The sequence below is a fragment of the Hydra vulgaris genome, chromosome 05, assembly GCF_038396675.1.
Source record: "Hydra vulgaris chromosome 05, alternate assembly HydraT2T_AEP".
Classification (NCBI taxonomy): domain Eukaryota; kingdom Metazoa; phylum Cnidaria; class Hydrozoa; order Anthoathecata; family Hydridae; genus Hydra; species Hydra vulgaris.
In genome coordinates, this window is record NC_088924.1 from 1,651,018 (window position 1) to 1,717,500 (window position 66,483).

Genomic DNA, 66,483 nt, shown 5'->3' on the forward strand with positions numbered 1-66,483 from the left:
GTTTATTCATATTTAACCATTCAGTTAGTTTTAGATGTTCCATGTTGACCGTTTTAAATAATGTTGTTATTACTATGAGAATAAAATAAATTTGTGTCATCAGCAACTAAGATAGAAACTAGAATTTTAGATGCTTTGCTTAAATCATTAATATAGATTAAAAATAAAAGTGGTCCTAATATTGATACTGGAGGAACGCTGCAAGTAATTATCATATTGCTAGTTTTTTCATTGCCGAATAAAATATATTTTTTTATTACATGAAGAATTACATGATCAGTAGAGTGCCATGTTTTGAAGCCAAATTGTTTGTCATAAAGAATATTATTTTTTTCTAAAAATGAGTATAATTTGGTATACATAATGCGTTCTAGTATTTTCGAGAAGGAAGGAAGAATGAAGATAGGTCTATAGTTAGAAATATTAGTATCATCTCCAGATTTAAAAACTGGTATTACCTTTGCAATTTGAAGTTTTTTTGGAAAGATTACTTGTTTAAACGAAATAATGCAAAAGAACTTTTTTAATATAGAAAATACATTTAATTACAGCATTACTACTAACATTATTGAATCCTTGTGCTTTGTTTAATTTTAATGAATGCACAGCATCAAATAACTATTTTTCCGTTAAAGCATTTTCCATTATTGATTTGCTAGGAGTCAAATATTTCTCATTACTTAACTCACTGTGTTTTAACTTTGATGCTAAATTTAAAACTGCATTGACAAACACCTCATTAAAAGTTTTAGCAGTTATAGATTCTTTTGTAATATCTTGACAATGATAATTTAGTTTTTTTGGAAGACCATTTGCCTTAAGTTAGTCGTAATAGTGATCAAACGGATTAGATTATCTGATTACATAAAACGAGGTCTCTCAGAGAGTGGGGGAGGGTTTGACAGGTGGAGAAATTTAGTGGCTTTAATTTCCCTTAATTTAGGGGTTCCATTTAATTTAGGTAGTTTCAATGTATTATACTGATTGGTTGTTTATGTATTATATTATATTAAAATAATACAAAATTCTCGAACGTAAAATTGTGCTCAATATTACTATATTTGAGCAATAAATATTTAAATTTTGTTTAAATGATAAACAACATCAGTCATAGCACTTAAAGTAGGCTTACCATACGTCCCGTTTTGGCCGGGATTGTCCTGGTTTTATGCCATTTGTCCCAGCGTCGCAACGGTTTTTGTTTTGTACCGTTTTCAGAAAAAATGAATTTTTTGTTTCATTTTGTCCCAAATAAAATTCATGATTTTGAATTTTGAAAAAAAAAGCAGGCAGCGAAAATCATATTACGTAGATACTAATACAAATACTAACAATTACTTTATTTTTCTGCGTTTTATCAGGAATTCAAAGTCTTATTTTGGAATCATCTTGAGTAACCGTTAACTTTATTAGTGTATATGTAGCTGGAGTTGTGGCTGCCGCGTGTTCTTCATCTATTAAAGGATCTTTCAAAAATGATAGACACAATAAAGGTGATTTAGTTATTGCAGCCAAGGAGGCTAAATTTGCCATTGACACAGCAATGTATGATTCGAGCTTCAAAACATCTGACTGTAGTTTAAAACCGATCTCAAAGTTTTTTTAACCGAAATTTGGTGCTGCAAAAACCAAATGTCACGCAATAGTTTTAAATATTCTGGCACCTTGATCTGTAAGAGAGTTACATGATGACTCACGGAAGACACATTTTGTAAGTGTTTCTAATGACACATCAAATAGAAGAGAAGTAAAACTATCACGAGTTGTTGTTGTTAGGTCCTTTTTACCACTGGAAGGTATCAAAGTAAAACTTCTGAATTTTCATACTGCTGATGGTGAAACATCTGATAAGTTAATTTCAACGTTGCAGCGTCATGAAGTTAATAAAAAATTAGCTGCTTTTGTTCTGACAATTGCAACACACATTTTGGTGGAGTACAAAGGAAAGGTAAGAATAATGTTTACGACAGGTTTAAACAAGAACTTGGTGTTAATATTGTTGGCATTGGTTATAGTGCATATATTGTGCACAATACACTTCAATCTGCTGTGGATGGTCTTCCAATTGAACTTGAAGCTCTTGTTATGAAATTATATAAGCATTTTCATGTCTACACAGTTCGAGTAACTGAGTTAAAGGAATTTTGTGATTTTGTTGATGTGGAATATAGAAAATTAATCTAGCATGGAAGTACTTGGTTTCTTTCTCTGTTAACCGCAGTTGAAAGAATTTTGTATATGTTTGAGGCCCTGAAGTCATACTTTGTTTTTAAAAAAAATTGTCTACGTGCTTTGCGAGCATATTTTGAAAGTGAAACAAGCAAGTTATATTTCTGGTTTGTGCATGGTCAGCTAAATAATTTTAACAAAACTGTATTAGTTATGAAAATAAGTCAATAAAATGCAACTGATCTTATTTCAGAACTAAAAAAATTGAAATCTAGCCTTGAGGAAAAATTAAAAAGTAATTTTGTGAGAAAAACAATTGCTTATAAAATTTTGTGCCCAAGCTGTTGATACATTTGTAACAGATGTAAATTTCTTTTATAAACAATGTATCTCTTATATTGAACTGTAGGAAAATAGTTTTGGTGGGGCTGAGATATTTGCATGGATTGGACTTGATCACATACTAAAGTAGGAGGATATTGAACAATATGCTGAAACTATAAACAATATTCATGCTTCAGATGATCAAAAAAAAATTAATATTAGCAGTCTTTTTGATGAGAAGTCAAGAGTAAAAACATTTTTTGCATCATTAGGAAAAAAATGGAGTTCATTAAAAATCCAATTCGCATATGTTGACAAATGCATTCAATATTCAAGCATTTTCAATAAAAAGACATTGGTGTATCTAATCTAGTAAAGGTTATTGAATACCTTTAGTATATGCCAGGAACATCTGCATCTGTAGAGCGTATTTTTTTAATCATCAAAAGCATTTACTCAGATGACCGAGGTCTTTTGAAGGAGTTCATGGTACGTGCATTGCTGTACTGCAAGTTGAGCTTTAGCGTTACATGCTCACTTATTTATAAAATTTAAAATAATTATAACTTGCTAGAAAAAGTACGATCTACTGAATAGTATAACTCGTATAAAAACAGTGAATAGTTTTTTTCTCATATTTCTTTTGTTAGATTCAACAAATAATACAAAAATATTTTGGATTTATTTCTTTGCTTTAGATCCCTTCAGTACGTAAGCAATGGAGCTCTTCCTTTTATATATAAAGACTTTCATGAAACCTAATTACAGGGTGTCATGTTTTTAGAAGCACAAAAGAAAAAGCACTATTTTTTTCCCCTTCCTATTTCTCTGGTCATTTCTAAACAACCCCCTCCCCTTACGCTGCCGCAACCCCTGCGTGTCCCGGTTTACAACTTTAAAATTATGGTAAGCCTAACTTAAAGTTTCGTGCCATACACGGCAATCATCAGCTATTAAATACATAAAAAACCGTTAGAAAAAACCGTTTAAAAACAAACTCTTTTACAAATGAATTACTACGGTAAAACGTCTTCTGACGCAATAAAAGATGTAACCATTAAGTCTCCGGTATCAAAAGAGGACAGTAGAAATTTGTTAGAATGTCGTCACCTAGATAATATTTCGTCTTTTTTATTAAGCAGGTTGTCTTCTTTGTGATATACAATTATAAATTTCTCATCTATGCAGAGGTTAAAAATTTTGGATGCTGTTTTAATAGGATTACAGCGTTTTATAATTTTCCACTTTATTGTGTGCTTTATGTTTTTATCTTTTAAACTCCAAATCTCCTTAGAAAGCTCAATACCATTTCTGTATTTCACAGCATTAAAATATTTTAAATGATTTGCGTATCTAAGTTAGAATGGTGTCTCACTGATACCAAAATGTATTTTTTCTTTTTTTTTAGAATTAGTGTTTTCATCAATCACAGTATACTGAAAAAAAAAAAACCCTAATCCTGAAGATATCAATGTTTATTATTTAGTGTTTAATAATCAGTGTTTATTAAGTAATATTGCTTATCAGGCTACTACAGTGGTCTGATAAACAATTTTCCCTAATAAACACTGATTGTTTAATTGGTAAGCAGTCTTTGTAATACAGTTGCAAGTTCTTGCATTCAAATTTGCATCACTGTGTAAAATCTTGTGGTTATCTGAACTAGTTATAGACTCAACGTTTTGCATACAGCTATAACTAAGTTTGATTGAATTTCTGTTAAATATTTTGTGAAATTTATGGTTTACCGGAAAGTGCAGGTCAATTAATGCAAGTAAAGGACTGCCTATTTTTGTTTCCACATTCTGACTAAACGAAGGGTTGTACCATATGACCATATATACGGAAACTAAATAGTTACATCTTTTATTACGTCAGAAGACGCTCTACCGTAGTTTTAAATAGCTATTTTATTTAATAGCTGACGATTGACGTGTATGGAACAAAAGTTTAAGTACTATTAATAATGCCGTTTTTCATTTAAACAAAGTTTATATATATATATATATATATATATATATATATATATATATATACATATATATATATATATATATATATATATATATATATATATATATATATATATATATATATATATATATATATATATATACATATATACATATTATATACAACGAAAAGTATTACAATATTCTAAAATTAGTAATATTTTTTTAAATTAAATTATCTTTAAATAAGAATCAAGTTTTTAAAATAAGAGCAAAAACTCTTAACCTAGAATCTTGGATTTTGCTGTGCAGTTAAAGCTGCTGTTTCCAACATTGTAAATCTTTTATATAAACCTTTTGCATCTAATTTACATTCTGCTCTTTAAGAACTTTCATCAAATTTATATTTAAGGGTATCGAGTATTTTTTTGATAGCTACCTTTAACAGCATGGGTTGGCTCATAATAAGATTACTAACTAGTGTTAATTGCCAGCTGATCTGTATGAGCTGTCTGGCGTAGAACCTACATAAGGTATTATATTTTGTATCGATATTGTTTATCTGCTCAATAATTCGTTTAAAATAGTTTTCCCATGAGCCGCACTATCTTTTTATATACAGTTTTGGATAAGTAAGCAGTAGATTTTATCGCCCCAGTTTGACACTTTGTTAGATGTTCTTCTAAGAAAGAATCAAGTTCTAAAATCAGTTCCATGAGGTTTATAAAATTTCCATTGTGTGGAGAACCCCACTTTTTTTTTTAGATACCTATTACAGAAAAAAGTTTATTTTGCTGCTACATCCAGTTCTAAAATATTTTATTTAGCAGTTTTAGTAACCTGATTTCTTAAACCTATATTTATTGTGCTCTTATTCGATTTTTGTGTGAGGTAGATCATCATGGCTTTCTTATGATAATTAGATTCTTCATAGATGCAAGAATTTTTCTTATGTTTTTCCATTTTTTACAACCGTCAGGTGCTAAAGCGGTAATGTTTCTTGAATGGGGAAATAATTTGCATGGTAAACAAAATGCTGCTACTTGCATAAAGAATAACAAAGCTAGGATATTACAACTATGTGACATTTTTCATGAATTTACTAAAAAAAAACTGTTACAAAAAAATTGGTTTTGATCTTCATAATTTTGCTTAGATTCTGGATCAGTTTTCTTTCTGGATCTGATCAGTTTCCTTTTTATTTCGGAAAAACAAAGATGGGCGGTTTAGGCAAAAATTCAGAACTAATTAACTTTGTTCAATATCCTATATCGCTATTGTTTACTCTTTCTTTAATAATATCAGTGATTTGAGACAATATTTTTATCTTTTATGAAGCCTTTGCCTCTGCCATGAATTAGATATTCGGCTCGGTTTTCGGCTCTACGTTGCTTTCAGCAGTATGCTCTTTAATTAGTTATACATCTTCAGTTACATTTACCTCTTCCAAACAATTCATTTATTAAATAATTCTCCTACTTTTACAGTGTTGGATTGGAAAAAGTTAATTTTGAAAATGTTGATAATGTGTAAACCTTTCGTAATGTTCTTTTTTTTTATTGATTGCTACTTAAATATTTCCTAGCTGACATTTTTGATTATATTTATAAACCCTTAAACTTCAAAATAAATTTCAAAGAAATACAAGAAAAAATTTTTTACTAAAAAATATGGATGTGCTCAGATTATTTAAAAGTGAATTTTAGCGTTAAAAAGTACTTTGCATTTATATAATATATCCGAATAATACAAAATCAAATAAACTCTTAAATTCTTATTAATATTTCTTCCTTTTGTTTTCTTGCTTCACTGTACTGAGATTGCACTGCCGAATTGAACTGCTTGCAGCTTTTTATAAAGTACTTTTTGTTATAAAACAGTTTCAGCTGCGACTAATTTGGATTACATTTTATTATCTTTTTCCTTAGCGCAGCGCAGGCGGACAATAGTTTGGTGATGAGATTCTTTCTCATTAGGGGCTCTTTTTATCTTGGGGGCTCTAGGCTTCAGCCTACTCAGCCTAATGGGAGATCTGCTACTGTATAATATATAATATAAATAATAACAAATATAAAAATTATATAAAACAATACTATGTATTATCTTCAAGTCCAAAAAAATTTTCAAATAACGACTTTGTTGTCCCAAAATATAATTCAAAACTAACTTCATATTCAGTTCTCTATTGTGGACCTTACTTGTGGAAAATGTTTCCCAAAATTGTAAATACACATAAAATTAGTATAAAGCAGTTTATAAATGAATCAAAGCAGGCATTTTTATATATGGATTTTAATATATCCGATTTTAAATGTTTTTTTTAATTAAAACTCAAATACAAAAAAATAATAAATAAAAAAATTATGTCACTGAGTGCATCAACATTTTTTTTTCATTACCTTATTATGGTATTACCTTTATGGCGTTTGCTAATTTATTTACGTTATTTTTATGAAGTATACTAATTTATTTATGTTATTTCTATGGTGTATATTAATTTATTTACTTTTTATTTTTAAATCTTAGTTTAAATTTTTAAGTTTTAAGCAAATGATAATATCTTAATTTATTTTTTCTTATTCACTTAATCTTACTCTTTCCTTAAATTTTGATTCTTTAAATTTTTCTTTAAATGATAACGAATTGTTATCTATTTTACTTTAATTTTTTTTTTAATAAATAGTTTGTTAACTATAGATATTTAAATATTATGGTTTTTGTAAATACGTGAGAATGGGGCTCGGTGATAAGGCTAAACAAGTCTTCTTCTTGCCCCGCCAATATTTATTTTTATGCTTATGCTTCGAAACTTTATATATTATTAAAAACTTGACTTTTCATGAATTTTAAAAAATTTGACTAAGAGTCAAATATTGAAAAATTTAATTTAGTTATTAAGCTTACGTTTATGTTAATTCCACCGCTGAACGTTTATGTAGTTCCACCGCTGTACGTCTATGTTCATTGCACCGATGATATATCACACACAGATCAACTTTCTTTAGTTCTAAGATATATTGATACAATGATGCCTGGAAAGTTTTTATATTTTTTCAATATTTAGGATTGCACAATATTCAATTTTTAAAAAAAACCGAATTAATTTTTTTTAACTGCAATCTCAATCATACGATACCCAGTAAACGTTTGAACAGGTGGTAAATAGTTGGCCCGATCCTAATAACCAACTATTAGCTACAGTTGGGCCAACAGTTGGCTATTTAGTTGGTGCCGTGAAAAAAACGTAATGCTTTTACCAAAACTTAGCCAACTGTTTTACAAACTGTTGGTACCATTAACGGCCCAACAGTAATAAAACAGTTGGCTAACAGTTGGTACCATTACTAGCCCAACTATATGATTTTTTTTGCGATTTTTTTAAATTTGCTTTTGCACTTTAATTGAAAGTGCAAATGTTATAAATGTTTACAACTATTTAACAACTTGACTACACGTGATGGTGAAAAATGAGTTGCATATTTGAAATCAAAATGAGAAATGCTATACAAAAAACATATTGTTTTCTCGGCACCAGGAAAAATTTTTTTTGTGTTGACCTGTGTAATAATACAGTAATAATCATTGTAATAATAACAGTAGTAATAACAACAACAACGACAACTATAATAATAACAGCAGAAATTTACAACAGTAGCAATAATAAAAAAAACTAGCAGTAAGCAACCCTTAATAGGGGTTATGAGTAATTAAATCATTAATAACAAAAACACATTAATAACTTAATGTATTATTTAAAAAATTAAATAAAAATTTATCTGTAAATAATATTTTAACTTTGACTCCCTATTAGCAATATCATTGCTTATAGTTAACGACATGAAGACCGCATTAACATCAGTTAAGTTCTTTTTAAAATCTGTCAAAACACAGGTACCAGAAAATGGAAGTCAAGTAAAGCCTGCAAAAACCTAAAAAAAGAAATAAAAAAAAGTTACAATTTTTAATTAAAAAAGTATTATTTGCATTTTATTGTTCGTAGAATTAGGATAATAATATAACAGAAAATATAAAGAATAAAAAATAGCTATAACAGCCAAGGTCAATCAACACAAAACACAGCAATAATAGCGCATAGAATAAAATATTTGTAAGCACACAATACTGTCTCTTGAGTAATTAAAAAAGTTTTATTAATTCTCCCTCTCATCTAAGAGAGAGAGAGGGGGAGAGAAAGAAAGTGTTTCAAAAGCAGCATGTTAAAAAAAGTAAAAAAACACGCAATTAATAGTAGTAACTGGTTTTATTATGTTACCAGTTAACAAAATTATTTTTTACCTTTGTTTTAATTTCCAGCATTCCTTAATTAAGCTTCAGCTTCTCTCTAACTGTTGACTAATGATTAATAGAGTAAATTTCACATCATATTAAATTTACAAAATTAAAACCATGTTTCAACAGTAAGCAAACTAACCAAGTGATGACAAAGACAACTAAATAAAAAAGAACATAATTATGTTTGAAATTGTAAAAAAATTTAAAATCATTTAAATTCAAAACTGTTATTAATTGTTACTATAAATAGTAAAATTCATACTTTGCTTTGTTCTAAATTTTCTAAAGTAAAATCAAATTAACAAATATTTATACTGCTTGACACTTAATTCTGTTAAGTAAGTTTTCTGCTTGTCGAGTAGAAAACTTACTTGCCAGAATTTTTATTTCTTATATTTCCACAATGATTAATTTCATCTTGCCTAGACCAATCTCTTTTACTTAAATACAACTATTTTCAAGTTGCCTATTAATATTTACATTAATAACTTCTTTGAGCCTAATATTATCCACTTCAATTTTACTATTATCTTTAAACATAATGCCAGTAACCAAATACGCAATGGCCTAGGGGCCCTGCAAAAAAAGGGGCCCCAAAATCGAAATGCAACAAAATTAAATTTTAATTTTTGGAAAGTGCATACATTTTCATTAGAAAGCAATTGTGTAAAAAAATTTTACTTATTTATTTTTCTAAATATTTTCGTGATTAAAAAAAAATTAAATATTTAAATAGACGAAAATTAAACAAAAAGCATTTTGCAACATTTTGTTCATTAGTATAAATAATAACTTTAACGAACAATCAATTCAACAATTTTATTTAACATTTGACATTTTTTTTAAAACATAACCTTTTTTTATTAAAAGTTCAACAAAGAACCTTATAAAATATTATTTTCTAGAATTACTTGGTTCAACTTATCAAACCAAGAAAACAACTATAATTAGGGCTGTTTTTCTAATTAATTAAGGTTTACAATAGTAGTAAACATTTATTTGCAAAACAGCCGGATTAATTTTCCAGATTGATATTAAAAACGGTAGTTAATAAATTTGTTTTTTTATTATTTGTGCATAATGTTTTATAATAATTAATTTAAAATAAAAGGAATGCGTTTATTTTAAGAAAAATTTTGCACGCTTTTAAGTAAAATATCTTAGTAACTGAAGAAAGTAATTGTTTTAATTTTTAAATTGCATTAAACTTAAGCGATATTTTGGACGCTTTTAAGTAAAGTAAATAAGCACACTGGGAAAATAGTAATCTTAAATTTTTAACGTTTGTTTTCCTGTTTATTTTTAACAAACTTTCGCTTATTTATGTAGGCTATTTTACTTAATTTTAATAATAAAAAAGAGTGGAGTGTTATCTATTAGTAAAATCAGTGCTCGTAAACAATAGCAATTAAATTAATTAAATGTGTTCATTTTCAGAACCTTTTAACAGATATGGGAAGAAGCAATGAAAGTGGAGCTGCAAAAAAAAAAAAAAAAAAAATCAAATAAAATTAAGAAACATTGAAAACTTGATAGTTTTTTATTAAAAGTAGAATGTCATGGTAATTTACTAACTTCAGCTAATCTTGCAAACTGTGGCATAAGTAAAGAGGCAAAAATATTGGATTTTGTAGAGGACTCAATTAATGAAACTCAAAATTTATACGAGCAATCGGAATTCAATAAGGAGAGAGTATGTTTCCCTATCGATTTGCAATTGAATACGAAAAGTGATCCAGGGCTTTAGGAAATTCTTCCAGCTGAGGATATACAATTTTGGATAGAGAACGGTCTGTTAAAATGTTAAAATGCAGATTATGACTTTAAATCCTCTAAAATGATGTATCAAGATCGCGATCGATATAGCTCAAAAAGCTTGTTAACGGGGAAAAAAGTAAATGGTGAAACGTTTAATAGAGAATGGCTCATATATTCCCCAGCATTAGGTTGTGTATTCTGTTTTTTCTGCAAGCTTTTTGAACCCTCAAAATGTGCTTTAGCTTCAACGGGATATAAAGATTGGAAAAATTCAGGGGCATCAATTCAGGGGCATGAACACTCATCAGACCACAGAAAAGCTTCAATAGCATACTTTCACAGAAAAAATAACAAGGTTTTTTTAAATGAACTCTTAAGTTTTTTTAAATGAACTCTTTAAATCAACTTCTTAACGAAATTCGCAAAGGAAAAAAACTACTGGAGAGAGGTTGTAAGAAGAGTTATAGTTGTAATTTGCACACTGATCGAAAGAAACTTAGCTTTTGGAGGTTCAAATGAAAAATTTGGGTCTGAGAGCAACGGGAATTTTATTGGTCTGCTTGAGTTGATTGCTCAGTTTGATCCTTTATTGGCCAAACACATAAAAAATTATGGTGACAGTGGTTCTGAAAAAACAAACTACCTCTCAAAGAATACATGTTATGAATTAAGCGTATTGATGGCAAGAAGAGTGTTTTGGAACAGTTTGCAAGTAGTTCATTGAAATCACTATCAAATACTCGGTGGAGCGCTCATGCTGACTCGGTCAAAACCATTCACCAGAGCTACAATAAATTAAAGTTTTGAAACATAAAACAAGAGCTGCGGCTGGAAATTTACTATCGAAAATGAAAACTTTTGAATTTGCTTTACAAACAATAATATGGGATCAAATTTTGCAACAAATGAATCCTGTTTCCAAATCATTGCAAAGTGCAACCATTACTCTAGATAAATGAGCTGAACTTTATTCATCTCTTAGAGATTATCTTCTTGGATTAACTAACACATTCGATTTAATAGAACAAGATGCAAAATTACTGTTACCAGACAGATTATTTACAAAAGAGACACCGTAATAAGAAAGTGCTACTAGGTGAAAACCGATCAGAAAAACCTTAAGTCCACGTGAAGAGTTTAAGACAAACGTTTTTTTAAAAACTATCAATAATCTTACTACAAATTTTAAAGAAAGAGCTCAATGCTATCAGGAACTGAATGACAAATTTGTATTTTTAATAGACACGAGATTCAACAAAGATAAGCTGAAGACATGCGTTAATCGTCTGGTGGAAGACTACACGGAAGATATTGATGATAATTTATATGCAGAAATTGAACATCTACATCTGTATTTGATAGAATATTTTAATACTCAAGTTCCTGAATTGTCCCATTTGCTTTTGTACAAATTTATAAAGGAAAAACAAATGGAGGCTAAATTTCTAAATACTAAAATCATTCTTAGGATTTTCAAATGTTTCATGATATCCAACTGCTCTGGAGAAAAGGTCATTTTCAAAATTAAAATTAACAAAAAATGGTTTGCGATCAACTATGTCACAAAAAACGTTAAATAATTTTGCATTAATATCAAGCAACGCAGACAAAATGAAGTCAATTATCATAGATTCATTGATTAAAGATTTCGTTAATGAAAAATACAGAAAAAAGATTATGTAGATTTAAAAAATATTTAAAAAAAAGTTGAAATAAAACTTTTAATTACGCTAAACTAAGATTATATTTTTTTAAACTAACATATTACTTTTAAATATGGGGCCACAGGTTTTTTTTGGTCTAGGGCCCCTAAAACTGTAAATCTGGCTCTGCCAGTAACATTACTATTGTTGAAGCTGAATGATAAAAATCTGAAAGCTGAATATAAAAGAACCTTACAAATTGTGATCTTTTCTAATCTAAACTACATTTAAACTTAAGATTTATTGAAATCCATATCTTTTTATGTTTATATATATAAGTCGTTTATTAAAGATATTAAACAATATTTATTTACATCAATTATTTTTAATTTATCAAAGAATCTAGACTACAACGCACAAAATTAATTAAATAAGTGATCAACAAATTACTGACTGTAATTTGTTGATCACTTTTGTGTCAACAAATTACAGTCAGTTTTCCATGTTAAATACATGAAATATATTATAATATAAAATAAATCCAATATAAAATAAATATCTAATATAAAATAAATCCAATATAAAATAAATAAAAAAATAGTAAACTTACTCAAATCAGTACCAGTTATACTGTGTGAAGTAGGTACGTAGCATGAAAATTTTAAAACAATCCTATACTAAAATGTTATATATCATTAGAAAGCCCTTTAATACAGTATTTTAAAGGTGAAAAAATTATAAAAAACAAACAATTAGACAAAAAGTTATGTCGTTTTTAGTATCAAAAATGTTGATATGTATCAAAAATTTTTTGAAGAAATTGTGGTCAAAATTTAGTTTTTCTTTACCTAAATTGTTATAACTCTGCTAATAATGCCTATAACTTGGTATGCAAAATGCCTATAACTTGGTATCAAAAGATAGGTGTAACAGTGAGCTACAAAATTAAAATGACCTCTGCTCACTAGGCCTATCCAGGGGGCTAGAGGGGGTGCCGAACCACCACCTAAACCACCCAAAAAAACATTTTTCTTCCATAATAGAGCGTCTTTTTATGAAATTAGTCATTTCTATATAACTTTCATTATAATTTGATCCTACACCACCACCATATATAAAAGGTGTATCTTTGTGTTTGGGTGGATATGAAGGAGATAGTTAACACCCTATTATCAAAAACAATTCATTCTTATAAATATTTTTATCGTTATAATAAAAAGGAAATCTATTAATATAAATAAAAATCATATTTTACTGCTTTACAATATATACTAGTGATGAATACATTGATTTAGGAAAAAGGTATGTGCCATCCCCCTCCAACCTAAATAAAATAAAATAAAAAGGCATAAAATGTGATTATGTACAGAATTTTATATAAAAAATAAATAAAATTAATTTAAGAAATTAACATAAAAAAAGTATCTTTCCACATTACAAGACTCTAGATATAAGCTAAACATATTTTACCACATTAAAAGACTCTAACTGCACGTAGTATCCAGGGGGCTAGAGGAGGTACCGAACTTCCATACTCGCTGCCAAAAATGGTTTGTCCATTGTAGAGCATCTTTTTTGTGAAATTAGTCATTTCTATATACAAAATGATATTCTAATTTTGATACAATTAATATATAATATAGATTTCTATTGACCTCTAACCACTTGATATATTAAGGGGGCTAAATGGGGCCAAAAAGAGCGCAAAAAAAGATTAAAAAAATTGAAATTGATATCTTGATGATAAGACTTAATGGTCTTCTGCAAGTTTCCCGCGTTTTTATATATTTTTGTATAACTATCTCTTATTATTTTGTCTTTGATTTTTTTTTTTATATTTATAACTGGATTATTTTTAAAAGAATAAGAGTATCTTGTATTATATTACGGAATTTAATTGTAACAAAAACGGAAAATTTAATAAATAAAAATAAAAATAATAGAAAAAGCTATTATTTAAAATGGTAAGAAGTAATGTAAAAACATATGTACCACATATCTAGACATATGCACCACATATCTAGACATATGCACCACATATCTAGAAGTAAGTGTATCCTTTCTTTCATAATATTATTAGTAATTGTGTCTCAGCTTTTAGTGAATGATTGCAAATTTAAATTCCAATAATGAAACTTAATAACAATCATTTTTAACGATAGACCCAACGAGAACGTAAGCCAGAGCCATGTAAAAAAAGTACCACAAGTCACACCACTTGCGATACTTTTTTTACAAGTCACACCAATTGCAGTACTTTTTTTTGCGAGTCACCACTTGCTGTACCTTTTTTGCAAGTCACATTACTTGCAGTACTTTTTTTGCAAGTCACACCACTTGCAGTACATTTTTTGCAAGTCACACCACTTGCGGTAGTTTTTTTGCAAGTCACACCACTTGCTGTACTTTTCTTGCAAGTCACACTTTTTTTATACCATAATTGTCAAATTATGAAAAAATCAACTCTCCTGCTATGACATCAGCAGCATAGTCAACTGCTTCTGAATCATTTTCATCTTTTTTCCAGTAAGAAATAGCATAAATTCTGTCTTCTTTTCTTTTATTTACTTTTTCTACTTGTCCATCATAAATGACAGGCTTATCAGTTACAAACCATTCATGGCAGAGTTATCTGCCAACAATTCTTTCTGACATTATGTCATCTAAGTCTTCAAGTTGTTTTGTAGATAAGTGTTCAAGCTTTCTTTTTTCTTTTTCATCCATTTTTTTTACCTTTTGCATGTCTTTCTTTTTGAAATTTCTGCTCGTAACGCAGTATGATTTAACCGATTGTTTAGCCGTTTTTTACGAGCTGCTTGCATTGACCACTTAACTACATTTTCTCTAGATACTTGGTCAAGACTATCTAAATAATCCATAGTCTTATTCTTTTTTGATCTTATTTTGCAAGATATATAACATATTGTTGCATTAGGGGATCTACATTTAGCTTCACTAAACATACCCGTTAACTCTTCACTATCTATGTTGTAAAGCCTTACACTAGCTGTCTCCTCTTTGAGTGTCGCTGTAATGGAAAGGGAGAAATATCTCTCATATTGACGTTTCAAAACATCCATTACCGCAATAAGACAAGCTTTAATCATGCCAACAAGCTGCTCATCAATGGAGCATAAACTATTTATGGGTTCTAATACATTTGGTTTAAGAGGATTTCCAAAAAAATCATTTTTCTTTTTAACAGTGCACTTGGATTAGAAATGCAACTTTTAATTGTTTGCAAAACACCTTTAACTACCTGGATACCGGGAATATGATCAAAACTTGTTTTGTCAGCTGATACATAAAATGTTTTCATCCAGGGTCCAGTGAGTAGTTTGGAAAATATTGCTAGCATGCACATTTCTTTTATGGCAGTTGTATTGCAAAACGCTGATTGCAGTGCTGTTTGAAGAGTGCCACATTTTACTATTTCCATAGTCAGAAAGTCTTTAAAAGCATTGTAGTGTTTTACACTACAATGCTTTTAAAGACTTATGTATAAAGATGGAACAAGTACGAAAAAGAATGTGAAGACGATTGCCACGATATCTTGGAATTATACCTCGTGGCAGTTTTTTATTGCATAAAAAGTTAACAAAGAGTTCAGTATCACCCTTGCCATCTTTAAACCTCAATTTGTTCATTGCTAAAACAATTTTAATGGCCATATAATCATATCCAAATAATTGGCAAGTTTCTATTTCCAGAGACTGTAATGCCGAACGACAGGAAATAGCTTTTGTGTCAAGTGGGTGCAAATGACAGTTTAGCTCACTCAAACTCTTACTCCATGTTTCACAAATTTTGATTATAGGAAGATGGTTTGCTGCAACTCTGTCTGTCATTATGTTTGATATATTTGAGATAATTGACTTACGACATTCGTCAAATGAAAACGAGTAATAATCTGAATAAATTAACGCCATATAATCAACTGCGTTACATATGTGCTTTTGATAATCATCTGATGTACCTCCAGGTAATTGGTCCAAAGCAATGACTTGATATTTATCCTTTGATGTCAAGTGAATGTTGTTGATATGGACACCATCTTTTTTTGTTGCATCAGACACAAGAGTCAGATTTTTGTTACCAAAGGCCCATTCTGCAGCTTGTAGGTCAGATATTCTGCCAAGTTCACGAGCCATTTGCTCAACAGTAATGCGCTGGGGAACATACAAAATATCAACACCAAAATCTTGTTTAATTTTCTCCAATAGGAATGGAATATTAACTGCTGGCTTATTAGACAACAACATGCAATAAATTAACAATCTTGTTTGTAATGCATAAGACTTGCTATCTTCTGACATAACTGAATTTGCTATAATTTCCTCCTCCATCAGGGTTATATCATTTTCTAAACTAGCTAATGCTATTTTTTTTTCTCTAATAATTTTATTATTTTTGATGTTAATTTGCCTTAATTTTTCTTTCTCTTTAATTTGTACAGCATTTTTTGTATTAATAAGGTTGCGAATACGCCTACTGTAATAATATGTTTGCAATTTCTGTTTTAAGTCTCTAACTTCTTCTCTTAAAGCTTTTATAATACCTTCTTTGCTTTTGACACTTTGCCTTAACATTTTCAGCTTATATGGCATGGTCTTCATTTTAGACTTTACTAAATCTATTTTATTTTTGTATTCTTTGGAAGAGCTAGCTAACTTTGAAGACAAATAAGACAACCTAATCATTACCTTCTTTTTCTTTGGAGTTAATTTTTCTCTTGAATGCGGTAGTGGTGTCGTGGTAGAGCACTCGCTTTATCAACAAGAGGTTCCAAGTTCGATCCCCACCACGTCCCTGGTAGCACCGCGCTCAACTTGTTTCTCCGCGCAGCAGTCTTGTTCGTCAAGGTTCGTGTTTCGGAGTTATAGAGTTGAAAGAGGTTTATTACCACAATTAAGTAGCCTTCTCATCTGTAGTAGCCTTCTCGGCCTTAGGGAGGAGAAATAACAAAAAAAAAAAAAAAAAAAAAAATTCTTCCTAATTTCTGAATTTACAATTTGGCTTGGTGAACATAAAGATTCACTATTTACTGGAGATAACACATTGTTTTCTAATGATGAAAAAATTGAAGTTACAGTGTTTATGCTACTAAAGGTTTTTTTATTAAATAGGGCTCATTGCAAAATGCAGAAAAATGATTGGACTCTCTTTTGAAGTTGCGAACTCATTTCTTCCTTTTATTGACAATTAAATGGACATCATTTGTGCTAATGCTGAAGCTAAAACACTTGTTGACTTGTTTAGAGTCTCAATCAAAAGTTCTCCAGAATTAAAAAAACAAAATAGTATATGCCCTATCCTACACTGATTTTTTGCTTCACAAGGTAACACACAGTTAGCAAATAAAAACTCTGAATTTACCAAAAAATTCCAAACAATTTTTTTTTGGGCCCATATTACGGTTCAAAATATACCAACTTAATACCAAGACAATTAGTATTACAGTGCAATTTGAAATCTACCTTCACAAGAAAATTTTAATAGAAAAGACAAAGTCTTAGCGTAAAAAATACCATAAATACCTTCTACAATAAGTAAATAGTAGATACCTTCTACAAAAAGTGAGTGGTAGATACCTTCTTTAATTTTATTACCTGGAAGTATAAAGAATAAAAGTAATAGCAGAATTAAATTAAACTAGTAGTTTATATATATATATAAATATATATGTCTAAAAATATATAAATATATATTATATATAAATATACATATATATATAGTACATATAAATATACATATAATATATATATATATATATATATATATATATATATATATATATATATATATACATATATATATATATATATATATATATATAAATATATATATATATATATATACATATATATATATATATATATATATATAAATATATATATATATATATATATTATATACATATATATTATATATATTATATATATAATATATATATATATATATATATTATATATATAAAATATATATATATATATATATATTATATATAAATATACATATATATATTACACATAAATATACATATATATATTACACATAAATATACATATATATATTACATATAAATATACATATATAATATATATATATATATATATATATATATATATATATATATATATATATATATATATATATATATATATATATATATATATATATATATATATATATATATATATATATACATTTTTTTTATAAACATCTTTGCTTCCAACAAGGCTGCACTAATTAGCAGCCACTAATTAAAGTTGGAAGTTACTGAAAGAGAAAATATGAAGATTGTAGAGCAAGATAACAATTGACAGACAACTTAAAAGATTGCAAATTGTATGAGTCAGGAAAGCAAGATGAAGGAAGCGAATTCCAAAGAACTGATGTTCGAGGAAAAAAACTAGACGTTCAATTAAGTGTCACAGAAAAAGGATGACACTTAATTGAATGACGAGTAACACAAGAATGAATTATAGTAGATGGCACAAGGGACGCTAGCTCTTTAGAGCAGTGCCCATTATAGTATTGGTAGAAAAGAGAAAGAGTAGCCACTATACGACAATGTGATAATGGTTGGAGGTTGGCTGCAAGAGCAGGTCCAACTATGTTTACAACGCGTTTTTGCACCTTGTCTAAAAGAGAAAGGGCATCATTAGAGGATCCGCCCCAGATATGGCAACAATATTCCATACAAGGCCGGATTTGAGATTTATAGAGATGGAGAATAGAATCCGAAGTAAGAAAGTGACGAGCTCGATAAGGAGATGCAACCTTAGCAGATACTAATTTTGCAACTGATTTGATATATGGTTTCCAAGAAAGATTGGAAGTAAGAGTTAATCCTAGAAGATGAAGAGTAGGTGACTCATCGAGTACATCACCGTTCATAAATATAGGAAGATCTAAATTATTGCGATAACGATTGGCTGAAAAAAATTGATTTTTATCTGAATTAAAGTTCACCAGCCACTATGAGCCCCATGTTGTAGCAAAAGTGAGATCCTTTTTAAGCTTAAATGCCTCCTCCAAGCAATCAGAGAGTGTTGGTTTCTTATCACGACAAGAATAAATGGTAGTATCATCAACAAACAATGCCACCTTAGATGAGAGAATATCTGGAAGATCGTTAACGTAAATTAAAAAGAGTATAGGGCCAATGATAGAACCTTGAGGAACCCCTGAAGTTACACAATAAGAAGAAGAGTGTTATCCATCGAGGACAACTTTTATGCTACGATTGGAAAGGAAGGATTCGATGATCTTAAAGATGTTGCCGGATACACCATAAGAAGAAAGCTTATGGAGAAGACCAGCATGCCAAACTTTATCAAAAGCTTTTGAAATGTCGAGAGCGATGGCTTTAACCTCTCCAACTTTATCTAATGCACGATAAAACCTGTCAGTTATTACTGTTAACAAATCAGCTGTAGAACGAGAAGATCGAAATCCATATTGATGGTCAGAAAGTAAGTGATTAGATTCAAGATGAGAAATTAAGTGTTTGTTAATTAAAGATTCAAAAACCTTGCTTATGATAGGAAGAAGACTTATGGGACGGTAGTTAGACGAATCAGATCGCTCTCCAGAATTTTTGAAGATAGGGATAACAGATGCCGCTTTCCAGCATGCTGGAAAGCAAGACTCTGATAAGCACTTGTTGAATAGTTTTGAGAGTATAGACGACAGCTCCGGAGAACACTTCCGCAAGACAATAACAGGTATGTTGTCCGGGCCACAAGCTGTAGAAGAGTCTAGGCAGGAAATCACTTTAGATGCAGAAGCTGGAGTGATATGAATGTCAAGCAATGCATCAACCTGTTTGTTGGCAATATCAGGTAGATATATTATATATATTATATATATATATATATATATATATATATATATATATATATAATCACTTTTTCTTTTGCTCATTTTTCTATTCTAAATTTGATTATATTATCATATTTATATATGATATATTTTATGCAAATTAAATTCTTATCGCTCCCCCCTCCCCTCTCTCCTCCACTTCTCCCATATTTAATGCGGAAAGATGAAATTTAGGTACCAAAAGTGCTACATAAAATAGGGTATCTGCTACTAAAAAAAAATGATGAAATTTGGCAGATGCAAAGAAAATATGTAAACTTAACTTAGTGAAAGGTTAAAAAAAAAAGAGAGCATATCTTCAACTTAATGAACGAAGTATGATCTTAAGTAACGAAGTATGATCTTAAGTAACGAAGTATGATCTTAAGTAAATGTTGTAAAGTACAACAAAGATTTTGTTATTAAAAAATCCAAATAAAATAATCTTTATTGTAATTCAAATATACAGATTAATAAAGTTTAATTCCTCTAGTTTCTGAAAAATATCTATGTTAATATATAATTCCATAAAATAAAACAACAAAATATGCATTTTCATCACTGGCGAAATACTAACTTCATAAAGCGTGGCACAGAATTTTAGCACAAATATCGGTTCCATAAAACGCGGAACTCTACGTACCTAGTGTGAAGTGACTAAAAAACACTTCTTTCCAATTGCACTAAAAAACAAAACAAAACTTGCTTAAAGTTGCCTAGTTCTTAAGAATCTGAAAACAAATAAGTAAAAAAACCAAGAACAAACAAACATTTATTTATTAAAACTACTATATTTAAACAAATTATATTAAACAAAGAACAACATCAATTCTCCTTAAAGGTTAAAAAAATTTTTCGCACAAATTTGCTTGCAGACCTTGCTTGTAAAACCATGTGAATAAGAAACACATTTAGAAAAATCTAGAAACTACTTAAAAATGACATATGCAACAATGAAGTTTAGACATCAACTAGACTAATTATTAGTAGATATTTGTAAAAAATACATACAAATTTACAATACTTTGTTCTTCTACATCACATAAATCCATCATATGATAAATATGAAATGAAAAAATGTAACGAATAAATAAACACAAAGAAAAAGACGTCATATATGAATCGAAAATCAATGCATTGATAGATTATTGTAAATAGCAATAAGGACATAGAAGTAGTCATTTAGGGAAGTGCTAAAAATAAATCCATATAAGCTATACCTACATTTATAGATTCAGTCATTCTGAAAGACAAAATACATACATATAAATTATTATACTATAACATATATATATATCTAATATTAGAATATAATAACCTTTATGTATGCATGTTATATATATATATATATATATATATATATATATATATATATATATATATATATATATATATATATATACATACATATATATATATATATATATATATATATATATATATATATATATATATATATATATATATATATATATATATATATATATATATATATAAAGTAGTATGCTTATATATATATATACAGAAATACACACGTAAACATACTACTTTATACGCACATATACCTTTTAACAGTATTTTAACTCTTATTAACAGTTAAAATAGAGTTAAAATGTCTAATGTATAATAAAATCATCATAAAGTTAAATTAAAAACTCTAACAAATGTCAAAATTTATATATGAATGTGTAACTAATGAATAAAAGTAAAATATTTGTACTTATCCGCAAAACGGTTATATTAAAAGGTGAAGGAAAGTTTGAGTTTAAAAGTTTAATTAAACGGTAAAAATGCGTTTGAAAGTAAAAAATTTATAAATTGCTTCATATTATACTAACGCGACTAAACATTTACATAAAGTATAATTATAAATACTTTGATAAAACTTACGGGAAACTTAAAAGTTTCCCGTAAAATTACGATTCAAAAGCACGCGGTATACAGTCAGTTAATGGTTGGCACGGCCAACAGTTGCCAACAGTTGTCAACTATAGTCAATATTGGCCCGTCAGTTGGACCAACTAAACCGTGTTTACTGGGTAATGTTTCTAACATAACTAGAAAGTACAAAGGGATGCAGAAAATTATATTAGAAAAAACCGCCAAGCTGCGTTTTTACGATGAACAAGATATTCGTTAAGTTTGGTTGGATTGCGTGAAGATGAGACTTGCATAGATTTACAGGACAAGTTAAAAGTTGCCAAATATTTAAAATAGATGAATAATACTTTATTAATAACTATAAACTTATCTCGGTACTCTTAACCTTCTCTAAGCTTCTCGAACAAGATATCTATACCAGATTGTACAAAAATTTAATCCAAAATAAAATCCTAAATAAAAAACAATTTGGCTTTCAAGAACAATACTTAACTGAACACGCAATCCTAGATCTAATTAATAGTATAAGTGATTCTTTTGATAAAAAATATTATGTTCTAGAGCTGTCAAAAGCTTTTGACATTGTAAATCATAATATCTTACTTAAAAAGACGGAAAGCTTTGGAATAAAAAACATTAATCTAGACTGGTTTAAAAACTACCTAAGCAACAGGCAACAGTGTGTTATTTCAGACCATTATAAACACTCAAAACTTTTAAGAATAAAGTGTGGTGTCCCCCAAGATTCCATTCTTGGACTTTTTTTAATTCTTCAATGTATTAACTACCCAGGAAAAAAAGTTCTATAGAATTTCTTTAAACTTTGGAACATATGGCCTATATAAATTATATAGAAATGCTATAAAATTTCTATAGAATGTCTATTAATTTCTATAGAAATGGCTATAAAACTTTTTTTTCTATAAAATAAAAAGAAGAAAAAAAAGTTCTATTGGAATTTCTATAAACATTAACAGAGATTCTATAGAAATTTTATTGAATTTTATAGAATTTCTATAGACCATATGTTCCAAAAGTTTATAGAAATTCTATAGAACTTTTTTTCCTGGGAAATTTCATAAAGATAATCTTTAAGTTTTTAACTTGAAACACAGTTAAAGTAATTTCACAAGGTATTTGCAAATGAATCATATGCAAATACCTTGTGAAATTACTTCCACAGTTTTTATTATATAGGTACTACCCTATGCTATACCGTAGTTTAGATAACTTCGAACAAAACTGTACTATATTTGTTTGAGTAGTGGTTTTTATTAATAGCTATTGTGACTGGTATTATATTCCAATGCTTTCGGATGCTCTACCACCTAAATTAGCGATATGTTTGTTCCAATTTAGATTTTTCGTCAATAAAATAACCCAAATATTTTGTAACAGTATTCCTACTTATTTCTCTATTTTCAATAAACAATTTCGGAAAAGAAGGCTAATTTATAATTGCTCTTAAATTTATAGTTGCTCTGTTAATTTAAAATAATTTATAATTGCTCTGTTCTTCATAGCATTAGTAATGTAATTGTAATTAAAAGAAAAAAAAGAAAAAACTTTATGATTATGCACTAAAACTTTTTTATATAATAAAAAGTAAAAACAAAGTAAATGATTTTTAATCAATCATTCAAGAAATAATTCTCTAAATATATTTAACTATTAAGTCTGGAAAGAAAATAAAGTTCAACCTGAAATCATCAATTTAGCCGAATCTGGTTTTCCATATACATTGCGTTTTAGAATACACAATCTAAAGCCTATGTATGATTTCTTACCTATATAGAATTTATCAGATTTAATCAATGTGAAAAAAATAAATCGCCGCTTAAGTTTACACTTTTTTACTGAGAATAAATGTTCTTATCTAAATAGCATGTAGACACAACTTATGAAGCTTTCAATATGTATATATATGTATGTATGTGTGTATATATATATATATATATATATATATATATATATATATATATATATATATATATATATATATATATATATATATATATATATATATATATATATATATATATTTAAACAACTTTAAAAAGTATTCTACACAATAGAGTGCTCAATGTTCTTAAAAGAACAGAGCAATTATATATTAGTAGAAAATCATTTAACTAAATTTTTTTTCCATTTTTTTTTCCAAAATGGAAAAAAAAAAAAAATTTAGTTAAGTGATTTTCTACTAATATATATATATATATATATATATATATATATATATATATATATATATATATATATATATATATATATATATATATATATATATATATATATATATATATATATATATGTAATAATATAATGTAAATTATGTTAGTGTATTTTACAAATAGAGTGCTCAATGTTCTTAAAGAACAGAGCAATAATAAATTAGTTAAAAACACTTATCTAACTTTTTTCTTCTACTTGAAGTTTCACCATTGCAGGATCATCAGGAAGAGTAGTAGATCATCAGGAAGAGAACTTTTCCTGATGATCCAGCACTGGTGAAACTTCAAGTAGAAGAAAAAAGTTAGATAAGTGTTTTTTACTAATTTATATATATATATATATATATATATATATATATATATATATATATATATATATATATATATATATATTTTCATTAACTACTTATGCCTTTAGAATATTTTCATTAACTACTTATGTCTATAAACAATATAAAATAATAATAATATCTAATAAACATAAAATGTCTAATTAATGTAAAATAATAATAGCATTTGTAAATAATATAAAATAATGTAAATAATATAACTAATGTACATAGTCTGTAACTATGTACATTAGTTATATTATTTATTATTAACTAAGTTCATTTAAATTTAAGTTCATAAAAGTTTACAATTAGCTGGTAAGTATTCATCAGTTATTCATTTTTTTTTATTTATTAAACTTGCTGAGAATTTTATTTACTGAAATGCTTTGAAAGACTAGTTTTAAAAATATCTGTTCCACACAGAGTGTGGGGGTAGGGGGAGGGGGAAGAGGGGGGGGGGGAGAAAGAGAAGCCTGCTCGCCTTACTTAAAGTCACGTAAGCTAATAACAAATAAAATCTATTTTACTGATTTGGTATTAGTCTTTCTTTATATTATAACATGACATAAAATCTAAAATATTTCATAAACCTTAATCGCACAAATATTGATTCAACGATCTATTTTTGCAACTTTTAATAACTTAGTAAAAAAAAACTTAAAAAAATGATAACTCAATTAAAATAACAACTAAAAACATTTGAAATATTTTTAATATTGAAATTATTTACATTAAAAAAAAAATTTCCAGTGAATTGAAAACGTTTTCAAAATAATAGTTTAATGATTTAGTAAAAATATTTTATAAGTTTATAAAAATGCAGAAAAATTAGTTAAGCTCTTTCCTAAATATTTTCTTTCAAAATATATGTTAATTGAAGTATGAACAAAACAGCAGAAAAAAACAGGGTAATGGAACTATGAGCAAAACAGTTGGAAAAACTTTTACACACTCATCATAATAATACCTTTTAAAACATTTTTTATTTAAGTGACAATGTTCAAAAGTTCACTTAAGTTTGAGGAAAATTGGATTTTTTCAAAAAAAAAAGAAAAAGAAAGAATTGTTCAATAATTGGATGAAATAAACATTGTAAGCATTTTGGTACAAATTTTTTCACAATTCTAGTTTAAAATCTTTAGAAATGTTGGCACCGAGTCATATATGTTGGAATAACTGAGTCGTTTATATCCCGATAATAATCGAGTAAGAAAAAAAATATTTGGCAATCGTTATTTTGCTCTTAAATCAAAAAATCAAAAATTTTTGTTTTGCAAAATCCAATGTAAATTTGTAACTATGATTATATGTAAATTTTAAAAACATTTGCAAACATTGCCCAAGGCAGTACGAAAATGCAAAAAAGAAAGGGATTTAAAAAGTTGATAAAAAAAGCTTATTTTTTTTAAACGAATTTTTTTTTCAAGTTAATTTCATAACTTTTAAAGAACTTAAAACTTTTATAATTGAAATTTTAACATTTTTATTTCCGAAATTCTTTGAAATATTTAAAAAGTGTGTTTGTCGCATTTATCTATAAATGTTTTACAGAGAACACTAAATATTTTCGGCGTCCAAAAATTTGCGACGTCAACAAATTAGCGACTGTATTCAATTTTTCTTATTATTCGTAGTAATATGACGATTATTCAAAAACAAGATTAAGCTTTTTTGATATACCGAATGTTTAAATTGATGTTTGTGTAATGGGATAAATGGGGTAATAAAATATAGTTGTGCATGGAATTCTATTTCATATTTTAGTTCAATTATTGAGAAATGTTTCAAAAAGAGTTTTTTATATATTTATTTATTTTTAATTTGTTATTTGAAATTTCAACATCGCCCAAAATAAAAAATGAGTTTAAAGAAAAAATTACAAGTATGGAAGAAGATCACCATGTTGATGAAATAGAATCGCCAAATGAAGAAAACCAAGACATTTTTGTCAACGATCTAATTAAAAATGGTAGAATAAATTCAGTTAAAATTAACAAGGTAAAAATATAACTTTTAACGTCGATATTTAATTGCAAAACATGCGCTAATTAGTTATTAACGAATTAATTTTATCGTAACTATAGTAACTAAAACAACAACTAAAATGTTTTGTAATGAAAAGTTTGGTTGTAAAAAAAACTAAAAAAAATATTTGAAATAAAGATGATTTTTATTGATGTAACAAAAACATTACAAGCATCAAGTAAGACAACATTGAATAAAATATCCTCACAGTGCTAATAAAAAGCAAAACATACTAATTAATTATTAATTTAATAATATAATTTTTTTTTTCGAGGTTTGTAATGTCGAGGAGAAAATTTACGTCATTTTAGTTTAAAATAACTTTACCATTACGTAAGAAAATTGTTTATTTAAAAGATTTAATCTATGTATTGACTAAATATTTATCAACTTGATTTTAATTTTTTTTTTTTGCCTAATTGTTTGATTAGGTATTTTCATTAATTTATATCAGCCTCGAAATCAGGGAGAAGGGGTAATAACGGCAATTATTCTAACCAGAATATGAAAATGGTGTTTATTAAATTATCATCACCTAATCTTTATTAACTTGTTTTAAAACCTATATTGTAGTTCGCTTGACAATAAACATAATTTTATTGATAGTCTATTCTGTTTGACATATTTTTAACTGACACATTTTTTATACATACATACATACATACATACATACTTATATATATATATATATATATATATATATATATATATATATATATATATATATATATATATATATATATATATATATATATATATATATATATATATATATATATATATATATATATATATATATATTTATATATTATATAAATACAATATATTTAAATATCGTATATATATACATATGTTGTCAGATAAGTTTAACCTTATAAAAATCAACGGTATAACACTAGCAATATTCTAATTTGTAATTTGGATAATTTTCTAAAAGCTGTTTTGAAGGATTTTATAAAAGATCTCGTGGTTGTAGTTGGTGAGTAGAGAGTGGAGGAACACTTCGTATATGAATGTAATGGTTTCTTGCATATTCAATGGCAGTTTTTAAGCAATGAATGCCCATCCTTAATAGCTTGGAGTGATTTTAACGCTATTTTTAAACCGCTAATTTTCAATAAGTGTTTAAAAAAATTACAGTATTAATTTTTTTAATTTGAGTAACCCATGGTTATAAAAAGCTGATTTAAGATAATATGTTTCTAGGAAAATGTCTTTAGAGCACTTTTAACTATTTTTTCACTTTTACCATTTGCTGTCGAGGATATATTTTAATAGCTGTATAACATTTTATTTATTTCAAAACTAAATGATTGTAATTTATATATGAATAAAAACAACAACTAATAGTTGTTGACAAGAATTATTAACGACAAGAATTACTAAAGAGTAATTCTTGTCGTTAATAATTCTTGTCAACAATTACAGCAAACACACGGGTTAATAGAGCGCTGAATCACATATACAGAAAACTGTTTTTAAAAATTAAAGTAAAGTTGGAGCGAAAAAATCTTCTAGCAAGACTTTAAGACCGCGCAACGATTCACCGCAGAAATGGTATCAAATATTAGCTGTATATATTGTTATATATCTCTTATTCACCCCTTCAGACCAAAAGGGTCTTACAGTTAAAGAGGATACTCATTTTTTTCAATGCTTTGTTTCAAAAAAACTCTCTTAGCTATTCATTTCCGAAGCACAAGCCATTCACTTCCGAATCACTAGCCATTCACTTCCGAAACACAAGCCATTTACTTCCAAAACACAAGCCATTCACTTCCGAAACGCAAGTCGATAAAACAAGCTTATTTATTTTTTAAGTAAAAAAATTGTTACTTAAGAGTAAAGTATTCTTTTTTTCGTATTTGTTTTGAATACAGAGACTTATTACCATGGCAACATTGTTTAGCCGCTGCGTTTTCTTGTACTTTGAATCCAGCCAGTAGTAAAGTACTTTGACTTCCCAGCCGGTAAAAAGACGTCTATAAGACGTCTAACGGTAACTTAAGTAAGCGCCTTAAGACGTCTATCTGTTAACATATTTGAGACGTCTTGTATAGACGTCTATAAGACATATTGCAACCGACGTCTGTAAAAAGTCTAGTAATAGATGTCTCATAGACGTCTAATTGAAAACTCACCTGAGCGTCTAAAGAAGTCAATTTGTTAACACCTTTAAGACGTCTTGCCGAGACCTCTTTTAGAATTTCTTTTACATTTGTAGTATTACATACCGAGTCGACTAATAAGCCAGATTCGACAGTTAAATTATATTTAAAATCATATTTTATATTTTTTACGTTAAACATAATTCATAATGAATATCTTTGTAATCAAGTCCACCATATTGAATAATATCGATATAATAATCTTATTTTTTCTTTTAGAAATTATTCAAACAGGAAAAACTTCTCTTTTGATTTTATACACTCTATGTCAAACAAAGATATTGAAGTTTGTTGAGAAATTGAAGTTGTTGGTAAAGATAAATAACTAAATATACCGCTCATCCATTTAACAACTCTTTCTTGAAATGCCAGAACTTGCTATTGAAAACCTAAAAAAAAAATTAACAATTTAATGTATTTTTTCTATATATCATTAAAAATTGTAATGTATAACTCAAAAAATTTTGACACAACTCGTGCAATATTTTCAACTTATTTAGTATTAAAATTTGGATTTAAAAAATTCCAAACTTCTAATACTACATATACTTCAAACTTCTCTATACTACATATACTTCAACATACACTACAAACTACATACACTACAACATACACTACAACATACACTACAAACAACATACACTACAAACAAATACTACATATACTTCAACATACACTACAAACTTCTAATACTACAATTCCAAACTTCTAATACTACAAACTTCTAATACTGTATATAAATTGAGCTTCCTACTATTTAATTTTATCAACTTTTAAAATAAATAAATTTAAAATCACAATAAATAAATTTAAAGTAATATAAAAAAAATCCCATTTCTAATTTAATTGATAACTAAAAATTTAAAATAATCGAATAACGCAAACTTACTTGAACTTGATATAAGATATGTTTGACTTAAACTTGGAGTTTGAATTAATTCATCTGAAGTAAATAATTTTGCTAAAATGGAAAAATTTAAACAGTTTTAAAATCATTGCAGAAAATCATGAACATAAGTTCAGTTTTCAGAATTACAATTTTGCATTACCATAGGTGTAGGAATCGTAGACACTTTTTTAACTTCGCATAATGCTACTGTGTTGTTTAACCATTTATACAGGGTGGCCACCTGCTTTAGAAATCTCTAATTTTTTCTAGATTTATCACAAATGAATTTATATTTGCTGACAAACAAAACAAAAATAATCAATAAAAACAAATTGTGAAAAAAAAATTTAAAAGAAATTTAAAAAAAAAATGAAATAAAAAGTTAAAGCTTTCTTTGGTTTGTTCCGAAAATAATTCAAACTCCATAAATTTTCACTGACCTAAAAAAAATTACCTAACTTTTTCCTGATTTTAAACATTTTGACAACCCTGATATATACCACTACTATATAAGGAATAACGCCACTTATGAAATTTACAAAACTTTCATTTAAAGTAATTAAATAGTTAAATAATTACCATTTATGGTAGAGCTTTTTTGTTTTGAAACCTTTCTGATAATTGGTGATTCCAATTTTAAACCGTCACAATCATGGCAATTACTTATTAAACGTATTTTTTGCTTTCAGTGTGAAGTATCATTATTTCCAAAGCGCTTTGAATTTGTACACCACGAAACACCGGTAAATCAATTCCTTCTAATCACTCAATCTCATTGCCATCCGTTTTTTTCTCCTTTATTCCTTCATCCTGAGTTGTATACTCACATACCATGCACTCAGCCTTATCAGCAACAAAATATTTTCAAACTATTAAATTAATACAAAAATTAAATGTGTTACATATCAAAACATATGTTATGTTTGATTTAATAAGTAAATATTAAAGTAGTAAATTTTACTGACGATGGGTCAACTTTATTTTTAAATTTGGCCAATTATCAATTGAAGGAATATTTTTACTCCTTGCCTTTTTTGATGAAAATCACTTTGGTGGCCTACGCAATACACCTGCTTCAATCAAACTATGAGGAACAGCATCTTTAATTACTCGAGAGTGTTTTTTCCACACATAGAGTGACCACATTCAAATATTCAAATCAAATATTCAAAATTTGAAAATAAGAAAATTTGAAAATAAGAAAACCTATAAGAAATAACAAATTTAAATTTTTTATAGGTTTTTGAAACCTTAGAATTTGGAAACCTTAGAATTTACAATTTAAATTGATAACTAAAAATTTAAAATAATCGAATAACGCAAACTTACTTGAACTTGATATAAGATATGTTTGACTTGAACTTGGAGTTTGAATTAATTCATCTGAAGTAAATAATTTTGCTAAAATCGAAAAATTTAAACAGTTTTAAAATCAAAATACTAATATTAATTTATAATTTACAATTTAAATTGTAAATTTTAAGGTTTCCAAGAATTTAAATCCCTGAATATAATTTAGTTTTTGTAGTTTGAAATAAACTTTGAAACTGACATTTGATTCTATTATAATTGCAATCAATTATTCTATTAGACATTTGATTCTATTATAATTGCAATCAATTATTATAGAATTCAAAATGTTAATTGTAATAACAATAATAATAGTAATAATAACAATGATAACAAGGGGATGAATATCAATAAAAACAACAATTATTGATATTTTTACTGCTATTCGTAAAGTTATTAAAAAAAAAAGCAAACACAATATTAAAAATAACAATTCACAAGAAAAAGAAAATACAAACTTTAATTACAAGAAAAAGAACAATACAAATTTTATGTTGTATAAAACATAAAATTTGTATAGTTTTTTTACTTCCTTATTTATGACTGTATAAAATGAAATACTAATAGTGCCTTAATTATTTGAACTGATGGTATTGCTTTATTACATAATACATATATTTATATATATATATATATATATATATATATATATATATATATATATATATATATATATATATATCCATATATATATATATGTATATATATATATGTATATATATATATATATATATATATATATATATATTGCTTTATTACATAATATATGTATATATATATATATATATATATATATATATATATATATATATATATATATATATATATATATATATATATATATCCATATATATATATATATGTATATATATATGTATATATATATATATATATATATATATATATATATATATATATATATATATATATATATATATATATATATATATATATATATATATATATATATATATATATATATTAGGGCTGTTCATGTGAACACAGGAAAAAAAAACTTTTCTCGGATTTGAATGCATAGTTGTTTATTTTGTGCCATTTGACATAGTAATTGACTGTGGAAAAAATCTTTCCAATCAGATAATGTTTAGGGGGTGCTCAATGACCATAAAGTTTTACGAAAAACGTCAAAAACGTGTAAAAAGTTCCAAAGTTCCAAAAATTTCTAGAACCTGGTTAGTTAGATTTTTTCCACTGAAATATTGTCTGATTGCGTGCTATATAGATTAATTAAAGTGCAGCAGATTAACTGTCATCAGGGCACCAGACTAAAAAATGTCTGCTAGTGTTTAAAACAACTGTGTTTATATCGTTTTGTTAAAATTTGTATTCATAATTTTAATACTATTATTTAACTCAATTTAGAATTTGTTCAAACAGAATAAAAAGGTTTACAAGTATAAATATTATTTTTATTTGGAATTTCAGTTTGACAACAAATGTATTAATTTTTTGATAGTACCTAACCTTAGTAACCTATTACAGAAAACTAGCATGGCAGTCTGGTAGTGTATTGTTTGTTATTAAGTGCAGATAATAATAATTTCTAATTTGAAAATATTTATTTAATTTCTTTAGTAATAATTATTATAATATATTGCTGCAGCTGCATAAACCAACAACTGAATGATAAGTTTGTATAATATGGCATTGAGTTTTGATTTTCTCATAATATTTCAGTTATCATTGAAATGGCAGCATCATCTCGTGTTGCTATCTCTACACGACTTCAAACCAAAATCTTTTTATTTGGACAACCAGAGCCAAATCTTCCAGATAAAGTTCTTCCCTTAACATCTGATGTTTTAAAAACATTTTTTTATCATCTTAATTCAACCAAAAAGTCAGTGCCTGAAAGTCTTAAAACAACTGTTGATGAACTGATTATTATTTGGAATAAAGCCCGTATTCCGACAGCATTTCATCCGAATGTAGTCTTAAAGTTGAAAACTTTAGTCCAGGAATTTAAATTAATAAAAAAATAAATAAATCCAGATTGTCAGATTCTCAGAAATCGAGAGAGAAATCATTTACAGACACCATTGGCCTACTTTTTGACATTGCCCACAAGGATGCTGAAACCATGATCAGAATTGAAGAAGATAAAGAATTTTTATTGGATCAGAGATGTCAGAGAAAAATGGTGATGTTTGGAGAGGACAAAGAACTTTCAAAATTAGAGGAAAGAAATGAAGCAAGGAAACAAGCAGAGAGAGAACGAAAGCTAAAAGAAGAGCAAAGACAATCTGGTGCGAGTGCAATAGTTCCTGTTATTGAACCTTTACATGACGAAAGTTATAGTGATGACAACGATAACGATGCTGTTGATAATGACAAAATGGTTGATAGAGATTTTGAGATAGAAATCCCTGTTTATTACAGACAACAAGTCAGTAAAGCAAGTTCTTCAGGGTCAGCTGAATCAAGTTTAGCAAGTACTCCAAAATGACAATGTATCTTAGATACAATTCTTGACTCGCCTGATGTTTCATCAACATTAGACAGAATTAATCTATCTGACACAAAATTTACTATACTAGCAGCAGCAATTGCAAGGGCTGGTGGACAGAACCTCGATGATGGATCATTGCCACGTTCTACAGTCCGTAGAAAACAAACCTATCATCGATCAAATATTGAAGCCACTGTTCGAACTGAATTCTGCGATTTGGACAAACCACCATTAATCGTCCACTGGGATGGCAAACTGATGATAGATCGTACAAATTCTGCAGCCCCTAAAGCAAATGTTGACCGGCTATCTGTAGGTGTGACAGGTCACAATGTTGACAAAATACTTGGAATAGCAAAATTATCAGCTGGAACTGGAAAAGCCCAAGCAAAAGCAGTTATTCATCTGCTTAATTTCTGGGACATAATTGGTGATGTTATTGGAATGAGTTTTGATACTACAGCCTCTAACACTGGCTCCAAAAATGGTGCATGTGTAGTTCTAGAGAAACATATAGGTAGAAATTGGTTATACTTCGCTTGCAGACACCATGTTCATGAGATCATAGTAGCAGGAGTGTTTGGATCACTATTTGGACCATCATCTGGTCCCAACATACCTCTTTTCCAGAGATTTCAGCAATATTGGCCCAAAGTTAATCAAGGAAATTTTAAACCTCTGGATGACATTCGAATGAAAATACCCCTGGTGCAAGAACTACAAAATGAAGTGATTGCATTCCTCAAAGAAAACCTGCATGTTAAAATGCCAAGGGATGACTACAAAGAAATCATGGATCTCTGTCTGTTAATACTTGGAAAACTGCCTGATCAAGAAGAGAAAAATTATCATTTCAAGATCCCTGGTGCTTATCACATGGCTCGCTGGATGGCCAAGGTTGTTTATTGTTTTAAGATTTATTTATTTCGTGAAGAGTTCAAGTTGACCACAAAAGAGGAAAAAAATCTCTGTGAATTTTGCTTATTTGCTAGTCTGGTTTATGTAAAATCTTGGATATCATGCACAAATGCCAGCGATGCTCCAGTTAATGACTTGTTTCTGTTTCAGCAACTTAAGCAGTTTGCAGTTGTGAATAAAACGATTTCCGAAGCAGCAGTCAAGAACTTTCAAAACCATTTGTGGTACCTTTCACCAGAATTGGTCCCACTAGCTTTGTTTTCAAACAAACTTCAAACGGAAGAGAAGCGAAAAATGATTTCCAACATGAAATTTCACGGTGAGAACTGGTCTGAAAGGTTGATCAAATTAAAGAACATTGAAAGTCTAGAGAAGAAATCTCTGGACATGCTGGTGACATCAGTTTCAGCAAGTGCGTTGCGGTCAATGAAGGTTGATATTGATTTTCTGTTCAACAACGATCCAGCTACCTGGAATGATTCCCCAGAATACCAAGAAGGAAAAAATTTAGTATATTCATTGAAAGTAGTAAATGATGCTGCCGAACAATCTGTGGCTTTAATGTCGATGTTTAATGAATCGATTACAAGGAATAAATCTGAAATGCAGAGGTTAATTCAGGTGGTTGAGGATCACAGAAAGCGAGTGCCAGATGCCAGAAAGTGTACTCTGAAGAGTTATAGTCCTCGCTAGCATTAACATTGCACGAACTATAACATTACGATAATTAAATGTTAATTGCTCATATGTTTTTTTGTTTATAATTCGTATTTTAATCAATGACAAAGAGTCAAAAATCCTAGTGTTTTATTTTGGAAAAATTCTGATATAACGAAAACCGCAGAACTTTAGTCGTATTGCAGTATTTTATTTCATTAATTTCTCTGCTAATAAACCAGTCTAAAGTGGATGTGGATTGTAATTTGTATTTAGAATTTAATATTTAGAGATAATTAAAACTGATCAAATCTGAAAAATCTAATTAACCGGGTTTTAGAAATTTGTGGAACTTTGTTACTTTTTCCATGTTTTTCACATTTTTCGTAAAACTTTATGGTCATTGAGCACCCCCTAAACATTATCTGATTGGAAAGATTTTTTGCACAGTTAATTACTATGTCAAATGGCACAAAATAAACAACTATGCAATCAAATCTGAAAAAAAAATTTTTTTTGGACAGCCCTAATATATATATATATATATATATATATATATATATATATATATATATATATATATATATATATATATATAGGCCCGTAGTAATAAAAATTATATGGGGTAGGGTGGGGGCAATACTACTGAATAGATCAAATAGTATTAGGTCAAACATTTTTGTAAAAAGGAGGGTGGGGGCAAATGCCTCTACTGCCCCCCGTTTGCTACGGGTTTGATATGTATACATATACAGTATTGGACAAAACATTAGCAACCAACATCGAATAATGCTAAAAAGTGTTCCTAATTTTACATGTCTTAAAAACGAAACGAACTATACTACCACAGCAAACAGTTCAGGAATCTGGAGTCATAGCATGCCATGACATGAGCAATCAGCTGACAGGTGACAGCACAAAGGCAGAATTTCGTTGACAAGTGCCATTTTGCAGTGGACAAAACAAGTGCAACTTTTTTGGTTTGTTTCATTTTCTTAAGTCTGGTTCGTGTCAACGTCACAGAAGTTTTTTAATAATTAGAGGAAGTATCCAGAAGTTTCCAGAAGCATGCAGAAGCTTCCAGAAGTTTCCAGAAGAAGCATCTGGAAGCATCCAGTAGCATCCAGAAGTATCCAGAAACATTCAGAAGCATCCAGACGCATCCAGAAGCTTCCAGAAGCTTCCAGAAGCATCAAAAAGAAGCATCTAGAATTTTCCAGAATAGGTTCACACAGGTTCATTTTACTATATACAAGAGACATGTAAATCGACATGTAATTCAGTCAGTATATGGAAGTCAATCAGTCAGTATTATTAAGACAGTTTATCGAAGTGAGTTTTATCAAAGTGTTTTATCGAAGAACATCAATACAAGAAGTGAAATACAACAAGTGTTTCATTACATCAATACAGTCCACATCCAACCAAGACGTTGTGTTCAACAGAGCATTATTGTATCATCACAAGGTAAATGTAACACGGTAAGCCTTGAGAAGCGTGATTATTTATTTTTATTATTTTTATGACTTCAAGTGCAAAAATGGCTCCCGACAGTCTTGGATTGGAACTAAGAAAGAAAATTATTGGCGATTACGTAAGTGGAATGTCACAAAAAAGTATTTGTGATAAATATCGCGTGAAAAAATGGACCGTATCAAGATGTGTTCCAAATATCGTTCCAATTATCGTTCTTTCTATTTTTATCTTTTAATTCCCATAGGTTACATCCATTTACTAATCTGGTTCGTCTTCTTTGTTAGCCATAATTTTTAAATCTTTATCGTTCAGTCGATTTTCTAAAAACTTTGAGGATTTACGTTTTGGCTTTTTAGAATTGTTGTCTCTTTTGCTTCCATTTTTCTTTTCCATCATTCTTTTTTATTAGAAAAATCCTAAAAACTATAAAAAAACTAATTAAACTTACTATAATAGACTTATGAAGTTATTTATCATATTTATATTTATTATATTTATATTTATTATATTTTTATTTATTATATTTATATTTATTTTATTTATATCTATTTTATTTATTTATATTTATTATATTTATATTTATCATATTTATGTTTATTATATTTATATTTATTATATTTATATTTATTATATTTATATTTATTTTATTTATATTTATTTATATTTATTATATTTATATTTATTTTATTTATATTTATTATATTTATATTTATATTTATTATATTTATATTTATTATATATTCAATTTATAAATTAAGAAGAGCCAAAAAAGTTTTCCTTTTGAGTTTACAAATTGTAACTGCTATGCATGATTAATCAAAATGAAAACACTGATAATTTTATATCTTTTTTTTTGATGCTGGCTCTTCAAAGTTTTAACATATCATTATCAGCCATATCGAAATCAGAATTATACGTGTCTAATTCTGATGATGTGTCATTAATTATGTTAACATCTAGGTGTTGCGTTATTGTGTTCATATCGTGTTGATTGATGTTTGCGATTTTGAATTGATCTATGTTGTTACAATAACTATTATACATGCAAAGTTTAATTCTCTTGACAATTTAAGCATCATTAAAACGTGCACAAAGTATTTTATATACAAAGTTTTTATCTTGGTAATTCCTAATAATTTCAATGGTCATTTAAAAATAGACGAAAATTCTTACGCAAAAATTAACTATAATTTATGGACGTGACATTATTATTTGACCGAATTCAAGATAAAATTCAAGGTTAAATAGATTTATAGAGTCAATTTGCAAATTTGTGAAAAATGTTTTTAGCCCAAGTAAAAACAGAAAAATCTTACATAAAACATGTAACTTTACATAAAATCAAAAGTTATAATTCTCAAAAAAAGACGTTGAAAAATCTTGCTTGTCAACAATAGTAAATTTGTTGTTTTATTTACTTTATCATTTTTTTTTTGCTTTTTACCACGCAGCAAAAACACGTCCGTTCATCAAAAAACCACTAACGTTTTTTTATATAACTTTATTTTATATGATATAATATAATTCCGAAATACATTAATTTTTCTTTATAAGATTACACAATGTAACATCATTTTTGTTTATGTTAATTTTTTAATATTTCTTACATAGTTTTGGTATGCTGATTTCAGTAATACCATTGGTTTTGCTCTATCACCAAGATTTCCTGAGAAATAGCACAAAGTATATTTCGGAGTTTTCCTATATGTGTAATGCATTTATAACATTATATATAGATATGCTGATTTTAACTCATTCTCTGCGCTGAGCCACTGACAGTGGCTCGTAGATTTGTTTTTCTCTTTTCAGTGAGCCACTGTCAGTGGCTTTGTATACTTTGTGTCTTTTTTCGATAATCCCACTTTTAATATTACTTTTCCTAATTCTAGTTTTTAAGGTATTCAATTGTCACTTCCTTTTTTAAGGTATTCAATTGTCACTTCCTTTTTTAAGGTATTCAATTGTCACTTCCTTTGTTATTGTTTATGTTTATTTATGTTGATTTAAAGCATTTTTTAAATAAATGTTAGCACGTTTTGGGAAAAACTTTTTTAACAAATGATACTGAGAAAATGAGTTAACTATAATCTTTTTTTTATTTTCAGTTTAACTAATTACAACTGTGATATGAAGTGGTGAATATGTCTAGTAGATCCTGGAAGCTTTGCCCTGACTCATTCTGTTTTTTTTTGTGGTTACTATATCATTCCAACACAAACTAAACATAAGATTGTCAGTGGTACAAAATTCTTTACTGAATAACATGCTAATTTTGGCATGGCTATGGGAGATCACGAAAAATCGTGGGCACCATACGACAGTTGTAGCAGCTGCAGATCAACTCTGGAAGGAAAGCTGCGTGGAATCCGAAAGTCAATGCCCTTTGCGATTCTGAGAATATGGAGAGAACCGACTAACCATCATGATGACTGTTATTTCTGCATAGTTAACATTTCAAAGTTTAAAAAGCCAAAGGAAAGGCTGACTCCAAATATACCATCTTCTATTGGACCAGTTCCACACAGTGATGAATTGCCTGTTGCTAACCCACCTCAATCCAAAAAGCAGCTGCATATCATTTTGATGTAAACACACCTGATGAACTCCGTGATAACTGTGATTTCAGGGAACCGAAGGATTCACCTTATTTCAATAACAAGAACTTAATGACTTAGTACGAGATTTAGGTCTCACTAAATGAAATGTAGAACTTCTGACATCACGTTTGAAAGAAAGGTATTTATTAGATCCAAGCTGCAGAACCTCGAAATACCGAAAAAGAGATGAAACATTTGCATCATTTTATGTAGTATCAGAATCACTGTGGTATTGTCATGACGTTCGTAGTCTTTTAAATGACATTGGCATTGTTCACAACCCTGAAGAGTGAAGGTTTTTATTAACAGTTCAACAAGAAGTCTAAAGGCAGTATTGTTCCGTAACGGAAACCGATTTCCTTCAATTCCAGTAGCTCATTCCGTTCATCTAAAGGAAGACTACAAGAATGTGAAGTTGTTGCTTGAGAAAATTAACTACGACAGTAACAAGTGGGATGTATGTGGAGACTTTAAGATGCTACCGTTTGTTCTCAGTCTACAAGGACGCACAAAATACTCGTGTTTTCTTTGTTTATGGGATAGCAGGGCTGAGGATCAGCACTTCACAAGACGTGAGTGGCCTGTGAGAGAACATTTACAGCCTAGTTCGCACAATGTTATTAATCAATTCCTAATACCAGTTAAGAAAATCTTACTACCACCCCTTCATATTAAACAAGGTCTTCTCAAAAAAATTTGTCAAAGCATTAAACTCAGCTAGTGCAACGTTCCAGCATATTTGGCAGATGTTTGCAAAGGTGTCAGATGCAAAAATTTCAGCAGGCGTATTTGTTGGACCGCAGATTAAAATTGTTGGCATGTAAGGAGTTGGAGGACAAAATGTCTGCTGTTGAAAAAAAAGCATGGATTGCATTTTGACATGTTGTTCATGGTTTTTTAGGCAACAATAAGAGTGATAACTACAAGGAGCTAGTGGAAAACTTAATTGCACGGTACGCAGATATGAAATGCAGAATGTCAATAAAGCTGCATTACCTACATTCACACTTAGAATTTTTCAAACCAAATTTGGATAATGTGAGTGAAGGACACGGAGAACTTTTCATCAGGATATCCTGCAAAGGAGAAGAGATACCAGGACAGATGAGATGCAGCTATGAGGGGTGATTACATCTGGTGTTTGATACGCGATGACGACAAACTTCATAAAAGAAAACCACGTTCTAGTGTTCACTTCTAGTGTTTTTTGAGATTTTGAGAGACTATTAAATTAGAACATAGTGTAATATTGTGTAACATTTGTATGTAACGTGATGTAGCATGACGTTTTGTAACATAACATAACATTTTTGAACTAGTAAATGTTATATATTGACTAAAGTTATATCTCATACAGTATGAATAATATTAATTATATGTTTAATTGAACTTTTGTTCTTATGATAAAAAGATTAATGCAATAAAAAACCAATGTCATATTCAGACTAAGCATACTCAAATTATACAAGAAACATAAAAAAATTTCGATAAACAGAGAAAAAAAACTTTTTTGTTACATTGTGTTATATTAGGTAGTAAAAACATTCTACAATACAATATTCTTAAAATAATAGCATTTTATTATAATGGTACAGTATGATGACAATAAAATATAGTTTTTTTTTATTAAATTTTAGTAATTGAAGAAAAGCTGGATGAAGAAAGAAAAGTAATCAAAGACAAAGTTAACTTTGTATGTACTTATATATATATATATATATATATATATATATATATATATATATATATATATATATATATATATATATATATATATATATATATATATATATACATATATATATATATATATATATATATATTTATATATATATATACAAATATATATATATATATGTATATATATATATATATATATATATATATATATATATATATATATATATATATATATATATATATATATATATATCATAATTCGTAATTCAATTTTTGACAGCGCACAGTGCACTTTAGTAAATAAGTTAACAAAGCTTTATTTTTTTCTTACTAAAATTTAATGAAAGTTAATTTTGGTAAGTAAAGAATATGAGGTATGGGTTAGACAATCCATTTAATAGATGACATAAAAATTTAACTAAGTCTCTTAGTTTTACCTTTTTTACTTTAATAACTACCTAATTCACTTAGTTGCGGCTTTAATTCACTTAGTTAAGGCTTTCATTAATACAATTATCAATTATTCGATATTTTACAATATTTATTAACATACAACATTTCATTTAACATACAAAGTTTCATTTTATTAAAATGGGTTAAAAAATCGTTTCAGAGTGCATCTAATGACAAGTTATTGGACTTTTCAAATAAAAAAATATTGCAGTTTAAAAGAAGGCAAACTTGGATCAATTATAGATTAAGTGAGAAATATTGTAAATACTGTTAACAAACAAGACAAACGAACCTTGATGGAGACTCAGTGAATTGTGAATATATATATGCTTCTTAGCATACAGAGCACAATGTATAAAATAGTGCATAAAAGGTCGATTTGTTGCTTTGATGCCCCAGATTATTAGATCTGAACCTCATTCAAAATATTCGGTTATAGACTGGCGCGTAATGGGTAAAGCATCGAACTAAATCAATTAAGCATTTAAAGTAACTTTTCTAAAAGTAATGATTATATTTTTGCTAGAGAGTGTAAAACTAGTCAAATCAGTTTGAAAACGAGTTCTTTTTACTATCAAGCAAAAGAAGAACAGTTTCATCAGTAGTTTTTTATTAAATTTTCTGTTGGAAACCTTTTTAGTCAAACTCGATTACACTGTCATATCACTTATTCATCGTTTATTTAATTAACTAGTCTTTCCCTAATTAAGTTTAAACTAGTTCATATTAATAATAAAAATATAGTATTGCTGAATGATATACCTTTTAAAGTAGGGAAGTTAGTTTATGTCAAAATCAATACTTCATTTAAACTGTAGTGCGCAACTGTATATAAATATAAATGTAGTTTTATATTATACTTTGGTGTTTATAAATAAAAAAAAATTCTCTTAATAGTATTATTTAATTTTTAATAAAGCTTCAAAAACTTCAAAGAAAAACAAGACACATCAAGAAAAAGACATTAAAATAAAGCAGAGAAGAATTCGAAAATAAACAAAAATAGTAATGACAAAGAAGACACCGAAGAAAGCAATGTTGATAAAACATCAAATAAGAGACATCGAAGAAGTCAAAATAGACAAGAAAAAACAACAAGCCACAAACTTTCATTGAAAATAGGTCAAAAAATAAATGTCAGATATAGTTTTGAGTAAAACTTTATATATATAATATATATTATACTTAATATACTTTATATATACATATAGTATTTAGTGAAGAGATTATACAAATTAATAAATAATATACTAGAGAATAGATAATATACTAGAGAGTAGATATTACACCCCATAATAGAATAGAGAATAGGTAATATAGAAGAGAATAGAGAACAGATAATATACTAGAGAATAGAGAATAGATAATATACTAAAGAATGGCGAATAGATAATATACTTGAGAATAGAGAATAGATAATATATTAGAAAATAGAGAATAGATAATATACTAGAGAATAGAGAATAGATAATATATTAGAGAATGGAGAATACACTCTTGTAGAAAGTATACTTCAAAATATATATTCTCAAGCATTTTTCTGTTATTTTTGTTATAAAATGAACTTTAACTGCATACTCAAATTACAGATTGAACAGAAATACACAAGCTTAAACTTTAAGATTTGCTGAATTATAAAGTATCTTATGTTATGTATACGGGTACTATACGAGATAAGAGATAATATATTTCTTATGATAGATTGGCTAATTTTAGACCCTTTTGTCTATTTTTACGAGCTTAATCACTTTGCCAAAACATTTTGACTTTTAATCCAATACTATGCTATACTATTTCTATTATTATCTTGTGACTGAACCGTATCATATTGCATTTATTTTTGCATACTATAACTGTAGCACCCCTTCTTATACTTTTTTGTATTTTATTATTCGTAATATTGAGGAAGCAAACGACAAAATATCTGTCAATGAAAAATTGATAATAATCCGAGGCAAAAACTGGCATTTTAGGTATTATGCTTTTAAAAAGTCTTCAAACAAAAAACACGTAGTGTTAACAATTATAGTTTTACGCCCAAAATATTCGGTAAGTAAAAATTTTGTCTCTAACAGACTCTAACATGTACTCCAATACCGTAACCAAGAAAACTAAACCTTGAAGACCCAGTATAAAAAGAGTTCTTTTTAAATCTCCATTCTTTTAAAGAGTTAAATCTTTTCAAGAGTTAGGTTTTATCTTTTCTGAAAACATTCAATCAACGCGCTCTTAAACTAAATTAAAAAATACGTTTAAAAGTGATTTAAATTTTTACAGGCTTATACAATTTTATGGAAAAATATTTTTTCGTATAGTGTAAAAACATACGATTATTTGAAATTGAGAAATAAGTTGACAGGAATCCAAAATAAAAAACATAGGAATAGAAATAACAAAGAAAAGAATTGATGGATTATCCAAATTGATGAAGTTTATTAAGGACATAATTTAAGTGAAAACTCGTTTCAATTGTTTAACGATCTTAAAATAAGATTCAAATTTGATAAAGTAAAGTCAAAGTTGTTTTTCAAATTAAATTAAAAAATCCGAAGCGTCAACAAAACAGCAGGCCCCAATTTAAAAATATATAAACGGCTACAATTTTAACGTGTTACAAAGCTTTTAGAATTTTCTCCCACATAAATTCATTTTCGAAAGTCATAGCTTAATATGTGTTTGGGTTCTAAAGTCAAGACTTGCTAAGTGTTTGGGTTCTAAAGTCAAGACTTGATAAGTGTTTGGGTTTGGGGTCATTTTTCCGATTCTTTTTATTTTATTAGCAAATCAATTGGAAAGAGAAACTTTTACAAAACTTGTTTAATTTTTTACTTCAGGATCTTCATAAATCAGTTTGTTTTTTAGTCCTTAAAATCATGTAATAAAATTCTTTGAAGCAATCAAACTTTTAAGTTAAATGTGCAACATTTGACTTCATTTGACAAGAGCTACATTTGACTAGTGCTACATTTGACTACTGCGACTAGTCAAATGTATATATGGTCAAAGTACCGAATAGTGCAAGACTTATAAAATGGGGAAAATTTTTTAAGATGTTAGAAATAATAAAATTAACAGCTGTTTTCTTAGGAAATTTGAAATTTGTGAATTGACTATCCATAAATTTTACTCTTTATGTCTAATGATATGTTTTTAAAAACTTTAAAAATAGACTTTCAACAAGAGAAAGTTCCTTAAAAGATCGTGGCAAAAATGCGGTTAAACAAACACCTATATATATAAGTTTTTTGAGAAAAATAAAAGTTCTACAAAAAAAAAAGTTTAAACTTTAAGTTTAAAAAAAAAAAAAGCTAAATAATTTTAAACTTGACCGGTTTAAGAAAAACCGGTAATCGGTTAACCAGTTTTTAGAAAAACAAGAAAAAAACAACAACACACCAAAATCACTTCTACTTTTTTAAAACATACGCAGCTATATAAAAAATTCAAATAAACTTTCATTGTCCGAAAATAATGTTTGCTGACCTTTACAATTTCGAAAAGCAAAAAAAACTTTCATTTTTCCAAAGAATCGAAAAGCTTGTATTGAATTTGCGAGTGTTCATAGTCATTGGACTATAAATGATTGAAAAAGATGGAGTGTGAAAGTGTATGATGGTGTAAGATGATATACATTTTCCAGCGCACCACAAGCTTTACAAGATTTTCAACAGAAACCATCAAAATAAATTACATCTGCATGCCAATCAGTACTGTTATCAAGTCACTGTTATCAAGATCAGTACTGTTATCAAGTCACACAACCAACACATTGTGCAATAAAAATACTAATAATGTTAGAAACTGCAGCTATATAAATAGAACTGTGTCCTTTAAAAAATCATTGCCTAACTAAAAATATTGTTTACAAAGCTACTCTAACACCACCTAACATCAATCATGTTAAGAAATCTTATATAAAATTTTATGTGATTTGCGAAACACAAAAAATCTTCTAACTTAGTCAGGTATTTAAAAAGACACAAAACTTTCTTAGGAAATTTGGAATTTTAAAGAAGCAGGTGTTAAACTAATAATCAAGTGGAGTGTAATTTTAAAATCAACCTATATCAGCCCTATAATCCATCCTCTAAAATAGGTAATCTTTGCATAAATGAGAAATATTTTATTTTGATATATAATCAAGAACCCTTTGTAAACAAAAAAAAGTGAAATGGTTTGAACATGTAGGTATTGAAAAAAGGTTTTTACTATCGCATTTCGATACCAGTTAAATAAATTCCCGTTTGACCTGAAAACGGACATTTCATCTTATTGCAACGCAAATTTTTATTTTTATGACGGTTTTTGTTTTAATGAGTTTAAGTAATATGGCTGAATGATTACCAATTGGCTCTTATAGTACCATAAAAAAATCGTATTTTCTTTCATTTAAATATTATATATATATATATATATATATATATATATATATATATATATATATATATATATATATATATATATGTGTGTGTGTGTGTGTGTGTGTGTGTGTGTGTGGGTGTGTGTATATATATATGTGTGTATATATATATATATATATATATATATATATATATATATATATATATATATATATATATATATATATATATATATATATATATATATATATATATATATATATATATATATATATATATATATATATATAGGACCTTACCCTGTAATTTTTTAGGGAAAGGGAGGTCGTTTTTGAAAAAAAAAGTCAGTTTAAAATTAGGAAACAAATATAATACTAAATTTACTTAATAAAATTTTCGTGAAACATAGCTATATTTGTGTAAACAATGTTTACATAAACGATTTTGTTGTTCTCCAAATATTTTTTCTATTTTTATACTGCATAGGCGTATAAGCAAGCCCCTTGTTAGAAAATGGGTATCGATTCAATACAAAGAATAATATAAAGTAAAAAGATGTAAAGTAAAAAGTAATTTTGAGACTTGTTTATAATCAGCAATTTCATTGTAGTCGATAATCATGATGGCTAATGAACCAAGTCTATCTGCAGTCATACTGACTCTCAACCATGTTCTTAATCTTTGCGTTGATGAAAAGCTACGTTCACATTCTGCAGGCGTTACGGGTAGTGTCCATCCGATCTTTAGAAGCTCAAAGAGATTAGGATATTGACTTTCATCGCAGATTTTAATGGCTTTAGCTAGAGTATTGACCTATCTTCAGGTTTAATAACAGGCCATTTTCTTTTCCAAAACGTGAATTCTTGACCTACAGCTTCTGAGTTTGGAAGATTACTTTTATACATTTCAACTAACTCCGGGAAAGCAGTTATCTCCTCACTGCAAATTATCAAGAGAACCAAGCATAAAGCTTTAGCAGCAATGCAATTTGTCTTTTGGAATCATATTTTGATTTCTGAAGTGATGGTGTCGAGAAAATTTATAATCAAGGCCCGTTTGTAATATTTATGGGGACTCTCTGCAGGTACGTTATTTCTGTAGGCCTGTCTCATAGTGATTCTGGGAATTGTTGATTTTACAAATAATTTACTTGCCATACGAGTAGCTTGTTGGTAAATTGCGTAAGTTTATTTTTCAACATTTTTCCGTAGATGGTTCAAATCGTCGATTGTTTCTTGAATGTTACTGTATGCATACACAATATCAGTTGTGCGCCCTTGTAACCTCTCTGTTATATACGAGAACGGGTAAAGTAAGCGGTACAAAGTTATAATACCAATTATGAATTCGAACTTAGTGAGTGCATTAAGGAGTGAGTTGACCTCTCTTTTTTCTTGTGCGTCATAGTCCAAACTAAACTCTATATTGACTGTTCTATCTTAGAGTGTATTCCTGAAAATAATCTCTAATGCCTCTGCCATAAATGGTATAGCTTAATAAAAGTGTTCATATGCGGCATCTCTTTCTGACCATCTTGTTTTGCACATCCTTATCAAAATCTTTTTTCTTTTATTTGATTTACAACGGATCTCTGCAACATGCTCCAGCAAGCGCTCTCTTTTCGGAGAGGTATTGAAATAAATGGATATATTTCTGTATATCTCCAAAATGTTATCAATGATTGGTATTTTTGATGTTGCAGCAATTGATAAATTCAAAAAAAACAATGTGTTACAACTGCTTTTGGTGATCTTTTTAAAATGAGCTAGCAATATCTTTTTTTACAGATAGCAAGTTTGGTGCGCCATCGTAATACAACAAGAAATTAGATCAATTCCATTTTCGCTATAAAATTTTATCAAGCTTTTCCAAATATGTTTGGCTGTTACCCTGTCAAGATTCAAAAAGTCAAGAAATACTCCTCTAATTTCTTTTTCTCTGTTTACGTATCTCATACATACTAATAGAATTTGATGGTTTGCAGTTGTTACCTCGTCTGCTGAAATTGAATGGTAATTTGCAGCTTTGATTTCATTAATTAACCGCTCTTGTATACATCTCTTTCCAATTATTTCCAATTAAAAAAAAAGTTAATTCTTTTTTACTCTTGGGGCCAAGGTAGCTGACATCTTTACAATAAAAAACAAGTAATGACATCGTTACAATAAAAAACAAGTAATGACAAAAGTACTTTCATAAAAAAATTTAACGAATGGATAATATCTATATCTTTATCTAGTTAATATCTATATCTAGTTAATATCTATATCTAGTTAATATCTATATCTAGTTAATATCTATATCTAGTTAATATCTATATCTAGTTAATATCTATATCTAGTTAATATCAAACTAATCAAATTAATTATGATAAAAAGAAGATTAAAATAACTTTTTTACTTAAAATATCCATCAAAAGATTTGCATTTCTTTGCTGCATTTTGAAGCTCTTTTCTATCAGCTGCTCGTTTTCTAATTTGGTTAGGCATGTTTACCCTATAGTTTGCTTTTAAGTGAATTAGTATTAGTAGAGAATTGTAGTTACAGTATAAACTCTGGAGAGACTATTTTTAATTTTTCGTTTACAAGAGATTTCACAATGCAATGACTTGTAATGACGCCTTACGTTTGTGAAGCAATAAAGTAAAAATTGAATCATTCTCATTGATTCATAAAAATAAATTAATTTTCATAAAAATTTTGATTAAACATTTTGACATCGAAAAGAGTCTAGAAATAATTTTTGGCGTCAAACTAAAAAGACACTTTGCATAAAAAGGGGGGTCAATCGCACCCACCAACCCCCTCCCCCCACGGTACAGGCGTGATATACATTATTGAAAAAAAAAATCTTCAAAAATGTATCATGCTGGGTCTTAAATGAAGCATAATCATGAAAATTTCAAAAATGATTATTTTATTATAAATTACTCCATAAAAAAAAATTGTTAAAAAAACTCCATTAAAAAAAATTGTTAAAAAAGTCTAACATATTTGTTTTTATATAATATAGTTATCATTTTTTAAATTTTTTATATTATTTTGCTTCATTTCAGATTCAACATGATACACTTTTGAAGAACTTTTTTTTTTGATAATTTTAGGAAATTGATTTGTGTTCAAAGGTCTTGGGGGACCCTTAAAAATATTTTTAATTCAAAATTTTTTAAAACCAGTATTTTTTGATCATATAGAACACATTAATGGGGTGGCAGCATTTATTTTTCAAAAATGTTTTTTTTGGGACAACCTAATATGAGATAAAATATTTATTCCCCTTCTTTAGTATAGGCGCTTTTTGATATGGTACTTTTTGGGGGATTTAGTATTTTGTTTGTTACAGGTTAAATATTTCTAGGTCAATGTTTTTACAGTAATATTTTACAGTTTATTTATTTGTGCTCCTTAAGGTTCAGTAAAATATTCCATTTTTTATATTTTATTTTTTATGCTGTTTCCAGAGTTTAGCATGATCACTATTTGTTAAACTTTGTTTTTATCTAATTGACAGTGTATATCATATTTACTCCATCCTGCCTATAAGCTTTATCTATTGTCACTAATTGGATATATATTTTTTTAAAATAGGAGACTATTAGAACTTTTAAAGTTTTTTTGAACAAAGTTTAATCTTATAGTTTTTAAATAACATAAACGTTATTTTTAGAAACCTTTCGGGACCATTTATTAGTGTTGCATAAATATTAAGGGCTTGTTTTATGAATGTGATTAAACTTTTTCAGCAAACTTTTACAAATTGAGTTAATAATGAAACATGCTTAAATGCATTTGTAGATTCTGCAATGTCAGTTCTTTTTTTTCTTTTTCTTTTTTCTCGGTTTTTAGGTTGATGACTTTATGATTGCAGTTTATAAGTGGACAGCAATGACATTTGTGTGATAGCAAAAAAAATCTCTTAACAGAATAAAAATTACTCAACTTAGTATAAAACAAATTTATTGAGAATTTATTTGGTGAAATAGTAAAAATTATTTTTATTTTATTAATGTTTAGATAATTTATATTTTATTTTGGTGGCTGAAAATGATTACTTTTAGTTTGCATCATTGTTTTCAGGCGATAAATAAATCAGCTAAATTTGTAAAAGAAGTCGAATCCAACATTTAAAGATGACTTTGAAATTAAATGTGTTTATCTATCTAATCAGAAAAAAATTACATAACTTAATATAAGACAAATTTGTTGAAAAGTTAAAAAATTACTATTATTTTGTTAATATTTAGGGCATAATTTACATTTTTTTTTTGGTGGCTAATACTTTTGTTTAATATTTTCAGCTCGCACCATTGTTTTCAGACGATAAATAAATCTAAATTTTATTTGTAAAAGAAGTAGAATGCAACATTTAAAAAGTGTCTTTTAGATCAAGTTTATTTATCTGTTGAAAACCCAACTGTATAGGTAAAGCGATGCTATAGTCGAGCCCATCATTTCTATCTCTCTGAATATTTATCTGTCAAAGACCAATCTATAAATTTGTGACATTTTCAGTATTTCTTTTTATTATGGCTTTACCTGAATATCTGCTACACTCAAAAAAAAATTTCCTTATATTTAAGGGAAAAAATAAGGAAATATTCCCTCAAAATTTAGCACTGGTAAAGATTTCATTAAAATAAGGAAATATAAATTTAAGGAAATAGTTTTCCTTAAAAACATTTCCTTAAAAAAAGGAAATAACTAAGTAAATAATTTCCTTATAAAAAATATTCCCCTGAATGTAAATAAAAACTTGAAGGAAATTTTTCCTTACATTTAGATTTGTTATTAAAGCAATTTTTCCTGCCATTATGGAACGTAATTAAGGCAATATTTCCCAACATTTAGGAATGTAATTCATGCAATTTTTACTGACATTTAGGATTGTTATTAAGGGATAATTTCCAGACAACATGGAACATAATTAAGGCAATTATTCCTGCCATTAAGAAATGTAATTAAGAGCATATTTCCTAGTTTCAAATATCAATTTTAAAGAATTGTTTTAATCGCTTACATTCAAAACAAAGTTGTGTTATTAAGCAAAGCGTTGGTTATTATTTTGAAATATATACCTAAGCTACATTACAAAATAGTTGAACGATGAGTAGCACCAAAGTTCCAAATAATAATTAAATCAAACACATTAAATAAATTCACAAATCACAAAAAGTAACAAATGTCCAGCAAAATGACTGCTATAGTAATGACTAATTAGGGAACAAGTCACAAGAATTTTAACAAGATTACAAGCATTAAAGAATTGCAACAAGATTACAAGTATTAAAGAATTGCAACAAGATTACAAGTATTAAATTAGACTAAATTGTTTACACAACTAAATGTTATACAAATAAGTTGATACAATGTAATAACTGTAGCAAGAGCACACAAAATAAGACAGCTACTTGTACAGCCAAATATTAGCCAATTATAATTAAAGTAAATACAGTGTAATAAATGCTGCACATGCATAGAAATTAAAAGTAACTTAAAAAGTAAAATATTCGTGTAAATACAATGTAACAACTGCAGCATGAGCATACAATGAAACAAGACCACTTATACAAAAAAATATTAAAGTTAATACAATCTAATTACTGTAGCATGATGAGCACACAAAATAACAAAACTGAAGTAATTATACAAGTTTGTTGACACTTATATTCATTTAACTATGCTATGCTTTCATATATCATCAGTGGAGATCACTAGATAGTATAAGGTATAGTGGAAAAAGACGAGCTACACTGTTGATGGTGCCAACCATTCTTTCCTTGCCAAAAGTTAAATTATATATTTTAAATTGCAAAAATTTAAAAAACATCTCTAAACCGCTAGGATACTCCAAATTAAAAATCCAAAATAACTTAAACATGTAATCCAAACATTCGACAATCGAAAATCCAGCCAAGCAAACTTTTCCGTCACACACAATTCTCCCAGTGATTTTGTTGACGTCATTTTACGAATATTCAAGGTGCAGCTTGGGATAAGCCAAGTTTTGCGGAACATCTATAGAATTGCCAGTGCCAGGCTAAATATAAAACAATAAGTAAACGTAATATGAATCAGGACATTTCCAATTCCATACAAATTTAAAATATTCACAATTTATGCTATAAATACTAAACTAAATTAGTTTTAAGTTAGTTTTAACTTGAGAAAATAAAGACTTTATAAAGCAAATGTGGATTTATGTACCGTAAGAGAAAACAAGACATTACATTTTAATAAATATGAATAACAATCCATCCAAAATGCTCACCGTTCCATATGCAATCAGCAAATCAAACGACTCCTTCGCAATTAGGCGCTTCTCTTTTGTCATCGGCAAAAGGTATAGCAATGCTTTCACAGCAGCTGTATTCTGTCCATCTATAAAAAATGAAATAAGTGTACTAGTTTCACTGTACTATATGCAACTTATTTTTATTAACTACAGTCAACCTTAAATTACATATATATGTCTAATAGGGTGCATCAATCTCCCCATACTTTCAAGAACAGATATATACCTATTCTTAAAACTTCTTTTGGTTCTGACAAGCAAGTCTGTTAAATTTTTTAAAAGTGTAGCTAGATTTAGGGGGCCCCCTCGAGTCTGAAATTTGCAACGAAACCCTAACGGCAAAAAATTATTTTTTTCAAATTCATGTCATGTTGGGTATCAAAAGAAGCAAAATTTTTTATGAATTTTATAAATAAATATTTCATACAAACATTATTATTTCATGTTTTATTGCATAAAAACTATCATTTTTTAACAAAAAATAAAAAAAGTGTAATTTTTAATAGTTTTTGTATAATTTTTTTAATATAGTGCTTTTAATAAAAAAAAGATTATTTTTGAAGCTTTTATAAAATTTTGCTTCTTTTGAGACCCAACATAGCATACATTATTAAAATATTTTTTTTCAGAGTTTAGGGTCTCACTGCAAATTTCAGACTTAAGATGGCCCGCCTAAATCTTGTTAGACTTTGAAAAAATTTAACAGAGTTAAAAGTTGCTTGTGAGAACCAACAGAAAGTTTCAAGAATAGGTACATATCTGTTTTTGAAAGTATGGGGCTTTTAATGCACCCTAATGCAAAACACTTCTTAGATCACTTGTATATTAACTTACTGGATCCTCCAATAATTCCCTCTGTATTACAGTCTTGAAGGTATTTAACAGTTGATTTTAAACAATAATGCAGCACAGATGTTATCAAATTTCCTATACACACATTAAAGCAATCAGCTGCATCAGAATACATACAATGAAAATATTGCAGCAGTTAAACTTTAAATAAATCTCGACAACATAGGCTTACTAATGACAAAATAAATAATTACATGAATACTAAGTTACGTACTGAAAAAGATTCTATTTACTTTTTAATATCTATTTAGAAAATATTTACCATTTGTGGCAAGGAAAAGTAACATGGTATTTGCTGTACTTATTCTAAATATGATGGATGACGTTCTTTCAATTTTTTTTTTGCCTGTACCAAAACGTTTTCTTTGCTACTAGTAGGAGGTCTTCAGCAAACACTGATGCAGACAAGGTGGTTAACTTGACCATTTCGGTTTTTATATCATAGCCTGCTATACCTGTAAATCAAAACTAGATTTTATGTTTGCAACAATGTGTAATTAATTTTCAATAAAAATCATGAGCTACATAAATAAGTCTATGCAATACTCATTAGTTAAACAGTTGTTTAAAAACAATACTAACACATTTTTGCCTTGAGTCTGTTATATTATTTACCTTTGCAGAATTCACACTCCTCCAATCCTCGACAGCAACCTGTAAAAATGAACTCATCATTTTGTAGAATAGTAGTTATCTATGAGTTCATAGAGGGTGAATTAGACAGTGCTGCAGTAGTTAGTACCGAAGTTTGTCTAGCTTTATCCCTTTCCTCTTTTGGAGTCCAAGTCCATCTTTTTTAATTGCTGTTAAGCTTAGCACGTGCGTTTTCAATGCACTTAGCTAAAAACCCCTTGTGAGATTTTGGTTCAAAAAAATCTTCTTGTTTGAGTTCTGTAATCCTGGCAAGAAATGTGCTAACCATTTTCATTTTATCTTTCGGCGGATAATTCCCATAACAGTCAACAACTTTAGCAGCAGTAACATATGTTATAGCTTGTCTTTCAGATATTTCGTAGCTTCTAGTTTTCAATCTCATCATATGGTGTTTAGTTTTTGGATGCTGTAGTAAGAATGACTCTAATGACACTTGATTAGATAATATGTCGGATGCAGAAGAAGTAGGAGTATTTTCATTGACATCAGATACGTCTCTGTTACTAGCCTTGCTAGATGGAGTGGTGTGAGTGGTGACATGCAAAGTATAGCTAGTTTCATTGTTGACAAAGGATCTTAATGGTGAAGTTTCCCTTGTTAAAGAATGACATTCTAGTGCATTCTAGACAAACAGTAATACAATAATATTAAGGCTTACACACACAAACTTTTTCACTTGCATTTAAAGTAAACGGTTTCTGAAAATTTTCTACAAACATTAGCATATTTTAAGCATTAACATTTCAATTTATACAGCTTATATAAAAATATTGTGAAAGTGCATGATAATTGATGATTTTGCAAAAGCATAACATTTTTCATCCTGTGCACAATGTTATACTGATAAATTATTATGATAGTACACAGTGACATGAAATATAATACAATACCTCTTTCCAACATTCAATTGATTTGAGTATAACCACCGACATATCAGGCCTCAACACTATTGGAAAGTCCTCAGGATCGACTTCACATCCATCACTTTCTAATACAAACTTTAGAGTGCTATCTGCACCAATGTCAAATTTCCGACATACTAAGACAAAATGCAGCTATTAGCCTATTTGTACATAACAAATTTAAGTTGTAAATTATTTGTGTTTTTAATAAAATTTGTAAATTAGAAAAGTTTAGCAAAAATTAATTATAAATCATTTTATTTTTATATTAGCAGTAATTAGTCTACTTCTTGGATTGTTTACTCTTTGCAAGCTGTTATGTTTTACGTATGTTTTTATTGCCAATAAGTAAACATTGCTATTATTATTACAATTATTGTTCCTTAGCATACTAAATTATTGAGAGAAGTTTATCTTATGGAATAGAATTTTTGTATAAAGAAAGCTAAATGCACGTAATGATTCAAAATAACTTAAAACAGAAAAAAAATTTAACAAACAATTCTGAACATATTATATGATGTTTTAGTAGAAGAATTAAAAATAATTAACTCAATAATAAAATTTAATTAACCTGTCCTGTTGAAAAAAGTTTTTTTTTATCATAGATTCATTTTTTTTAATTGTAGATTCAAATATATAAAAGTTTTATATTAATACAGTTCTACATTTGGTTCATTATTAAGACTATTTAAATTTGAGTTGAAATCCCAACTACACAAATTGGGAATATTGATTGTCAACATAATTTAACAGTTAATGTAAAGAAACAACAAAATATAGCAAAAAAAAAAAAAAAAAAGCTGACTAAAAGATTACATATCGAGGACTAACAAAATTTATTTTTTTATCTTCATAAAAGACGCTTTGAATATTTAATGGAATGTTATCTTTTAAGTCTTGGACTTAAGTGCTAAAAAGCTTTGAGCTGGGATTGTAATCAATCACATAACCATGGAAATGGTTATCGAAGTAGTTAACAGTAAGCTTCCTTAACAACATAAATGCATTAATATCAAGGTAAACAATTCATTCAATATAACCAAACTCCGGTATACCATCACAGAAACTACACACAACTATACTTGTGTTTTCAATTCTGTAATGACCAATTTCAATCCATTGTGCAACATGTACCGTCTCCGTTTTGGATAACAGAAAATTATTGCACAAAAACTGATAAATGTCACATGGTTCAATTTGGTATACAATCTTTTCCTTCGTTGTCCCAATAATAATATGATTGCTGAACACAGAGTGAGCAAAAAATGCATTTGCTAGTGCAATTTGAGATCGCTTTCTTAATGAAAATGCTATGTTTTTAAAACAATGAGTACCCCTCGAAATTTGTTTAAAAAAATTATGCCGAGATTCGAATCGCATGCACCAATATCGACATGGTGGACCACATCTAATGAGCGTTGTAGGGTAATGCAACAAATAGTGATGCTTGGGTGTTAAGTGCTTATCCGGAAATAAATTGAGATAAGTTTGATGATGTTCAGCTATTAGATGTGACAAATAACTTGCTAAACCATCATTAACCCTTAGAGATAAAACAATGTCCACAACTTCCATAAGCAACTCTAATGAGGTTCATCACGCGGTATTTTGTATTTCCATAAACTCCAAAGAGGTTCATTACGCGGTATTTTGTGTCCTTTTATAAATGGCAGATTTCACATTAGACACCAACATTCAGAAGCAGTCATTTTTAAATGTGTCAATGATGCAAATGTTGTGGGACGACTATTAACATCAGAAGAACCAAAACTAAATTCCGTCAACAACAAATTAAATTCTTTTAGAGGTATGTATCCATCATCACTTAGTTTGCCTAAAATATCACTTAATTCTAAAGGAATAATGCCTTTCAGTAGATCATGCATGGAAACAACTGCTAAATTCTCCATCACATGAAAGTTCTTTATCTTGTTAAAAATACAACCATGTTTAATACCGGTATGAGACTCTTTATACCCAAATTGACCTATCGAATTAACCGGTTCATCAGATAACTCCTTAGTGCGTTTAACATAAGAAGTTTCATAAAGTTTTGTTTGGTTCTCATCTCTAGTCGCCTCACACAATCTACAAAACTTGCGTGCATTGAAGTTTTCTAAGAAGCCAAATAATGAATGATACCCCAAATTATCAGCTGAGAAGAGTGCTAATGCTGCTCTTACTTTTATTGTTTGATTACACACATCTATTCCATCATCCGATTCTAACTTCATTAGTGTATTTACTAGTGAAGCGAGAATTATATTGTATCTGAGTGCTTTATCTTTAGCATCTTAGGCATACCATATACACACAAGAAAAATGGAACTTTCTTTTGAAAGTAGCTTGGAAGGTGAATTTCGCACCATCATGTACAGACCCTCCATTTTATCTATCTATATATGTGGACCGAGTGGATTTGTAGTTTCAAATTCGTCAATGTACAAATGTAAAACTAAAGCATCAGGAAATTTGGAGAAAAGTGGATGTTCTTGTTCGTGTTAGTATCAAAGAAATCTGTTATGTTTCCATCATTGCTGGCATGACTATTACAATTTAAACTTAAAGAATTGATTTTGCATTTAATAATTATACATTCTTCGATTTCCTGATTGCCTGATAAAATTGATTTATGACTCTCTTTCCTAATTTCTACAGGTACAGGCAGTGGCTCAATGTACAACTGCCGCTGCTTTAAATAAGCAAGCTGTTTATGTTCCGTATCAACTTTGTCAATAGCAGTAGACACTGTTTCAAGATCTTTATAAAGATTTTGAACGCAGGCAACATTTTCATCAATACCTAGTTCTTTAAAAACGGATTGAATTCGCTACATTGTAAAATGCGTTTAATCTTGTAGCAATTCCTGAACATTCTCAGTTACAAACTTAGCATTCATCAAAAGAACATTAAACCATGCTTGCAACTTAGCAATGAATGCAATAAAAGAACCCTGCATGCTTTCCTGTATACTTATTTGATCAGCAAAAACTGCATCATTTACATTATCACAATCAATATCGGTCATAGTTTTTTCCTCTATTTAGATTTCGTTTGTTTCACAATCATTGCATTGACTGGAGGAGCATGGTACAAGTGAAAAATCACCAATTTTCTATGGTGTTTCACAATATGTAATCTCAAATTGCGAAAACTTGAACATGTTTTAGGGCAGTCGCTGTGTCCACATTGAACATCAAAATGGGGATAAATTGTGTGCAAACGTTTTAGGTGCCACAACATATTAACAAACCCAAAGGACTTTTGGCACACATAACAATGCAATGTCATTCTAGAACCACTGTTAATTTGGTCTTAAAATATACACCAAAAAGAATATGATGTGGGCTGGTATATTTGAACTTAATAATTCAATTACAATTGCAGAGGTAAAAATATAAAGATTGAAAGCTTTTGATCGTTATTACTCCTATTTATTCTGAAAATAGCATTTAATACTTGATTTAAACTAATTTAAATGTTTAGTGTTAACTACTTTCACTTGCAATTTGTTCAACTTATAACCGTACTGTTGAATGGTGCTTTTTAAAATACAGACTGACATGGACCTTAAAAAGCTTAAAACAACAACCTCTCAAACCTCTTTCAAGCGCAAAACAATAGTTTAAAAACCAAGACAAATTGTTGCTGAATATATTATTTTAGTTAGCTTTAAAACACAGTTAGTATTTACTGTTTTCAACATTCAGAAAAACTTAGTTTTAGGGTGCTGCATTTTGTGAATAATATGTAGAATTACCTGATGACAAAAGCTCTTCAACACCCTGATCTCATTTGTATGGAATTAGCTATTTTTTGGAACGATCGTGATTGTAAACGTGTAAGCTTAAACACGAGCTGTCCATAACAATCCAACTAACTATAAATATTTACAACACAATGTAAAAATATTTTTTTCAAAACAGTTTATCAGGAAACAAAATATCTCTACCAAAACAAAAATTATAACTAAAGATTAAATTAACTAAGATTAAAGTGGAAAACCCGTCAGAAATATGTAAATTTTTAAAAGATTTTTTTTTTTAATTTGTGCAAAATTTTTATAAAACTAAATTTTATAAAGCTATACAGTTCAGGAATCTGGAGTCATAGTATACCATGACATGAGCAATCAGCTGACAGGTGACAGCCACAGGCAGAATTTCGTTGACAAGTGCCATTTTGCAGCGGACAAAACAAGTGCAACTTTTTTGGTTTGTTTCATTTTCTTAAGTCTGGTCCGTGTCAACGTCACAGAAGTTTTTTAATAGTTAAAGGAAGTATCCAGAAGTTTCCAGAAGTTTCCAGAAACATGCAGAAGTTTCCAGAAGAAGCATCTGGAAGCATCCAGTAGCATCCAGAAGTATCCAGAAACATTCAGAAGCATCCAGACGCATCCAGAAGCTTCCAGAAGCATCAAAAAGAAGCATCTAGAATCTTCCAGAATAGGTTCACACAGGTTCATTTTACTATATACAAGAGACATGTAAATCGACATGTAATTCAGTCAGTATATGGAAGTCAATCAGTCACTATTATCAAGACAGTTTATCGAAGTGAGTTTTATCAAAGTGTTTTATCGAAGAACATCAATACAAGAAGTGAAATACAACAAGTGTTTCATTACATCAATACAGTCCACATCCAACCAAGACGTTGTGTTCAACAGAGCATTATTGTATCATCACAAGGTAAATGTAACACGGTAAGCCTTGAGAAGCGTGATTATTTATTTTTATTATTTTTATGACTTCAAGTGCAAAAATGGCTCCCGACAGTCTTGGATTGGAACTAAGAAAGAAAATTATTGGCGATTACGTAAGTGGAATGTCACAAAAAAGTATTTGTGATATATATCGCGTGAAAAAATGGACCGTATCAAGACTATGTTCCAAATATCATTCTACGGGGAAGTTGGCAGCAGATAACAAAGGTGGAAGACCACGTTCCACCACTTCTAGAGAGGGTTCTATGATCGTCAGATCCGTCAAGAAGGATCCCTGGATATCATCAGTCGAGATACAAAAGCAATTAGAGCTGCCTGTATCGGATCAAGCAATCAGACGACGTGCTGTTGAAGCCGGATTGCTTTCTCGACGCCCTGCAAAGAAACCGCTGATTTCACTAAAAAACCAGAAGAAAAGACTCCTGTTTGCTACATCTCATATTGACTGGAATGTGCAGAAACTGTCTTGTTTAGTGATGAATTGAAGTTCAACATTATTGGGAGCGATGGCATTTGCCGTGTACGTCGACCGGCCGGAAAACGCCTCGATTTACGTTACTGCCATAAGACCATGAAGCATAGTGGAGGCAATGTAATGGTCTGGGGGTGTTTTTCTGCTAACGGTCTAGGTCCAATACATCGAAACAATGGAATAATGGACCATTTCATGTAAAAAATATCCTGAAAGATGTTATGTTACCTCATGCTGAATGGAATATGCCAATAAAATGGGTTTTTCAGCAAGACAACAATCCGAAACACACTGCAAAAGTAGTCAAGCAGTGGTTTCAAGACAACCACCTATCGGTGATGGATTGGCCGCCTCAATCTCCGGATTTCAACCCTATCGAGAACCTGTGGGAGATCGCCAACCGCAGAATTAATCGTGAAGGTGTTCGTAATAAGGATCAACTGTTTGAACAAATCCAAAAGGTCTGGGCAGCGATTCCACAAAGTTTCTCTGATCACCTGATCGAATCTATGTCTCGAAGATGCAAGGCTGTGATCGACAACAAAGGATTCGCCACGAAATATTGATAGCGAAATACAGCTTGGTCAACATTTTGTCGAGTTGCACTTGTTTTGTCCAGAAGGATATCAATTTTTTTTAATACTTTTGATTAATTTATTAATTTTCGTGTACAAATAATGAACTTTGTGATGAATAAAACTTGAAGAACTTTGTCTCTAAACAGTTACATAGTTATTTCTCTAAATTGAAAAAATGCAGCACTTTATATATATATATATATATATATATATATATATATATATATATATATATATATATATATATATATATATATATATATATATATATATATATATATATATATATGTATCAATGATATATATATATATATATATATATATATATATATATATATATATATATATATATATATATATATATATATATATATATATATATAACTGTGAAACATTCATATATATTCTTATAAAGTTTATAAGCATATTATTAACCTGAGGTTAACGTAGGAAAGTTATTAAATCGCGCTTATTTGATTCTACTAGAATCAAATAAGCGCGATTTAATAACTTTCTAATTTAATAAAATTTATTCTAAATTTTACTTAATTTAGACATAAGGAAATAACTTTCTTTTTATCAAGAAATGCTTTTTACTACGGTAAAGGAAATTTTTAAGGAAAAACCGGCAAGGAAATTTTTTCCCTTAATATGCAAGGAAAGATTTTTTTGAGTGTAGCTATTATTTTTTTTCAAATAAATTTCTTAATAGTTATATCGACTTATTTTCTAAGCGCTATGTAATATTATATTAAATTTATATTTTATATTTAAATATATATAATCTACCAATTTCACGAAGACTGTTTTTTATACAATATAATTTAACTTTACCAAATAAAAAGAAAATTATTTAAAATAAATTTGAAATATTATTTATAAAAATATAACTAGTTAAAATAAAATATTTTTTTTATTAAAATATAATAAAATAAAATAACAATAGCGGAAATATTGGAAAATCAAGTTTTGCGTAAACTTCTTATATTATAATATCAGGTTTTGAGTTCAGAATGATATCAATGCGTGATTTCAATTTGATATCATATTGATATCATAAACATCTCATATTATGATATCAGGGCTTGAGTTTAAAATTATACCAATGAGTGATTTCATTTTAAAATCATATCATGATATCATATATATTATAGTTTGATATCATTATGATATCAATATGATATCAAATTCCTGACTGGGTAGTACAGTAATAGGAAAAAAAAAAATTGTATTCAACTTTTACAAATGTTTTTATTTTATTAAATTGTATAATATACTATTTAAAGCTGAAAAAAATTAAAAAAATTAAAATTTTTTTTAATAAGAATTTATTAATTATTAAAGGTCAAAAATTGAGGTAAAGGGCGAGCAAGATTTTTCAGCAACCGTTCATAATTTATTATTTAAATTTTGGCTGGTGATATATAATTAGGTGTGTGTGTGTGTTGCGGACTAAAAGATTTAAGGTCCAAGACTCGATAAAATATTTGCATTTTTTATAAATTCATGCAAAAATGACGTAATTTAAGGGCAAAAAATTTGATAATTAGTTTTGAAAATATATCTCCGTCACCAGCCCAAAAACATGATTTTGAGGAAAATGCACGTAAATAAAAAAAGAAAACAAGCTAAGTTCAAAAATCTTCACTTTTTTTACATTACACCATCTAATGTTTTGTTTTGATCACAAAAACTATTTTGTACTTCTAATACCATTTTTTTTCTCGATTTTTTTTTATGAATACATTGCTTTTCTGCTTCAGAGACTTAATTGGTGCCCTTACATAAACTACAATTTTGCCCATTATTAATAAAGGTCATTACAAACCCATTAAAAAAGTTATTGAAAAATTGTTGTTCATCATAGAATTTAGAACAGCTGGTTCTCCTAAAATACTTATAGCAGTTCTTTCAACATGTAGTTTAGACCTCTCGTATAATTTCGCGATTCATCGGAACTCTGTTTTTTTCCATGTAAACATTTTTCAGGAAAGTTATCAGAAGAAATGATTATAAGTATTGGTTTAATAGTGTAAACCACAGCTAAAATAAAAAAATTGAATATATGTCATTTTTGTAGCTAATTTTTTAGATTGGAATTTGTACCGTGAACCTCTCGACGCACACACAAAACTGATGGCAACCTTTTACCCAATTCAAAAAATGCTACCGCACTAGGGTTTATGCCACGTGGTCAAACACACATTTAACTAGATCATTTTGTTTTGCATTAGAGTTCTTTTAAGCAATAGCAGTTGATTAATAAATAAACATTTTCTCATTAAGAACCATTGCAACAAGTTTATAGTTCAATACATAGGTTAACTCTTAAAGAAGAATCAAATTGTAAATTTACAAAATCTTGACATTCTAAACATTTAAGAAGCATAACTATGTTTTAGGGTAAAATAGATCTCATAATAAAGTTAAAATCTTTATTTTTTTTAAAAAAATCCTGTACAACTTCTTTGTTTGACAACTTATTGAAGGATAATGAGCCTGGAATATTTCCAATTAAACTTCAGTCTGAAAGTATAGCAATGGTTTCTTTAAAAGTATAAACCCTTTTATCACTGTTTTCATGAAACTTTGGCTTTACAGTTGGTAATGCTTTTTTGATGATATTTTTCTTTTTGATCCATCCATGGCACTTTTATTAAAACAAGATATAAAAAAAAAAAAACATAGGTATAGAGTCACAAATAACCTTGACAAGAACATAAAGTAATACAAATAGCTGACTTGTGCCCAATGAACGCGCATATATGAAGTCAATAAACAAGAAGCAAAGATACTTTGTTTTATGCAGTCAGTGTAAAGGTGTTTTTATTGCATTTTGTGGTATAGTTTCATTGCAATAATGCGTAGCAACGGAAAAATCAAAGCGTTACTATGGATAAAAATTGATACTGAATCATTTTAAACAAAGATTAGATGTAGATACCATAGCTTTTTTTGCAATCCAAGAAAAAATTAGGAATCTAATGTAATTTTATTGATATAAAAATGAACTTTCGAAAAAATGATTTCTTCAATTTTAATTACTGTACTACCCCCTTAAAGCAACAAAGTATTGGTCACAGTTCTAGATCTGAAGACTTAAACAAAGGAAGCCCATCTAAGATTACAGTTAATTCAGATAAAGTTAATTAAGAGTAATTAAACTAGTTATTACATCACTATCAAGAGTCTTTTTAATTCCAGATTTATACCCAAATGAAAAAAATTGCCACCACACTAAGAATTTGAAGGTATAACCTTTAGTATTTTTAACAATGTTCACGTATTGCAAGAAGTTAGTTTAAAGAATTCCATAAACACATACTTGAAGTACTCCAAACAGCAAATTCAGTCTGTAAGTCTACAATATTTTCATTGTTAGGATCTTAGTGTAGCTCAACACTGATAACAGAATCAGTCTGAATTTTGAGTTTAAATTTTCCTTGATGTTGGTAGAATCGTAATGGTCATCATTCAGTGATTCATTCCTAAAATGACGATGATCATCAGTTAAAACTTCATGCGGATAATTGAACCCGGGTGAATATTCATCATTTTCAGAAGCTGATGAGGTAACATTACTTTCTACAGCTGATTTTAAAAATAGCTTTTTATTGCCTGCAAGCCTGGAGTTAGGCGGGTGATTTTCATCCAGGCACCAAGGCTTCGAACGCGCCAAATTTTGATGAAAAACTTATTTTTTTCCACAGAATATAAAAATATAAAAAACTACTACATTTATTTTATGTAAAAATAAGTATATATTAATTTATAATAAAAACTATAATAACTCGAGAAATCTATTTTATAATTTTTCTTTAATTCATTTAGTGTATATTATTGTCCAATTTCAAAAATCTTTTGATTAATTAAGAACAAATCATGCACAGTGCATGGTTTTTTTCGAAAGGAAAAGGGCAAAAGGAACATAGGTGCCCTTTTTACGCTTCCCTCTTGTTTGGAAGATAAAAGACAAGAAAAAAATCATAATGAGATTTCAATTACAAAAAAGTAAAAAAATTACTTTTATTGATGAGGCATAAAATAAATTTATTTGGTGATGTGCATAGTAATTAACTTGCTTTGTTTAACTTAACAAAGAATTATAGTTTAAATTGATTTATTTCTTTAATAAATTATTTAAGAAATAAATTATATAAAACTTCAATTTCAATTCAAACTTTTAAAAGTATCTTAAAAAAACAGTAACTTGATTATGATGTATCTCAAATTCTATTTTAGTTTTAACTTTTATTTTATTCTCTTTCTTTTTTCAATTTTTCCTTTTGGTAAAAAGCAATATCACTTTTTTCATCGTTATTTATCTTTAAATTTATTCATTTTTTATATTTTAAGTTGGATTTTATTCAGGGAAAAAAAAAAAAATAGAAAAATTAACACTTTTTATTTAAAAGTATTTAATATTAATATACTGAGATTGTAGTATATATAAATATATATTTAAATGATAGCCTCTTATTTGTGTAACATAAAATGATACAACGCGGTTGAATGATAAGACTTTTGTCTTCTTCCTGATTCCGTCACATCTTAAATATAAAAAAATATATATTGTAAATAATTTATTATAAAGATAACAAAAATACATACATTAAAAAAAAAAAAACTATAATATAACAATCAGGTTTTTCACATATAACCACTCTTAAAGAAGTTAAAAATTGTTTAAAACCAGGTAAAAAAACGTTGGCCAGTTTACGTTTTCTCATCAAGCTCAGCTCGAAATTTAAAAATGACCTACCTGGAAAAAAAGTTTTGTAGAACTACTATAAACTTTTAAAACATATGGTCTATCGAAATTCTATAGAACTTCTATAGAAAGTTGATAGAATTACACAGAAATTGCTATAGAACTTTTTTTTCTATAGAAAAAAAAGTAGAGAAAAAAGTTTTATAGAAGTTTCTTTAAAATTAACAAAGATTCTTTAGTATTTCTATAGGTCTATGTTTCAAAAGTATATAGAAATTCTATAGAGCATTTTTTCCTGGACTGTTTAAAAATCCCAACAAATCAAAGGTTGCAGATAATGTCGGCACTTTTAAAAACCGTGTTGCAAACCGTTAGAATAAATTAGCTCATAATGTAATATATGTTCATACAGTAAACTTTTTTGAAAGGATTTTTATGTTTTTTTGGCTATAGCCATGTTTACAGTCAGCATATGAAAACCTGGTGCTGCTTTCCTTCATCAATATCAAACGTTTTATGTATAAGTTTCATTGATTGTTGTAATAAATAAATAAATATCTAAGATTTTTTAGTTTTTAGCTGCAGTCCCGCTAGATAGGAGATCATGCTTAACAAGCTTTCGGACACCAGACGATCAGGTCAGTTGCCACTATAAAACTAATTGCAAAACGGCAACGAGAAAATACTGCTGCTGTAAAGGAGTTACTTTACCTTCAAACAAAATATTGACCCATGATAAGCAGATGACTCGCCTTAGCAATAAAACATAATTTTTTGCAAAGCGAATGATGAGAGCAAAATAGCAATGAACCTGGATATATAGTTTTTTTCCATGAGTTCTTTAAACTTGAAGCTTGAAGTTAACATTTTTAACGTTGAATTTTGTCATTACATTCAACAAATTCAATTAAAAATTGGGATTATAAAAACAGTTTCGTTAAAATTCCTATTTACCTAATTAAAAAATCAAAAGCCGGAAACAACACAACACCAACACAACACCAACACAAACAACAAGGAGATCGTCCATAAATTATGCAACACTAAATTTATTTTAGAAGCAGATGTAGGATATCTAAAGCTCTTTTACGCGGCGATTTCCATTAAACTTGATTAGCTATTTTGTTTTTCATTCATCTTTAATTTAACTTAAGGCTTCGTAAGGGGAAACGATTGATCTATTTTGTTTTTTTTGTTAGTGAAACAAACGTTTAAAGAAGATACCAAATAAATAATTAAAAAATAAAATAGTTCGAAAAAATTTACTTTTTACATTATTTAAGAATAATTTTTCTATTATACTTCGGAAGATTTAAATTGAAGGTAAGAAAAAACTATTTTTTACGTTTGCGCTTTTTACTACTTTTAAATGTTGCATAAACTTTATTTAATTTTATGAAATTTACTAACATAGATAGGCACTTCAACATCTGAGAATGTAATACTGATATTTGTTATAACACGGCTGAAGAAAAAAGATCTGACGTTTTATGCCGACAAAATAGTTTAAGGTGTGTTTTTCCATCGTTCAAAAGATGACTTAAAATACAACAAACTTTTATTTGTTTGTTGCAAAAAGTAAAACAGCAGCTTAACAATAGTAACAAAAACATTTTTTTGAGATTTTCATTTTAAGAGATTATTTGATTCAAAAATTAAGGACATTTTATAAACTAAATACTTGTGAATGTATTTTTTCAAAAATATTTTAGTGCTAAAAAATAATAAACTTAAATTTAGTGTAGCTTCATTTAAATTACTTTATAGGAACAATAAAAGAAAAAAATATGCAGCTGACCA

The 66,483-nt window shown here is 28.2% G+C and overlaps 1 protein-coding gene and 1 long non-coding RNA gene across 3 annotated transcripts; both read left to right on the forward strand.

The window, feature by feature from the left end:
- The first annotated feature begins 10,575 nt into the window (after window positions 1-10,575).
- On the forward strand, window positions 10,576-11,220 carry LOC136080095 (uncharacterized). The gene is made up of 2 exons (XM_065796703.1): window positions 10,576-10,851; window positions 10,924-11,220. The coding sequence occupies exons 1-2, from the start codon at window positions 10,576-10,578 to the stop codon at window positions 11,218-11,220; spliced, it is 573 nt and encodes a 190-aa protein (XP_065652775.1).
- Window positions 11,221-25,419: 14,199 nt separating this feature from the next.
- Window positions 25,420-42,224, forward strand: LOC136079941 (uncharacterized). Of its 2 annotated transcripts, none has more exons than XR_010638331.1 (3): window positions 25,420-26,447; window positions 40,637-40,692; window positions 42,052-42,224. It is a non-coding gene; the product is annotated as an uncharacterized LOC136079941 (long non-coding RNA). The 2 variants fall into 2 exon arrangements; XR_010638330.1 differs by having other exon boundaries at window positions 25,445-25,541; window positions 42,052-42,171.
- The last annotated feature ends 24,259 nt before the right edge of the window (window positions 42,225-66,483 follow it).

Bases quoted from the DNA above. Each gene is read 5' to 3' on its own strand.
- LOC136080095 (XM_065796703.1), top strand. From the start codon at position 10,576: ATGATGTATCAAGATCGCGATCGATATAGCTCAAAAAGCTTGTTAACG. The intron at 10,852-10,923 runs GTTTTTTTAAAT...AAATTCGCAAAG, and splicing joins TTCACAGAAAAAATAACAAG to GAAAAAAACTACTGGAGAGA.